Here is a 72,089-nt window from a genome sequence, read left to right on the forward strand (position 1 = left end):
AAGTATGCATATAAATCCCTACCATATATAAATGCATTTTTTTTTACCGTGACACCACTGCCATATACACCCTCCTGACACTAGGTCATACAATCACACAGTTATGCTATCAAAGTGGACTGTTGAATGTTCATTCCCATTTCCTGTCGAACTAAACCATTTCTGCAAAATGAGCTATTATCCTTGCCAAATTCTATCACATCTGTGCCTATTCCTCAGTGCCACTCCCGTAGCTCTGGTTGTCACAGCGTCGAAGACTGTTGGGGTATTTTTCAAAATGGTTGAAAATTCGTTGCTATAGTTCCACAAACAAAATTTTTAGGTATGGTGAATGTATATGGTGTGAAGTGCATTCAACTCTTTTGAAAATGGTGTTAGTATTAAAGTTTGTTGAAACTTTTGAATGGTGATAATAGAATGAGAATTTTGGATGGTACTTTTCTCGGATATATATTATATGGTTTATATGTTGAAACCATCATATAATATATTTTTGAGTGGAGGAATATATGCTACATTAAAATTATTAATATAGTGAATTATTTTCCACCTAAACAGAAGATATCCAGAAAGGTTGTGTTTGTTTTGGAAATCAAACGCAGATTTTTTTCTTGGGAATACATTCACTAATATCTATTGTTGGAGTATTTCTCTCTGGGAAAGAGAACTATCCAGAATGGTCAAGGAAAATTAAACAAACTCTCATTTTTAATGAGTTGTCGAAAGGAGTGTGTGTTGGAGACGAAGATAAAGAACCCAAACAACCTACCTCAGACAAGGAATTCACCATTTGGGAAAATAAGAACAGCAAGTCTTATGCATTGATTGCAGCATCAGTGAATGAAGAGGTGAGTCACCATATTTTTCCATTTTCAAATTATTTTGAAGCCTTACAGAAACTAAAGGAAATCTATGACTCACACTCTGCACTTGAAGTTGTTTAGCTCATGATTAAATGTTCAGCCTTGAATTACAAAATGATGATCCTCTTACTCTTGCATCAGAAGTAAAATCTATTATGCATGATATCAAAGTCACTAATGTTGAACTGGACATTCCTTTGATAAATTTTCTTAAGGCAGTTTATTTGACTTACTCAAATTATCTTGAGTCATTGCAAGAAAAAGGAAACCTCAAATATATTACCTTTGACTCCCTTGTGAAAAAGTTTGTTGAAAGAGAGAAAGATTTTTGGAAGAAGACAACTCCTCAATCTTCTAAAGAGGCTATGTGTCTTGCACATAGAGAGAAGAATCTTGCTCAATATTCTTCCAGAGGAAGAGGTGGTCGAAGAGGAAGAGTAAGAAGAAATTTTAGAGGTAGGGGGAGTAGACACTCTCAAGGAGAAAAGTTAGACTTACATTGCATACGCTGCAAAAGAGATGGATCACATGATGTGTCCACATGCAAGTTGCCTTGGGACAAAATTGTGCAGGAAAGAAACCAACCCAAAGGTAAAACTAATGACAAAGAGAAAGGTAAAGCACCTGAATCCACTCACTATGTTGTGGCACACTGTAATATTGGAGTAAATGAAGAATTATTTAATTCTTCACTTGCTTCTTGGAAAAATAATTGGTTGCTTGATTCAGGAGCAACTTGCCACATGACTTCTAGAAGAGATTTTTTTGAAGGATTTTGTTATCTCAAAATCAGACCCTAATAGGCTGCTATGATCAGGTAGATTTCAAGTAACTCTTTCAAACCAATCTTTTAGCTAAGGCTTAGCCTCCTTAGCCTGAGAGGGCTCTCTCAAAGGGTTAATGATTTTACTTTGAAGATTAAGATGGATAACTCTATGAAAAAATCGAACAACATTATATGAATGGTTGAAATATCAATTAACAAAATTCCATTGGGCCATGGAGTCAAGGTGTGTTCCAGCACAAAAATGAGATTAAATTCACATGGAAGTCAGGGCATAGAGGGATTTCACATAGAAGTAGAACAGAGATATAGTGTAGGAACACAGTCCACAAATACATGAAGGAAATTAGAGCATCTTCAAATGAGTTCTAAGTAACATGTATCTGTACTACTACAAGTAAGTATAGGAAAGAAATCATGAAGAAAATCAAACATTAAAATCCCTTGCTGAATCCTGAGTAGTGAAATCAACTCCTTATATTATCCTGAAAACATACAGTCACATACAATAACACAAAGTCCTCTATTTCTTTGAGAATTTCCAACCCCTATTACATTTCTCTTTCTCCTATATATAGAGATCTTCTACCTAACTGAGATTCCTCCTCAAGCATGAGGTGAACTCGAATTCTCCTTATCATGACACCTATTGACATATTAAACTAACTATTAAAAGCAACTTACTACTAATTGACAGCTCTAGAAACCTAAAACAATTAGGATTCTAACTCTTCATCATGTTGGTAGCAGCATTTGTTACAATCAAAACTCGTTCTCTGACAAGTGGTCTTTCTTTAGTTTAGCTATGGTGAATGTTTAAAGTTCCTTGCTGGCCCTTAATGTCTTATCTCCTTTACTGATCCTGCAAAGTAGGAAACTGCCCCTGTTTTCCTACGTTTGGTTTCCTCAAGGAGGTTTGAGACCAATTAACCCAGATGTCTTCTTTGATTACACACGAGTGTATTTGAGTTCCACATTCTTGATGTGCTGTAGACCCTTTACATATATCCGTATGGAGACAAAACTTCTTCAAATCCATTTGGAATGTCATGGACAAAACTAGCGGTGATTTGTATGACAAAACTTATAGTTCATATATCTTTTCCTCCGCTTGTTTTACCTCTGCCGGTTGCTTGCACATTGTAACTGATCCTTTTTGAAACTCCTCTTTCAAAAAATATCCCCTTGATTACTCAAAATTGGTCGACTGAGTTTAATTATGTAACTATAGCAGTTTCATAGCACGCTACGAAACTGCTGTGCATTAGGCATTATCTACAGCAGTTTCGTAGCGCACTACGAAACTACTGTGTAATTACAAAAAGACAATTTTGAACCAAAATTTTACTGTTTTGCACCTCTTCATACTGAAATATCCTTTTCAAATGCCCTGAAGCTATTCAAAAGTGAATGCAGATGCATCATTCTTCAAGAAAAACTGCAACAAGGTAAGTTATCAAAAGATCTCAAGGTTTCTTTTATTTGTACATCACTAGCTATGTCACCCATAGGTCGGCCTCTTAATCTGCTTAATGCAAAAATCACTCTCTCTTGCAGTTCTTCCATGTTGCCTTTACCCTACACAGCTTGGAGAAGAAGCCAATGAGGGGATGGTGGCAACCACCACATGCCAATACCAAAGATTACAGCAATTGGTGTGCTCAAGCCATACATGTATCGCTAGCCACCAATCACATCAATTTCTAGATTACCCATTAAGTAACCAAGCAAGATTCCCAGAACTATGAAAATTTCCTTCAAGGATACAAGTGTTCCATGAATCTGATATGGAGAAGTCTCAGAAATGTATAAAGGAGCTGCATGCATATCCAAACCTATTCCAAGTCCAAACAACAGCTGACCAACTATAATCACAGGAAGTCTAGGTGCCAACGCTGTGATTAAAGCTCCTGATAAATATAGCATTGCCACGATAATTAACTCCCTCCATCTCCCTAGAAAATCTGCCACGTTGAATGCTAGTAGAGAACCACATAAAGCACCATAAAGGGAACCACTAACCACCAGACCAGTTTGAATAGATGGTAGATTGTACTAGGTTATTTCACTCAATCAGCCGACTGCAATGAAATAGAGGCACCTAAAGTAGCACCAATATCATAACCAAACAGTACACCTCCGAAGGCTGGGAATAAGCAACTAAGAATCCGATTTTGCTGGACAAATTGTTGGCAAATATGGTGGTGTTTGTTATAATAGGAGGCCGATTGGATTTCAGGCCAGAAACGCCACAAAATTGACCAGCGAAACCACCAAGAGCTCTACGGGGAGCGTTATTTAGAACAACCTTCCAGTGCAAGAGTATGGAAATGCTTGAAAAGCCCAAAATAATCTGCTGCACCCAAAGGTTTTCCACAGAAATATTCAAACTGGAAATAAACAAAACCATTGGCTCCCAAAAGGAATCTATAATGTTCGTCCCATGAAAACTTCAATAGTTTTTGGAGTGACCATATATCCATTTATGAATTCTTGAAATTTTTCTTTAAGCAAATGAGAAGAATCTTTGCCACAAAAATACAATCCTTTCTGAGCTGAAATGAGCTTTCGATAGTCAGTGGAAGATCCAATCTCATGAACAACACATCGCTCGACCACCTTCATATAAATTATTAGGAGCCCTGTTGGAAGTGGAAACCAAGATAATTCCTTTGTTAAATAAATGTCTAAACATCCGATTTAGGATCAGTGCGTCTGGCACATTTGTTACCATGAACTCATCAATGCACAACAGAATTGCTTCACTTGAAATATCATTAGCAACAGCATCCAAAGGATCACTTAGACCTTTTTGCTTTTAAAGAAGGCTATGTACATCCAACATAAAATCATGGAAGTAAATTCTCTTTTTCCTCCAAGATTCAGGCAGTTGCTCATAGAAAATGTCCATTAACATTGTTTTGCCTGTGCATACCCCACCATATAGGTACAAACCACGAACAGGTGACAAATAAGCTTGTGGCTTTATGAATGAGAACCAGCTGTTGGATTTATTAGAAGATGTGGATCTTTCCAATCCACAAGATTCAGCTGCATCTACCAGCTCATCATATAATATCTGGAGAGCTCTGAGGGTCTCTTCCTGACATGTGTCACCTGCCATGAGTTCTCCTGCTGCTATCCGCCTTTCATACTCTATTAGAGGACCCCTTCTCTCCACATCTTTGCCTGAATCTTTGGCTGTAGATGACAGCAAGGTCCTTGAATTTATAACCTGTTGTAAGCCTATGCTAATTTCCTTCTCCCCGAGAGGACTGCAAGATGTCAGAAAAACCAAGGATGAGTGCGATTTCACAACCAACCTTCCGCCCCTGCTTATGCACCCATCAGATCCACCGACTTGCACCCCGAGATATTGATCTTGCATGATAGGCTTTGACCAACTGAAAAAATTCGAAATTTTTTCTTAAGTGATAACAGTGGCTCCACTTGGGATAGTTTTCTCGTGTAGTACACTAAGAACTCGCAGGTCCAGTGCTTTATCCTTTTATGACAAACGAAAATTTGCTTGACAAGCATCCCCTTCAAGCTTGTTGGGCCTTCACCTCAGGCTTTAGCTTGATGATCACTGTAGGAGAAAGAAATCTATATCTACTAAAAAATGCTCAGTCCACCTTGAGCTTATTTGCATTTTCCTACCTACCTACCCTATCAATTTCAAACTTCTTTCAGCTCAATCAATGTGAAATTTCCAATGTAGCCAATCGTTTGTCTTATCTGATATTAGAGGCTCTTGACTGCATCTGACCTCAAAATAACTATGATAGTGAGATGACCAAATCAACTTATAATGTACCTGATCTTCATAATGCAAATGAAAATGAAATACTGGTGTGCAAAGCTTTGCCATGTATTCACTTATGGGGTCAAAGAAGACATGGTTAATTTGATGATCACCATAACACTCTACATCTTCAGATAACTGATTCTCAACCACACAAGATTCCTTTGATATGTTATCCAACTGCCTTTCTGAATGATTCTCACAAACAATGTAATTTTCCTCCTTATTATGATCATTTATTGCTGTAAGCTGCTGAGAAGTTTGACATAAAAAATCAACCTTTTCCTCTGCCTGAGGGTTATAAAAGCTATCTTCCAGTACTTCTTCTTGGTGTTTGCAATCAATTTCATACTCTTTATGATCCGAAGCCTGACAAGTCTGCTGCATCTCTACATCAATATCAGAGGATTGAACATGGTTTTCATAAATAAACCCCTGCTGGCTTTCGTGTTGCATTTCATAGGATGTTATACTTTCTTATTGGTGTTGAAATGTATTGTTATGAAGAGCCTCTAAAATTTCTTCATCCATAAATTCATCATCATCATAACAATCCTCCAAATATTAAATAAAACTCATAGAATGTTTACAACAATCTTTGACCATCAATAAGGAGGGATGACACTCTTTATACATGTCATAGAATGCATCATGGAAATTAGCAAGAGAATATAATGAACCATTTTCCAAGCTTTTATACCAAGACCATGCTTTTCCTTCTAAAGTGGTCATAAACATCTTCATGAGACAATCTTCAGGGAACTGAACCTTAAGACCGCGTACATGCATATGGAACCTAACCAAATGAAGAGCAACATTGTTTTTCTTTTCATCTTTGAATAATGGAAGATCATCTAACCAATCAACCTTTGGCATAGGATTTGGAAAACCAGGGATATGAGACCGATTCATAGGGGCATACCTGGCATTCATTCTTTCAGTGGAACTCATCTTGAAACTTCATCAAGCTACTGATCTTCTAGTAGTGGAGTCACCTTCCAATTTGTTATTCGATGTGTGGAGTCGCCAAGGTAGTTTTGCAGCCTCAAAAATATGTTTGAGCTCCTGCTACCTTCAGAAGTTCAGCCTCTTGATTTCGGGAATGAATAGACTTCAGGCTCCCGGCAGATGCACCAAAATGTTATCTCAAGATCAGACCTTGATAGGCTGCTATGATCAGGTAGATTTCAAGTAACTCTTTCAAACTAATCTTTTATCTAAGGCTTAGCCTCCTTAGCCTGAGAGGGCTCTCTCAAAGGGTTAATGATTTTTCTTGGAAGATTAAGATGGATAACTCTATGAAAAATTCGAAGAACAGTATATGAATGGTTGAAATATCAATTAACAAAATTCCATTGAGCCATGGAGTCAAGGTGTGTTTCAGTACAACAATGAGATTAAATTCACATGGAAGTTAGGGCATAGAGGGCTTTCACATAGAAGTAGAACAGAGATATAGTGTAGGAACACAGTCCACAAATACATGAAGGAAATTAGAGCATCTTCAAATGAGTTCTAAGTAACATGTATCTGTACTACTACAAGTAAGTATAGGAAAGAAACCATGAAGAAAATCAAACATTAAAAACCCTTGCTGAATCCTGAGTAGTGAAATCAACTCCTTATATTATCCTGAAAACATACAGTCACATACAATAACACAAAGTCCTCTGTTTCTTTGAGAATTTCCAACCCCTATTACATTTCTCTTTCTCCTATATATAGAGCTCTTCTACCTAACTGAGATTCCTCCTCAAGCATGAGGGGAACTCGAATTCTCCTTATCATGACACCTATTGACATATTAAACTAACTATTAAAAGCAACTTACTACTAATTGACAACTCTAGGAACCTAAAACAATTAGGATTCTAACTCTTCATCATGTTGGTAGCAGCATTTGTTACAATCAAAACTCGTTCTCTGACACGTGGTCTTTATTTAGTTTAGCTATGGTGAATGTTTAAAGTTCCTTGCTGGCCCTTAATGTCTTATCTCCTTTACTGCTCCTGCAAAGTAGGAAACTGCCCCTGTTTTCCTACGTTTGGTTTCCTCAAGGAGGTTTGAGACCAATTAACCCAGATGTCTTCTTTGATTACACAAGAGTGTATTTGAGTGCCACGTTCTCGATGTGTTGTAGACCCTTTACATATATTCGTATGGATAGAAAACTTCTTCAACGCCGTTTGGAATGTCATGGACAAAACTAGCGGTGATTTGTATGACAAAACTTATAGTTCATATATCTTTCCCTCTGCTTGTTTTACCTCTGTCGGTTACTTGCACATTGTAACTGATTCTTTTCGACACTCCTCTTTCAAAAAGTATCCCCTTGATTACTCAAAATTGGTCGACTGAGTTTAATTATGTAACTACAGCAATTTCGTAGCGCGCTACGAAACTGCTATGCATTAGGCATCATCTACAACAGTTTCGTAGCGCGCTATGAAACTACTGTGTAATTACAAAAACACAGCTTTGAACCAAAATTTTACTGTTTTGCACCTCTTCATACTGAAATATCCTTTTCAAATGCCCTGAAGCTATTCAAAAGTGAATGCAGATGCATCATTCTTCAAGAAAAACTGCAACAAGGTAAGTTATCAAAAGATCTCAAGGTTTCTTTTATTTGTACATCACTAGCTATGTCACCCATAGGCCGACCTCTTAATATGCTTAATGAAAAAATCGCTCTCTCTTTCAGTTCTTCCATGTTGCCTTTACCCTGCATAGCTTGGAGAAGAAGCCAATGAGGGTATGGTGGTAACCACCACATGCCAATACCCAAGATTACAGCAATTGGTGTGCTCAATCCATACATGTATCGCCAGCCACCAATCACATCAATTTCTAGATTACCCATTAAGTAACCAAGCAAGATTCCCAGAAATATGAAAAGTTCCTTCAAGGATACAAGTGTTCCACGAATCTGATATGGAGAAGTCTCAGAAATGTATAAAGGAGTTGCATGCATAGCCAAAACTATTGCAAGTCCAAACAACAGTCGACCAACTATAAGCACAGGAAGTCCAGGTGCCAACGCTGTGATTAAAGCTCCTGATAAATATAGCATTGCCGCGATAATTAAATCCCTCCATCTCCCTAGAAAATCTGCCACGTTGAATGCTAGTAGAGAACCACATAAAGCACCATAAAGGGAACCACTAACCACCAGACCAGTTTGAATAGATGGTAGATTGTACCAGGTTATCCCACTCAATCAGCCGACTGCAATGAAACAGAGGCACCTGAAGTAGCACCAATATCATAACCAAACAGTACACCTCCCAAGGCTGGAAATTAGCAGCTGAGAATCCGATTTTGCTGGATGAATTGTTGGAAAATATGGTGGTGTTTGTTATAACGGGAGGCTGATTGGATTTCAAGCCAGAAACGCCACAAAATTGACCAGCGAAACCACCAAGAGCTCTGTGGGGAGCATTATTTAGAATAGCCTTCTAGTGCAAGAGTATGGAAATGCTTGAAAAGCCCAAAATAATCTGCTGCACCCAAAGGTTTTTCACAGAGATCTTCAAACTGGAAATAAGCACAACCATTGGCTCCCAAAAGGAATCTGTAATGTCCGTCCCATGACAACTTCAACAGTTTTTGGAGTGACCATATATCCATTTATCAATTCTTGAAATTTTTCTTTGAGCAAATGAGAAGAATCTTTGCCACAAAAATACAATCCTTTCTGAGCTGAAGTGAGCTTTCGATAGTCAGTGGAAGATCCAATCTCATGAACAACACATCGCTCAACCACCTTCATATAAATTATCAGGAGCCCTGTTGGAAGTGGAAACCAAGATAATTCCTTTGTTAAATAAATGTCTAAACATCTGATTCAGGATCAATGCATCTGCCACATTTGTTACCATGAACTCATCAATGCACAACAGAATTGCTTCACTTGAAATATCATTAGTAATAGCATCCAAAGGATCACTTAGACCTTTTTTCTTTTAAAGAAGGCTATGTACATCCAACATAAAATTGTGGAAGTAAATTCTCTTTTTCCTCCAAGATTCAGGCAGTTTCTCATAGAAAATGTCCATTAACATTGTTTTGCCTGTGCATACCCCACCATATAGGTACAAACCATGAACAAGTGACAAATAAGCTTGTAGCTTTATGAATGAGAACCAGCTATTGGATTTATTAGAAGATGTGGATATTTCCAATCCACAAGATTCAGCTGCATCTACCAACTCATCATATAATATCTAGAGAGCTTTGAGGGTCTCTTCTTGGCATGTGTCATGTGCCATGAATTCTCCTGCTGCTATCCGCCTTTCATACTCTGTTAGAGGACCCCTTCTCTCCACATCTTTGCCTGAATCTTTGGCTGTAGATCACAGCAAGGTCCTTGAATTTATAACCTGTTGTAAGCCTCTGCTAATTTCCTTCTACCTGAGAGGACTGCAAGATGTCAGAAAAAACAAGGATGAGTGTGATTTCACAACCAACCTTCCGCCCCTGCTTATGCAGCCATCAGATCCACCGACTTGCACCCCAAGATATTGATCTTGCATGATAGGCTTTGACAAATTGAAAAAATTCGAAATTTTTTCTTATGTGATAACAGATTTAATGAAAATGTTGATGGAGTAGTATACTTTGCAGACAAATCAAAACTCAAGCCATCAGGGCTTGGCACAATCAGGCTTAAATTGCCTGGTCTTCCAAACTTTCTTCTGCATCATGTTTTATATCTCGCACAGCTGAGGAGAAACTTGTTGTCCTTGGTATACATCTGCCAACAAGGACACTCCATTCACATGTTTGATGGTAAGGTTGAGGTGAGAAAAGCATCAGACCACTCACTTTTCATGATAGGGATAGAAGAAGAAAGGCTTCTCAAGTTGCAGGGTACCTCTGCTCGTGCACAAAATTTCTCATACAATTCTCATTATGATGAAGGTACATTTCCATCAAGTTTGTTATGGCATGCTAGATTTGGACACTTGAACTATGACAACCTCCACTTGTTGAAGAAAAATGGTGTTACTGGTTTGCCTACAATTCCTAGGAAACTTAAGCAATGTGATGCTTGCATTCTAGGAAAGCATAGCAAACAGTATTTTCATGATTCACATTCCAGAGCACATAGAAAACTTGAACTCATTCATTCAGATTTATGTGGTCCAATGCCTGTTCCTTCTGCAAATGGAAATAAATATATGATGACATTTATTGATGACTACACGAGAATGCGTTGGGTTTATTTATTGAAGAACAAATCTGATGCTTTTCAAACATTCAAGAACTTTCATACATGGATTGAAAATGATGCACAATATCATAGTGGCTCTATTCACACTGATAATGGAAAAGAATACACTTCAAATTAATTTGAAAACTATCTTCACCAACATGGGATCAAACATCAAACAACTGTGCCTTATAATCCCCAACAGAACGAAGTAGCTAAAAGAATGAATGGGACAATCTTAAATATGGTGCGCTCCATGATGTTTTTAAAAAATGTAAAATTGATGTTTTGGGCTAATGCATTTCTCTGTATTGTATATGTAAAGAATAGATGTCCATCTAATGCTATTAGAAACAAGACTCCTTATGAAATGTGGTATGGACACTTTCCTTCGATAAAGCATATCAGGGTCTTTGGTTCCACATGTTATGCCTTGATACCAAAGGTACATAGAAACAAACTTGGTACAAGAATTCATAAGTGTATCTTCTTGGGGTATTCAAACACCTCCAAAGCATACCGTCTCTATGATGAAGTCAATAAAAAGTTTGTTGTATCTAAAGATGTAATCTTTCTTGAATCATCCAAAAGTGACTATTTTGTTGAGCGACAACTTGATCACTTGGATAGATTCACAAATGAAAAATCATTTCAAGAATTTGATAATCATATTCCACATCTTGAAGGGGGGATTCCTATACTAGATCAACCTATGGAATCTTCTTATGAAGCAGTCCCTCCCCCGCATGAAACTCCAACAATGGATGATACTTTGAGTGATGTGATTGATAGAATTGGGAGACTCAATCTTGATTCAGTCCTAACTCAATCAACTGAGCACCCCCAAAGTGACTGACAAAGACACTTGAAAATGCTCATCCTAATGAGGTTGGAAAGACAAGAACTATAAATTCAACTCAACAAAATGGAGGTGATGTAAATGACTCTAATTCACCTGTTGATATCGATGTTTCTTATGATTGTGAATTGAATTTGTCTACATATTTTGAACCAACTTCCTTCAAAGAAGTTGCTTCTCATGAAGAATGAAAAGAAGCAATGCAAAAGGAGTATGATGCCTTGATAAAGGATGGCACTTAGAAGCTGGTTGATCCTCCATTGGGAACCAAACCAATTGCCTACAAGTGGGTCTACAAGCACAAGTATAAAGCTAATGGCTCACTTGACAAGCACAAAGGCAAGCTTGTGGCAAAAGGTTTTTCACATAAGGAAGGGGTCGATTTTGAGGAGACATTTGCCCCCACAGCAAAATGGGCTACCATCCAGACACTCTTTGCCCTAGCAGCTCAGAATGGTTGGAAATTCCATCAAATGGATGTAAAAAATGATTTCTTGAATGGAGATATAAAAGAGAATGTTTTTATGTCCCATCCTGAAGGATTTTTTGTGAAAGGAAATGAGCATAAAGTATGCAAACTTGTGAAATCCTTGTATGGCCTCAAACAAGCACCGCGAGCCTGGTATGAAAAACTAACTAAGCATCTTCTGAAACTCAATTTCAAACATTATGATCTTGATGATGCAACTTTGTTTGTTAAGAAAGTAGGCAAAACAGTTGTATATCTTGTGGTATATGTAGATGATCTTTTTATGGCAGGGAACAATGAGAGCTTCATTGCATCAATAAAGAAGGAATTGAGGAAAGGTTTTGAAATGACTGATTTGGGCTATGTTCATTACTATCTTGGTATTGAAGTAATTCAACATTCGAAGTCCATATTCCTTTCTCAAAAGAAGTATATTGGAGATCTGTTGAACAGGTTTGGCATGACAGAATGCAATCCTCTGACTACTCAAATGGAACAAAACTTAAAGCTCACATACATTGAAGGAAAAGAATTTGAGGATGCAACAAAGTATAGACATCTTGTAGAAAGTCTCAACTACCTAACTACTACCAGACTAGACATTTCGTTTGTTGTTGGAATCCTCTCCAGGTTTATGCAAAAGCCTTGTGAGGAACATTGGTCTGTTGCAAAAAGAGTTCTAAAGTACTTGAAGGGAACTCAAGATTTTGGACTCAAGTATACACAGGTTGGCAACTTCAGCTTGATTGGATACTCTGATTCAGACTTCGATGGAGACAAAGAAACTGGGGTATCTACTTTTGGTTATGCTATGAGTCTTGGATCAGGAGTTGTCTCCTGGAGATCACGCAAACAATCAGTTCCAGCAGATTCCACAACAGAGGAAGAATATGTGGTAGCAACTGAGGCAACAAAAGAAATTGTTTGGCTTAGGGAAATTCTGGAAGATTTGCAGGTAAAACAAGTACATTTGACTCCACTCATGATTGAAAATACCTTGGCAATAAATTTGGCGAAGAACCCAAAGTTTCATGATCGAATGAAGCACACCAATACAAAATATCATATGATTCGACATCATGTTGAGGCCAAAACAATCCATCTTCACCATTGTTCCACTAATGAGTAGATTTCAGCCATCTTCACTCAAGCGATTAGAAGAGAAAAGCTTGAAAGATTCAGAATGATGCTTGGACTCACCAACATCCCTTCAGATTGAAGGGGGGAATGTTGACACCTAATCATAGGGATTGGGTGAACAATTGTAAATAGTGTAAATAAATAATAGAGAAAATAGAGAGTCATCAGGAGATGAAACTCAACAGTCACTCCCTCATGTATATAATAATGAACAACCTAAATGAATACTATAATCTCATTTGAGGAGTTACCTCCTGGCCTGACATTGACGAGACGGACGCAACCATACAATTTTGGAGCCAATATGAGAACTTTGAATTTTGAGCTAAATACAAAGCACTTGATTAGTTGTGAACTTTAGAAAGCAGTTAATAAATAGTTTCATCATTTTATTCTCTAAAAAAATAGATTTAACGATGAAAACATTAGTTACGCTTATAATTTATAATGATAGCTGACGGGGATTTCGATAAGCAGATGATGTTCCCTAGATAGTTGGACAAGAGCGAGTTACACAGAGCTTCTCGGGTTAGTTGTGACCTAGATAAGCAATATTAACAATCATCATGGAAAGACAAGTTGTTAACGATATTTTTTCCATCTATTTCGAGGGAACTTAAGAGATTGTGTAACTCGAATTAAGCATACTAAAAATCTTTAGATTCTCAGGATCGCTCCTTTATTTTTATTTATAGACTTGGTTGTAATTATAAAAGGGAGGAATAAAGCCTTGGTGAAAAATATTTTTACTATTATTTCCATGCTTATGCTCTGAGTTTTTACAGAAATTGTAACATTGTTGGTGATTAATATAATGAAGAGTTACACGGTTTAGCTTTAATTCTTGCACTGATTTTGATCTAAGTCAGTTGAATTCCACTGATCGTGGGCCCAATCCTAGAGTGACCACTACCCTTTTTGTATTATTAAATTTACATTTCAACGTTTTCATTTCTATTATGTAATTATTTAATTTCCTTCTAGAATTGATCATTGATTACTGAATTTTTCATTACAACAATAGTTGCTACAATAGTCTTTCTAGATATTGTTAGAATTAGATTTTTGATAAGTTGATTTTCTGAAGCATTATTCATTCTGTCACTTCTTATCATTAATACAGAATTTTTGAGAGCAAGGTGTGATATTTCCTTCAACCAGTTTCTTTCTAGTCAAGTGTGGTGTTTCTCTCCTTTAGCTTTAGTTTCCTAGGAAACAACTTGTGCTTAACATAATTGTTTTTAGAAGGTTTAATGTTTTTATTACCTTAGATAAGTTCTCGATTATTTGAATTAATGAAGTTGTGTGTAAATTTGTTCTTTTAATAAATCCTAGTTGTTTATTGTGTTTCCATGCATTTACCTTTCAATAGGACTAGGCAGACTAGGTTACATAAACATTATTCTTTGCACGTACAATGTGGACAACCTTAAAATAATTAGACAAGCTTCAAGTTGAAAAATTAATGTCTAAAGGTTTGTTTGTCTTTTTTAAAGAACAACTAAATAACCTAAGAGAAAGATAGTTCCATAAGTTTTTCAAACCAAGTGGGAGGTGTTAATGGTCTATATAGGCTCAGGTTAGAGGCAAAAGTTTTACTAACAAAGTGTTGCTTATAGAATTAGGTTGATTATAGTGTGAATTGTATTACAATTTTGTGAAATGAGAACAATAAGAATGGGTCTCATCCTGTGGATTCATATCTCTCATTACAAGATAAAAATAAACTTGATACCTCCATTAGCAACCATGCTCAGTCTCAGCAATTCTTTGTATGCTCTCAAGCTCCTTCTAGAAAATCCAAATTGTTTTTTGTTGCTTATTACGACCCTCACTCCTCACACTAGGGAAAACCCCATGTTCAAAGGACCAAAGTAGAGAGTGTTGTCACTATTATTGCTACCATTGTTTAATAGTCGACTCCATTCATCATTTAGAATTCAATTAACAACATGGAAGAAGATGTGAAGGTTGAAAGGGCCTATAGAGAGGATAGGTTTCTGGTCAACTCAAAAAGGGTTTTGTCCTTGGTTTGGACACTAACTACACACAGGATACCAAATTATACTAAATTGTTGTACTTTACCAGCACATGAAAACCTTTTTAGTTCATGTTTTTCATGCTAAGGATTTGGGTATAATTCAGGTAGAGGTTGGAGACATTGGAGAAGAAAATTTATCATTTTATCACTTTTTATTGCTTGTTAGTGAGGCCAAATAGAGGCGTACTCCAAAATTAGCTACTAGGATGCTCAAAAGACTCCACTATTATGTTGTGTTATGCTAAGGGTGCAGTGGATGGATGTTGTGACAAACCCAACCCCCTTAGTCACCTTAAGGAAATGGAGGTTAAAGTTTTTCTTTCTTTTAATCACTTCAAACCTCATTTCTTAGGTCTCCATTATTTGTGCTCATCAAGAGCTTCTTAATGATATGCAATTTGTACCATTTTAAGAATGGGACACTAAGATATGGCTCTTAGAAGATTTTCACACTAGCGCCACATCAACATGTTTATATATATGAAACATGGAAGATGACTTGGAAATCAGTGCCACATGTCACCTCAAGGGTGTGGCTTGCTAGCACTAGGGCCACCTAGCCATGTCATTCCTTATCTTCTTCATGAATTCCTTTATTTTTATTTATTTAGGCCTTTTTACCTTTCTTCCCTTAACATTTATTATTTTATTACTTCGTGTCCACTTAAAATAATCAACATAAATTCCAAAGTAAATAAATGATAATTTATTACCAACTTCTTGGCTTTCTTCATCATGAACTAGATTATTTGTTGTTGTCTACCCTTTGTATGTTTTGGAGTTTTCTAGGCATATTTTCCAGTCAATTTTTCTTAGAATCCTACAAGGATTGGTTTGAATCACAAGTTTGAGTTGTAAACTCTCCACAATATGAGTGTTCCAAGGGTTTTTGAAGATGCTGAATCCATAGAGGTAGTCAAAAACTCATTTTAAATAACAAAATATCATGATTTAATAAAAAAAACTTTTTGTGGGGTTCCATCCAAAAACTCCAAAAAAGTATAATAGTTAGACAATGCCTTATTATTTACTATTTATGTCCAAAACAATATATTTGGACCACCTTTCCCAAGAAAATATTATTTTAATATTTCTTTCATTCCCACTTCCAAACTATATAATATTTTAATATCTACCTTATGCTAATGCAAATAATTTTTTCACAACACTTTTCACTGCCATTACTTACACTTAGACAATTTTCCACTGATACCCAATTTGCACCAATATTTTTGCATTGTGCAAATCACATAGTCCATAATTATTCTATTTTATAACTATGCAAATTGAGGGTGTAGGTTTTGAAGAACTTCCCCACAAAGATGTACTCCCTCATGGATCATCCCACAAAGACTTACGTTTACATGGATCATTCTACAAAGACATACTTAGTATAATTTCTTAGGTGAAGAAGAATTATCATAGTGTTAAAACAATAATATGAATATATTTATGTTAATGAAGTAAGTAATTCTTATTTCCATGAAAGGATAAAGTAAGAGCCTATCTCATAAGCATAAAGTCCACAAAAACTATTACATGATAACATAGTAAATTTATATCTAAACATAATGCCTTCTTTCACGCAATGGATAACTCTTGCCCACCAAAAATATACGAGAAAGAATAATGTTTCTATCAAATGAGGGAGAATGTCTCAACAAATACCTATTAAAATATTTCTATGCCAAATACATTAAATTTGATCAACTCTTCCAGTTAGATAATTGATGAGAAATTAAGGCTAATACTGTACTTCACATTTTATATTCATCTAAGTAACTTTACTTCTATCTAGGTGAAAGAGAATACAAATTACACCATGAAGAATTCTAGAGACATTTAAGCATCATGTTACATCTAGTGCCCGCATACATGATAATTTTGAGGTTCAGGAATCCAAAAAAAGGCTCTTACACTTTGTGACAACTAAAATCTCTTTAAGCTTTCCAACTTAAACATGTATTATGTTCCATGGTTGTACCAACAACTACTTACTATGCATTAATTTTATAGGAGATTCACGGGCTTCATAAGTTCATTGATTAAATTTCTTTAATTAGTTATTCAAATGTTCTATGAAGACTCTTCTAATCGAATCTTCAATATGACACATTGATATTTCTAGGATTTTTCCTGTTTTACGAATAAATTACATTAAAATATTTATTCAATTTCCTTCCAAATTCAATATTCAAATATTCACCTAAGATCAAATTCCAACTCAGCACTAGTTATAAAACACTAAATAAAAATTTCATTTCATTAATAGAAACAAGTGTATACACGTATTTGAACAAAAGTAGCTTGTTGGAAACTGAAGAAGCTAGAGCCACTCTCTATGCAACTATAGGAACAACTACACTACAAATTTATTTCCACCAACCACCATCGAGCTAGATTTGATGGCTTAAGAGGAAGATTCTCTCAGAGTTCTAGAGATGGAAATTAGGTTAAAGGACATGAAGGATACTCTCCTTCATACACAAAGATTCAATATCTTGTCTTTCAACTACAGAGCCAGGCCATGTTATCTCTCATAATGTGACCACTCTGGGTCTACATAACATAAGGGAGCCATTTTTAGTGGTTTTTGTGCATATATTCAACAATATTTCTTAACATTTTCATTTGTAATTCTAGCTTAGGCTGATAAATTCAACACTGGATTCAATCACTAATTGGGTAGTCCATAATTTCGCACAGGTTTGTGTGACTTAGATGATTCTTTGTCAGCCCCAAGCAAAGTCACATTTTCAACCCACATGTGTTTTTGGTTTTTATTCAAAAATTCCAATGGTTCATTGGTATACACCTCTCACACACACACACATTTTGCTTACACTTCTCACCACTATCCTCTACCCCACTCTTCCCCACACACACTCCCAACATGAGAATTTTGAGGTCCTCCTTGAGCTATGTGGTCCCTTAGAAGTCTCCACATTGGGTATGGAGCTCATACGCCTAGAGTAGTCCAATAACACTTCCATAATTTCTTCCTATAATTACTAGTAGTTGGGTGGTTCAAATATCAAACGAGAATTTAGTACATTGAATTCACGTAAGGTAGGAAACTTCCTATATCCCCCTTACAATTGTTCCCTCAAGAATTAAGAGGCATGATGGGTGGTCTCTTGTTTAGTTTTAGCAATATATTTAATAAAAATTAATATTTACATCTGTAGAATTTTGTAGAATTTTTCTACACATCAACTAGCTCCAATACCATGTAGAAATTTTTCTAGAAATTAGCTAGCTCCAATACCATGTATAAATTTACCACATGTAGATCACCTGGTAATGCAATATACTAAAGCAAAACACATGATCTACTTCTACAAACAATTTAGCGGAAGCTTAATCAACCATGAGCAACATCAATAAGAACACATATAATTGATAAGAAGGAATCAATCACACATAACACAGAAGAATTTACCCGGGAAAAGCACCAGCCTAAAACCCCATCTCTCTATTATCATACAAGTGGAAATATGTCCACATTACACAAAGCCTTAGCTTGGAAGCTATCCAACTCTCAGTACAATCCCTCTGCTGCTCATAGACAGTCAAAGGCTTCTCACAAACCTTCTCCTTTGCCCTCCAAGCCTCCTATTTCTATGCACAGTTTTTCCTGGGTCCTCCAGCTACAACCTGTGTGATTCTCACCTCACACACAACATTGACCTCTAAAATAACTGCACAAACTTGAAGGCGATAAATCCTCATCATGGATGAGCTTCCTTTATAGGAAAAATATTCATCCAACTGATAGTACACTGTCTCTTCATTGATTTCAACTAGGTCTCTGACAGAACTGATATGCAACAGTTATCCATGAGTGAATCCTCAGTTATCTAAAATAATAGTTGTCACATGCATGCAAGCATTAACAAACTATATTTTATTATTTTAACTTGTTAAAATAATCTAACTGGACTTGACTAGTTAGAACTAAGTCAACTGATTCTCTCATTATAGAACTCATACTTATTCCCTCAATCAATGGAAGAAATTAAGGATAAATTCCTCAATCGGTGGGACAACTCATGTGCATGCTCACAAAGACTTCAAATTCGAATTTCCTTAACTAATTAACTCAACTGAATTAATTAATTAATATTTCCAACTACTATTAAGACCAAAGTTAATTTTACTTCCTATAGATAGACTAGGGATTGCTATAAATAGGAAGGGACCTAGAAATGCCTTTCTATTTTTAGCAGTTTCACCTCTCACCCAATGTGGCCAATGACCTCACTAGCCAAACTGCTATTTTTAGACATGCTATTTTTAGCAAGTCTATTTTTAACACATTCTAAATTTAACATTTCTTGTTGCACATTTTTCAAAAACATCAAATGAATCTTGTTAAAATATAGCAATATATCTAATAAAAATTAATATTTACATCAAATGAATCTTGTTAAAATACCCACACTAACCATTCTAGCATTATCTATCTTAATTACATATCATAAAACGCAGGGTTTAAAAAGGGGTGTTATATATGTACTTGCCCTTAACTCCATCTTTTTCAACTATGAGTTTTATTTCCATTTTTATAAGTTTTAGATTTATTATATGTCTACTCTATATTATCATATCTTATCTTAAGACAAACCTAGTTTCCTACAAGGCAAAGTCCTAGTTACTTTTTCCTACAAGGGAGACTCATCTAATTACTTTCTTGAACTTGATTTGTTAGTCTATGTCTTAAATGCTTTGTATGTCCTAGTTTCCCAGCTAACAAGTAAGATTACTATTTTTGGGAGCTCTTTAAATAAGGGGGTGTTTTAAACTCATCTCTCAACACTCATTGGTCTCGTTTTCTCAAGGTAAATCAACCATGTAGCCTCTATAGTTTTGTTCTAATTATGTATTTTATGTTTCAAAATAAAATAGAAATGAAGTTGTTAAAGATAATAATAATAATAATAATAATAATTCATTTAAGTGTAGTTTGTGTGCTCATGTTACTATGGAGGCATATAGTTACTACTCTAGTATTTTTGTTAAATTTACATCATAATAGCTTATGTTAAACTTAAATCTATTAGCGTTATGATAGTTGGTATTACGAATTACTATTCACCATAGAAGAATATGAAAAATCTCAACTAAATATGAATAGCCATCTAGATTTTAAGAGACCTCTTAACAGATGAATTTGAATGCCATAATTCATGTACTTAATGTGTATTTATATGAATTATTTTGGAGTGGTTGAGTTTGAATTCTCTTAAGGCATTTATTTGAGAGATTTTTGTTTGTGATTGTTAGCTAAGGAGCAGGGAAATTTTAAGGTTAAAAAGTTATCTTAAAATGTAAAAACCTTAACAAATCTTACTAATTCTTAATATCCAAATTCTAAAATACTTAAAATTATTTTAATATAAATATTTAAAATTTTAATAATTTTAAAAATAAAATAATTTCAAAATCTCTATTCTAACTATTTCTGAAACATGGTTACTATTCAATTATAACTTTTCAAGTTTTTTGTCAAATTAATAATAATTTAATAATACAGAATAACATAACTCTAATGGATTAGGTTTTCAATATTCCCGGTCAAAGGGTGTATTTCCCATTAATTTCTTCAAACCTTAATGTGAAAGGGGTGTATTTCCCAATAATTTCTTCAAATCTTAATGTGAAAGGGGTGTATTTCACAATAATTTTTTCTAACTATTCTGCATGCAACGCTTTTTAGTTGGAAAATTTGTAGAGATATTAATTTGATTGACACATGGGAGTGGTCGCCTATTTGAATAGATGTGTTTCAAGCTGTAGTCCATAAGATTCATAGTGGAGAACATGCTTTCGAGTTCACCATTTTGTCCGCTTCCGCTTTTTACGCGTATTGGCTTTCTAGGATGATGCACACGTCTCGGTATATGGATGCAGCTCAAGTTGCACTGCAAGCATGGAAAAGTAAAATGAAAGATTGTAGAGCATTATGGGTCCCACACTCAAACGCATAAGGTCTCCAGCCTGTCTATGATTAGCAATGTGGACCCCACACACAAAGTAGATAAGATTGATGCAGTTCATGACCTTGCAAATCAAATATTTTCCTTATTCTATTACCCTCTACCTCTATAAGGATCCTTAATGTAATCTCTATACTCTCCACTTTCCGGCCATTGCAATTTATCCCCACATCTCTAAAGCTGTCATCTCCCTCTACATTGACCATCGAGAGCTTTGCAGCACCCAATTTATCATTCTCTTCGTATAATTGTCGAACAATTGGCAATGGCATACCCAACGCCTGCATCCTTGACCACCTAAACCCCCTGTGAAATTGAAGAAATTGAAATGGCATACCAAACCCCTGCTTCCTCCTCTTCCACTGTTGTTGTTGATAAATATGATGTGTTTATCAACCATCGTGGGGAAGTGAAGAACAACTTTGCCAGCCATCTTTTACGTGGATTGAGACCCTTTTCAGATCAAAAGGATTTTCAGGAAGGACTACCTTTTCCTTCTCAATTAGACGCTGTAATTAGAAACGCCTCCATCCATGTTGCCGTCTTTTCACCAAAATATGCAGAATCCCGTTGGTGTTTACATGAACTCCTGCTCATGCGACAGTCTGGGGCTCCAATTATCCCTCTCTTCTACCATATCAACCCCCCTGATCTCAGGTGGACAGCTCATAAAAAAACTGAAGGTTATGGTCTCAGCTTGCACCAACTTGAATTGAAGACAACGTTGGACCCTTAAACACAAGAAGAGAAGCTACGATATGATCCCGCCACTATTCAAAAGTGGAGAGATGCTCTTTCCTTTGTTGCAGACATAAGTGGGTTTTATCTGGACGACAAGTATAATGGGTAAGATCTCCAAACCCCTCTCTATGTATACACTATATATGATACTTTGCCCTATGCTTTCAATTATTTATTTATTTTCTGTTGGTTTTTTTGTGGGTCAATATCTAGTGACGAGGTGAACATGATAGATACGATCATTAAACGTGTGGGTAAAATGATTGGAAAACCAAGGTTGTATGTGGCCAGACATCCCACTGGTTTAGAGGACAAAGTCATAGATTTTGAAGCTACAATGTTGAAGCAATAGCACACCGGAAAAATCCAGGTTGCGGGTATAGTCAGCCTTGGTGGAATGGGGAAGACAACGATGGCTTTAGAACTCTTCAATAGAATGAGTTCCAAGTACAATAAGTCCTTTCTTTAGCAGATGTTAAAGAAAAGGCATTACATTTGGTGCAAAGGGAGCTTCTGAGGGGCCTGCCTCAAAGAGAAGTGGATATAAATAACATTTATGAAGGTATAGGGATGTTTGAAAAGCATCTCAAATCTGCTCATGTCTTGTTAATTTTAGATGACATAGATCATGATAATCACCTAGAGGCACTTCTACCAGTTGAAGATGTCTTAAGTCCAGATAGCTTTATTTTAATTACATCTCGGTATAAAGATGTGCTAGAAAGGTCAGGAGTGAAAGAGTTGTGCATTTATAAGTTAACATGCCTTCCTAGACAACACTCGCAGCAGCTCTTTTGTTCATACGCCTTTTGTCAAAGCAATCCACTCCATGGATTTGAAGATCTTGTAGATCAATTTCTTCAAGTATGCAATGGACTACCTCTAGCTCTAAAAGTACTTGGAGCACTTCTCTTTAGAAAACCTAAAACTTATTGGGATGCTAAACTTAATGAATCAAAAGTTTCACCTGATATAAGAAAGAGATTAAAAATTAGTTACGACGCACTCAGCAAAGAGGAGCAGAAGATCTTTTTAGATATCACCCTTTTCTTCATAGGAGAAAGCAAAACAAGTGCCATAGTAGTTTGGGACATCTCAGGCTGAAACGGTTTGCTGGGGATTACAAGGGCAAATGTCTAGTTGAAGTAGATGATAAAAATGTGATACATATGCACGATCAACTGGGAGACTTGGGAAGACAGATTACAGAGGAAGAAACGTCGCGTCGTCTTTGGCGTCCCACCGAGAACATTGATGATTGGTTGCAGAAGCAATCATCTGTAAGTCCTCAATCATTCAAACTTATAAAATAGTTAACCATTTTTGGTAAAAATCTATATACATTTTTCTTCCATTTATCCGTCGTTTTTCACCTTCAATGTTAGATCAGAGCATACATAACTCACAGCGGATTCATACTCAAAGACTTAGACGGCAATAACAGAGAATAATTTCAGAGACAAACAAATGGAGAAACAACAAAATTACTCAGTCAAAAACAATGGAATAGATAAAACAATCACTGGAGAACATAAATCACTTTGCATTACATAACAGGCTTGGGCCTTGGCTTGCTTGCTTTCGTTGGCCAGAGAAATTACAAATTTATAGAGGCAGAAGAAGGATCTAGATTCCTGTATGTGATTCAGATGGAGATCTGGAAATATCTAGAAACTAATGGCAGTGTAGAGATCTAGAAGGATCTAGAAACTAATGGTGGTGTGGAAGAATCCAGAATCTTGCATGTGATTCTAGAAACTATTGGTGGTGTAGAAGGATCTACAATCCTGCATGAATTTGGCTTCACACTTAACATTCTCCCACTTGAAGCCAAATAAGAGTCATCAAGTCACACTGAGTCCTACCATGCCTCTACATAACTCATGTTTATTTCGTGGTAGAATCTTAGTGAGCATATCAGCAGGGTTCCTATCTATATGGATCTTTTCTAAGGATAACTGTTCTTCCTCCAACACATGTCGGATCCAATGGTACCTTAAGTCAATGTTCTTGGTTTTTGAATGAAACGCTGGGTTTTTCGCCAAGTGAATGGCACTCTTACTATCACAATATAACACATACTTGTCCTGCTTTATTCCTATCTCTCCTAGGAATCGCTGCATCCAGAACATCTCTATACAAGCTTCTGTTGCAGCTATGTACTCTGCTTCTATTGTAGAGAGGGCTACTATTCTTTGTAGCCTTGACACCCAAGATACTGTTGCACCTGCAAATGTATACAAATAACTTTTAGTGGACTTTTTGGTATCCATATCTCCAGCCATATCCACATCTGTAAATCCTTCAAGCACAGTCTCATCATGGCCAAAACATAAACAATAATGACTAGTACCTTTGAGATACTGTTGCGCCCTACAACAACCCCCCATTTCATAACAATTTTACCACAAACAATTTACATATGAAATGGGTCCCTTTTAAAATTTTCAATTGGCATTAGAAAACTTGTTCAAATAAGGTATGATAATCAAATGAAAATTTATGCACAAAACCCTTGTTGAACAAACGATAAGCATTTTCGGTTAAGTCCACAAAAGTAATCACAAGTTCGGTTGCCATCTTGGTTTTTCCCGATGCGATATCGCTATCGGCCATCGGCAATGGTCAATGCACACACAAAAAGGGTACACACCTTTTCCCCGATGCGACGCGATATCGGCAATCAATTATCGGCGCTATGCCTTGTGAAAATTCTTTTAAAAAGCTTTTACCCGATGCGATATCGCATATCGCCAATCGGCATAATCATATGCATTTTCATAAGGCGTTCATATCTTCTCCCCGATGCGAAATCGCTATCGGCATTCGCTAACTCAAATGACACACGTTTATGAGTTATGTTCGCACGCCGAATGCGATATCGCAGTCGGCGTTCGCTAAAAGATCTTCCCCAAGCGATAACGCTACACACACTTCGATGCGACATGATGACGCTTAATGATGACCTTAGTTCCAAAAGGTGATTATTTCAAAAGCATTAAAGTTATATTTAAACTCGATTTGACAAAAGCACAAATTTCAAAATGCCGTTAAGTGAAGGGATAAGGTAATGCATGCGTATTTAAAGCTTTGCCCCTTCGGATTAACGAGCAATTAAGATTAGACCTTTGAAGAAATCTATTGCATGCTTTAAGGGGTCATTCGGTTTAATAACTTAAGTAATGGTCATTTATGGAGCTGCAGACTGTAAAAATCATCATCATTGCATATACGGTGCCTTCTCAAATCATTAGATCCGCAGCCTCTTTTGGAAATAATCTCCCCACGCTTCAAATAATATATCTATCCCGTTATGGAGTGTCATTGTTATTTCTTTGTTACGATTTCTCTTGCCTTGTGTAGAATTCAATTGACGAGAGAAGTCTGAACATGATGGGAAAGAAGTTCAAGAAGGTGGCAGGTTCTACAGCAACACCTGTCTCAGGCCAAGCTGCTACAGTTTCGAGGAAAGGCCTGATCTCAGACACTACATGCACTGGTCTTACCGGTACTACATGGCAAGGGACATACAATTTGCTAGAAGGAGAACAACCAGAGGTGACAGTAACCCAGGCAAGTGTTGATGAACTAAGAAAGTCTGAGGCAACTCTTAAGGATTTGGCTGACTCATTTCTGCACAGAATAGCAGCCAGAGAACAAGTCCTGCCTTATACTGATGTAGTACGCTGGGCAATTGAAGAGATTACTCTTACCAATAGAACCTTTCATACTAAGGATGGAAGGATTTTCGGTTCTCTCAAGCCTGAAGACTTAAGACGGATGTATCATTTGCCCAATCCCGAGCAATCCTATACCAGAGCCTTTTTGGAGAAATTCGCCAGATAAAATGAATCACTATCCGAACTTCTCCGAGATTGGAGGCAGAATCCAGCAAAACATAAGCAAGATATGTCGGGTAAGTATTCCAACGCTTCTTTGGCTTCACCTTACTGTTACGCTGGAATTATGATGTGTAGATTGTGGGGATATCATGATTCTGCAAATATCCATGTTGATATGATTCCTTTAATGGACGCGGCCGTTAATAGTATAATCATGGACTGGGCCACTATCCTGTCTGATAAAGTGATCTTAGCTATTCGTGACTTTAGGGCCAAAACCAGAGTCACCGAAAGAAAATTTCCCCCTTTCTATTACTCTGCCTACATTATGGACACTCTTTGTTTTAATTCTGAATTTCCCGTCCTTGGTTGGAGATGGACAACCCATGATCCAACACCTATTCATTTGTATCATCGCAAATTGTGGAAACCTTCTCATAAAGACCATTTATATCAAATCTGCAATGGTTTTATGGTTCCCATTCACTATTCTATCTTTGACAGACATATCCCTAGAATTTCTTATGAAGCCTCTTTTGACTTACCAGCCGTAGCCCATTGGTTCGGCGAAGAATGTTTTTCCTATATCAGAGTTTTTGGAAGCAAGGCTAGGCCTCATGTCCTTCCTTTGTACATGCCAGACAAATTGCTAGCCCGAGAAATCTCCTATCAAATCATGTCTGAGGGTGTAACACAAACCCTCAAAGAAGAGAAGAAGAAAGGATGGCCATCTTTTCCCATAAGGATTGGAGTTTTTACGCTGCTAAATTATAAGCATGCAGAAAAGGAGGCAGCCAAACTCCAAAAAGTATCTCTAGCTTCCATCCCAAATAGGCTTTATGACCCAAAAAAGACAGCTTTCATTGCTTTAGAACAAGCTAAGCTGACAAAGGTCGTCCATCAAGAGGACCTATTTGACGACTTGTTCATGGGTGCCGATTCATTAAGTCAAGTCAGACAACTTGCTGCAATGAGATATGAAGATGTAGAATTAGTTGAATTTAACAAACTTAGAAAGCAAAGGTTGCAAACTTTGCCTCTAGATTTATTATCCATGACTCCAACTTCATCCTCAAGCGAGCCTGATCAGCCGGAAGTGAATTTTCCTCCCTTTATCATTAGAAAACAGGAGGAAATGCAAAATAAGCTGCAGGAAGATCGCCAGCAAGAGGCACGAATTGAAGAAGAGCAAAGAAGGCAAAGGGAGCAAGAAGAGCAGAGTAGGCAAAGGGAGCAAGAAGAGCAGAGAAGGCAAAGAGAGCAGGAAGAACAGAGAAAAAGGGAGCAAGAAGAAAAAGAAAAGAAAGAACTAGAAGATAGACAGAAAAAGGAATTGGAAGAACAGCAACGGAGAATACAAGAGGAGCAACAGCGGGAGGCATTAGAAGAACAACAGAGGATTGAGAAAGAAAAAGAACAGAGTAAGCAAATCCCTGTTGATACTGAATTGATTAAGGAATGGAATCAATTTGATTCCATTATAAATAGTGCAGAAGCTCCTAAGGACTCAGATGTCTTAAAGACTCCAGATACTACCATCTCTTCGGTTCTTGAAAGAACCAGCGGCCCACCCACAGTACAGAACATTGAGGAAGTTACTCAGAATCCATCCGACCTAGTTGATCTTCAGGTAGAGGAAATTCCTCCTCTAGACATTTTCTACAGCCCTAAGCATAGAGCCGTTGTAAGACGCTCAAGAAAGAGGCGAAGGCTTGATCAACTTTCTGCTTCAGATGAGCAAACAGTTACGGGCAATGTTGTCTGGAAGGGAGAATTAAGTCCCTCTGAAGATTTAACAAAACTGTCGCAATTTGCAGGAGCTTATTCAGCGGCAACCATTGACAAAGCATCCGAAGTTAGTCTTCTTTTGAAGACTAAAGAGCATGAAGTTTATGCATTGCAAGCAGAGGTGATAGAGGCAAAGAATAAGGCAACACAGGCAGAAGAACAATTGCTGGCTTTACAACAAGACAATCATTTGTTAACCCAGCAAATTGAGAAGTTGAGGATAGACCAAAATGATAAAAGAGCACAAGAATTGTCAGAAGCATTATCCCAGTTGGAGGCATCGAATGAGCTGTTGATGAAATCTAAAGAAGATCAAATAGTTCAGCTCTCAGCACAGCTTGAAGGTATCAAAGGTGTCAAGAGTATTGATGATTTCAGAACAGAGGCAACTCTGATAAACGGCGCTCTGATATCTCAGACCAGACTTTTGTGTCAACAACTAGTTGAAGCTGAGACACTCTGTGACATATCTACAGCGATATGTGAACAAATCGGGAAAGCCAGAACCAATTTGGATCAAGCCGAAGATGACATAATAGAATATATTGAATGGCAAGATACTCCAGAAGGGCAAGCTGCTAATTTCGCCCGAATCAGTGTAAATTACAAGAACATATTGTTTATGGAATGGGAAACACAGGTAATGAAGGCAGAGAGGGCAGCATCCAGGTGCAAAACGATTTCCAAAAACATGATCAATTTAGTCAATGATACATTGTATTTGGCTAATATGATTTCACAATGTACACCTGGAAACATAACAACCGCAAATATGCTGGAGCATAGAAATTATCCTGAGCTTGAAACACAAAGGCGGTTAATTGCTGGAGTAAATACCTTGACGGCCGATGCATACTGGCTTTTCTTGATTAAACCTCATTCTCAAAGGTCGGCCCTCAACTGCCTAACAGATGCTCTCCGGTACCTGATTGCCGATTTCCAAGATGCCACATATGATGCACATCTGACTTCTCGCCTCAATACTCCACCAGAAGTAGAGCCAATGCTGGCGATATGTCAGCGAAAGAGTAAAGGCAAAGAGACAGCTGACTAAAGCATCGCCGCCGACTGCCGAATCACCCAGAATGCAAAATGATATTTGCTGATGCCGATTTCTTAGTTTTTCAGTTTTTAGATATTTAATAGTTAGATTAGCATAGTATTTATAGACCCTTTCATTGTTTTGGAAAGGGTCGTAAAAATTTTGTAAAAGACTAAAAGGCTGAAGTTTGCACTATTGTGCTTCAGTCTATATTCTTTTTTGAAACTCGACCACTGGTCCTTAATTTTACTTGGAATGCTGTTTAAGTAAATTGTGCACTATTGTCGTTTGCTTGGAATGCTTTCTGGTTGGAAGGAAGGACCGCAACATAGCGATTAATATATTGGATCGATCAAACAGCTTGCATGGTACTATTATCTGTATCTGTTCTCTTTTCAGTTATATGAATTGCTGTGTTATTACTTTGCTATTGTTGAATACATGTATGTAATATAACAACAAGTCTGCATTTCATATCACTATTGAATGTTTTGTGATTTGTTATCTTTAACTCATTTATGTATCAATGATATAAATGACTGAGTACAGTAATTCGCTATTATAGCTCTGCGTAACTACTTACGCAGAGCAATCTCAAATGATTGAACATCTATGCTTACTGTTAGTGTCATCTATATGCCTGTCATTAAGCATAGAATATTAAACGCTGTACTGTCTGAATTGATAAGTCCCGGGATTAGCTTATAGTCTATATATTTCTTTCACAGTTTAGTTATTTGTTTATTACCATTTCATATCTTAAATCATCCATTCATCCCGTTTACTTATAATCTTTGGGAAACTGGTCCCGTTATCCCTAGTCGGAGCCACTATTCCAAACGGAAAAGGAGCTGCACTAAGTTCCGGACTGGGTGGTTTCCCCGATGTTGTTGCAACGAATTTCGAGGCTTCAACATTTTTGGCGCTAGAAGGAGGGCATCAACTGTGAATGGCAAGTAGGCCTAGGACCACAAACCATTCTAAGAGTAATTCCCCCTCCAAAACTTCTTCTCCTTCTCAATCGCATGTTGGTTCTCCGGCATATGATCAAGAAAAAGAAGACTCAACCTCCACTGCTCACACCCAACATATTTCAGAACATTTAAGTCTTGAATCCCCTGAAGTTCAGTCTCTTATCCACAAACTTCAGAGCTTCTCGATTTCACCTCAGAAATCTGAAGTATCACAAGGCAGTGCGACTTCGCAGTTAACCTTATCTCATCCACTTACCAGACTTCAAAGTGAGAAACTGGGTATTGAACCCACCGAGTTTCCTTTACCAAAAAGGAAAAAGGCCAAGAAAAGTACTGAAGTTTCGGATAGTGAAAATCTTTCTTCCATATCCTCCATTTCCACTCCTCCCCTGCGAAGCCAACCATCCACTCCTTCGTTACACATTGTTGTTTCTCAAGGAATAAGTCCCACAGCATCTCAAACTTCTCATTCTTCAACAATTTCTTCTCCTCAGTCATCTGGAACCCCATCAGTGTTAACAACCATTATCCCCAGCACAATGGCAAATCCATGGACTACACCTGGTGCAGTCAATATGCCCGGACCATTACATGATCTGCCTGATGCCCCTGAAAAATGGTTGCCTAAATTCAATCCAGATAACGGGACGCAAGCTGAAGAACATATTAACAACTTCATGTTAGCTGTTAATCTAAAAGGAGTGACAGAACAAGATGTTGTTGTAAGACTTTTTCCTTATACTCTCCAAGGATCGGCAGGATCCTGGTACTTCTCATTACCTTCTGGTTCTATTGACAGCTGGGTTGTATGTCAAGAGCAATTCCTTATCAAATATGGAGATGATAGGTCCCTGGCGACTTTAATAAACGACCTCTCCAATTTGAGAATAGAACATAAAGAACCAGTAAAAGAATTTAACGCCAGATTCAATAAACTCTTAAATAAAATCCCCACTGCTTCTAAGCCAAGTGAGCAAATCAGAAGCGAATGGTACATCACTGCTCTCCCTTCCAACATAGCCATTTTTGTTGACAGGGCTGGCAAACCTACCTTAGCCGAGAATATGAAAGAAGCACTTGCCGTTGAAAAATGAATAAATGCCTTAGAAAAGAAAGCAGTTTTGGAGGATAGAAAATCCAAAAAAGTATCATTTAAAGAAGATTCCAAAAAGAAAACCCCAAAAGACCCATATGACATGGAAGGCTTACAAAAGGTCCTCAAAACATTGTCTAACGAAATGATTGAAATTAAGAAACAGGTGGCTGAAACTTCAACCAAAAGACCGTTTAGAACTTTTAAGAAAACGGAAACAAAGCCACCCAATGTTATATCTAATGCAGATTCTGAACAAGAAGATGAAGAAGAGGAATCAACCTCGCAAACAGACGATGAAGAAGAAGTAGTTGAGTGCCATGGTATGTGGGATTTCATACTCCCAAATTCTGACACTGAGAATCAAGAAGAAGCTTTTCCTGTTACTACAAGGAGTAAAATTGCTTCTGAACCTATCCCAACAACTACAAAGAAAAGGAGTGCAGGTGCTGCCATACCAAAAGAAAAAGTTCTTCCAAAGAAATCTCCGGTAGCAGTTCCTCAAAACCAGCCTCCAATTTCTAATTCTCCTTCAACATCCAAAACGCTAGTGGTATCTGACCATATGGAGTATAATATTGTCGATGACATGAAAAAGACCAAGGCAAACATAACCATGTTTGAACTAGGTAAATTAAAACATCAGCAACAATTGCTCCTAAGGGAATTTAATGCTATTCCCTCTTCCCCTCTTCCCAGTTCAAAAGCTGCTAATGATTCAGGACAACCCCCTCCAGATATGGTAGAGGCTACCGATTCGGTTCTAATTGGAGATAAATCCAATTCCCATACCCCACCTTTCTTGCTCACCTATGAAATCTATAATCGAAATCTGCATAACTGTTTAATTGATTCAGGGGCTTCATCTAATATTATGCCAGCTTCAGTTTGTTCTAAACTGAACATAGAACCCCAGAAGTCAGCGATTCACATTGTACAGTTAGACAGAACCAAAGTACAAGTCATAGGAGAGATAAATTCCGTGACTATCAGGTTGTCCGCTGATCCGAGAATAGTGCAAAGAATAGATATTTTGATAGCCGATATACCTGAATTCTACGGTTTAATTCTGAGCAGAGATTGGTCTGAGAAACTGCATGGATACATTTCCACGGATTGGTCACATATGTGGCTTCCCTACAAGGGTAAGCCGAATCAGATAAGGATCGACCGTGAGAAGCATATGACCCATACAGTAACCGACTTCGAACAAGAAAACCAGCCGGTGGCTTTCAACAATAACATTTTGGGAAATTATTCTTCACAATCATTCTTCGGCAACTTTGTTGCCCAATCTTCCCCTTTTCAAGTTAACCATTGTACATCCCAAGTAGAAAATTTTTCACAATCAAATTTATCCAAATGCTTTAATGTAGATCAAAAGGATGTAAATATTTTTGATTCTCCTTTATTTTGGTCTCTGTATTTTGATGGCTCTAAGTCTAGCGAGGGTTCAGGAGCAGGTTGCATTTTGGTTAGTCCAAAAGGCGAAAAGACAATGCTTTCTTGTAGATTAGAATTTGAATGCACCAACAATACAGCTGAATACGAAGCACTACTGCAGGGATTATATAAGGCAATTGACCTTAAAGTCCAATATTTAAAAGTATTCGGCGATAGTGAGATCATTGTGAAACAGGTAAGGAATACAATTCACCGCCTCTCAAGTCACCTTAAGCATTATCAAACACTAGTGCAAGATCTCACTTCACATTTCTCAGCATTCAATATTTCTTCAATCCCAAGATCGCAAAATTCAGCAGCTGATTTACTAGCCAACGTAGCTTCCAAACTCCTCCCTTCTGACGACTATAGTCTTGATAGATTTTCTGTAGAGTTAATTTTTAGACCTTCAGTTCCTGATAACATCACTAACTGGAGGGTTTTCAACCATGACGAGGATATTTTACAATTTTTAACTTCTGAGAAGTCCTACGACAATCAAGTTATTGAAGAAGATGAGCATGATACTCAAATGAAGCAAATATCTCAAGATAACGTTATTCCTAAGCCTGTGGTAAAGCTTGAAGACCTCTATGACATTAAAGATAGGTTTAAACCTGTAATTAATGCTAAACTCCAGAGCTCTACTCTTAGATTTGAATTGATTAATTTGGGAACAGCTCAAACTCCTCAAAATATAAATTTAGGATTGGGACTTTCTACAGTAGAAAAGGAAGCATTTATCAAACTCTTAAGAAAAAACAAACAAGTTTTTGCTTGGAAGTATGATGATCTTAAAACATATGATACATCTATCATACAGCACACTATTCCTATGCTTCCCGATCAAAAACCCATCCAGCAGAAGTTAAGAAAAATCCACCCAAATTTGGAAAGCCAGATAAAGTCGGAACTTAATAAGCTTTTAAAAGCTAAAATTATTTTTCCTGTCCGACACTCAAACTGGGTCTCCAATATGGTACCCGTCAGGAAGAAAAATGGCGACATCAGAATCTGTATTGATTTCAGGAATTTAAATAAGGCAAGCTTAAAAGATAACTTCCCTCTCCCTACCATGGAGCAAATCCTTCAATCGGTGGCAGGATCTGAATTAATGTCTTTTCTTGATGGTTTCTCAGGATACAATCAAGTCTTGGTTCATCCTGATGACCAATTAAAAACTACGTTCAGAACTAAATGGGGAACTTACGCATACCAAAAGATGCCTTTCGGACTCATAAATGCAGGAGCGACATTTCAAAGAGCTATGGATACAGCCTTTAGAGGGTTAATTAACAGAACAGTAGTTGTCTACCTCGATGACATTACTGTATATTCTAAAAAGAGATATAATCACTTGCATGATTTAAATCAGATTTTTCAACGATGCAAAACATATGGTATCTCTCTTAACCCAAAAAAGTCTTTCTTCGCTCTTAACCAGGGCAAGCTCTTAGGGTTCATTGTATCTAAAGATGGCATTTATGTAGATCCTGAGCGAATCAAAGAAATTTCTGAAATTCCGTTTCCACACAACAAAAAATCGATGCAGTCGTTTTTAGGACAAATTAATTTCGTTAAGCGATTTGTTCCAGATTTTTCATAGATTGTACTACCACTCCAAAAGATGATTAAAAAGAATTCGACCTTCAGGTGGGGATCAGAAGAAAAGCAAGCTTTTAATGATATTAAGCAATCCATAGTCAATGTCCCAGCTCTGAATACTCCGAACCTTTCTAATCATTTTACATTGTATACTATTGCCTCTGACTTATCTTACGCAGCAGTACTCACACAATTGAATGATGACAATTTAGAAGCGCCCATTTCATTCTTCAGTTCAAACTTTCAAGGCGCCGAATTGAATTATTCGGAAATTGAAAAACAAGCTTTTGCTGTTTTTAAAGCGGTCAAACATTATCGACCCTTTCTTCTTAAAACCCATACTAAAGTAATAGTTCCTTTCTCAGCTGTTAGGCAACTATTAATTCAAAAGGAATTGGGAGAAAAGAGAGCAAATTGGGTCGCAGCCCTCCAAGAATATGATCTAGAAATAAAGCCAGCAAAATTTGTTAAAGGTCAAGGTTTTTGCAGGATTTTAGCAGGAGCATCAAACATTCCTGAATCAGGTGATACAGAGCAAAACCAAGAAGTTAATCAGCTAAGTATACCAGATTCCGAATCCCAATATTCAGATCTAATTTTTTATTTAAAGAATGGTTATGCACCTACCAATTTGTCCTACAAGAACAAGAGAGCCATTAGATTGAAAGCTAAAAGTTTTTCTCTTATTAATGATGTGCTCTTCAGGAGAAATTATGATTCTATATTACTAAGATGCCTTGAGAAACCTGAAGCTCAAAAGGTTTTACAGGAGCTACACGATGGACCGGCAGGAGGACATTTTGCTGCTGATACAACAGCTCATAAAGTCATTCATGCTGGATATTACTGGCCTACTTTGTTTAAGGACGCTCATGAACATGTGAGGAAATGCATTAAGTGTCAAACTGCCAGTGGAAGACAACAAAAGCCAGCTTTCCCGTTACAACCAATCAACATTGAACAACCGTTTGAACAATGGGGATTGGATATTATTGGTGAAATCAATCCTTCATCTTCCAAGCAACACAAGTATATCCTTACAGCAACTGATTACTTTACAAAGTGGGTAGAAGCAGTCCCATTAAAAACGACAAACTCGAAAGCAATCATCGAATTTATAGATCAGTTCATCGTAACCAGGTTTGGTGTCCCAAACACTCTTGTTTTTGATAATGCTTCTTATTTCTCAGGCAATGCAATGATTGATTTTGCTATCAAAAGAGGATTCAAATTAAAGTATTCTGCCAACTATTACCCTCAGGGCAATGGCTTAGCAGAATCAACTAACAAAAATTTGATCAAAATCATCAAGCGAACAATTGAAGAGAATCATAAGAACTGGCATAAATCCTTGGTTTTTGCATTATGGGCCGATAGGATTACACAGAAAGCTTCCATAGGGACCTCTCCATTTAATCTTGTTTATGGAAAAGAAGCAGTCGTACCAACCAACCTTCTTCTCCCATCTTTAGCCCTGGTGCAATTTATAGATGAAACCCCTTCTTCTTCTATACAGTTTAGACATGGTCAAATCCTCAAACTTGAAGAAGAAAGGGATAAAGCCAAGGTTACACATGCAAGACATCAGCAAGTCATTAAATCAGCTTTTGATCTAGCTTCATCTAGCCCTAGAGAGTTTCAAGTCGGAGATTTAGTCCTGAAATGGGACAAAGCCCACGAGGATAAAGGTAAACATTCCAAATTTCAAAAAATGTGGCTAGGACCATTTCAGATCTGTGAAAAAGTAGGCCATTCCACGTTCATTCTACAAAATCTATCAGGGGTAAGGGATTCCCTCCCTGTCAATGGTCTAATTCTGAAGAAATTCTTTAACTGAGGAGGTAACCCCTTCTCTTTGTAGCTTGTTAGTTTTACATAGTTTGTAGGATTTGTAGGAATAAGAATGTGGGACTTTCCCATTGACCTTTCGCTGAAAATAAAAGCTGTCTCGCCATGACAATAGTAGTTTTCACTTTTGAAAAATAGCGTCCTGAACCGAGTAAGATTATTTCTAGGAAATTAGATATCTTTTTATTCTAAACATTACAGACTTACCTTTGCAAACTTCTCTCTGAACAAAGTTCCATGAGTCATCTTGGGTTTTTGAAATTGGTCTCCAAAGGTTATCTATGTGAAAATATGAGCTAATTCATCTTCAGCATCTTCAACTCTTAAACCTGTCATCCATTATCTTTAAGAAGAAAAATTGTTCATCCCATTCACCAATAGTTTTTGATTACTCAGAGTGTAATTCTAAAATATAAAAGATTAAAGATAAGAGGTCTTATCACAAGCCTACTTACCATGTTCATAGGAAAATAATTCAACTGACATTACCAAAACTGCATATCAAACAGGGTAATGGCTTGAAATCTCAAGACAAGGGGTCTCATCACGAGCCAGCTTGTTCAGTTTAATTACTACCCGTGAATGGCATTGTCATCTATCTGGCCACCAAACCAGGACAATGGCTTTATCTTAAACAAAAAAGAAATTGAAATTCAAAAAAATATGAAAATATCTTTTGAATTCATTCTGTTTGATCACACTCTAAGGTGAATGGAACAATGGACAATAATATGGTTAAAAGGTAACCCTGCCGAGACTATGAATGTTTGCTGGCAGCAGAGGCTCTACCTGTGACAGAGGAGTTTATTTTAAAAGCTGATGTGGAAAGGTATTCTATTTTTATCTTTATAAACCAGTAAGGACTTATTTTAATGCTCAATGTGCATTCATAAAAAAGAGGAAGTTAAATGAAGAAACCTGTTTTATTTAGAATCGATAGACATCTAGTTATATTAGAAATTTCCTTTCTTTATAAAGATTCTATTTGAGAAAGTGTAAATATAATTGTTAGTTCAGAGATAACTGGTTCTGCCAGCGAATCGCCAATTGTTGCGCCCTACAACAACCCCCCATTTCATAACAATTTTACCACAAACAATTTACATATGAAATGGGTCCCTTTTAAAATTTTCAATTGGCATTAGAAAACTTGTTCAAATAAGGTATGATAATCAAATGAAAATTTATGCACAAAACCCTTGTTGAACAAACGATAAGCATTTTCGGTTAAGTCCACAAAAGTAATCACAAGTTCGGTTTCCATCTTGGTTTTTCCCGATGCGATATCGCTATCGGCCATCGGCAATGGTCAATGCACACACAAAAAGGGTACACACCTTTTCCCCGATGCGACGCGATATCGGCAATCAATTATCGGCGCTATGCCTTGTGAAAATTCTTTTAAAAAGCTTTTACCCGATGCGATATCGCATATCGCCAATCGGCATAATCATATGCATTTTCATAAGGCGTTCATATCTTCTCCCCGATGCGAAATCGCTATCGGCATTCGCTATCGGCATTCGCTAACTCAAATGACACACGTTTATGAGTTATGTTCGCACGCCGAATGCGATATCGCAGTCGGCGTTCGCTAAAAGATCTTCCCCAAGCTATAACGCTACACACACTTCGATGCGACATGATGACGCTTAATGATGACCTCAGTTCCAAAAGGTGATTATTTCAAAAGCATTAAAGTTATATTTAAACTCGATTTGACAAAAGCACAAATTTCAAAATGCCGTTAAGTGAAGGGATAAGGTAATGCATGCGTATTTAAAGCTTTGCCCTTTCGGATTAACGAGCAATTAAGATTAGACCTTTGAAGAAATCTATTGCACGCTTTAAGGGGTCATTCGGTTTAATAACTTAAGTAATGGTCATTTATGGAGCTGCAGACTGTAAAAATCATCATCATTGCATATACGGCGCCTTCTCAAATCATTAGATCCGTAGCCTCTTTTGGAAATAATCTCCCCACGCTTCAAATAATATATCTATCCCGTTATGGAGTGTCATTGTTATTTCTTTGTTACGATTTCTCTTGCCTTGTGTAGAATTCAATTGACGAGAGAAGTCTGAACATGATGGGAAAGAAGTTCAAGAAGGTGGCAGGTTCTATAGCAACACCTATCTCAGGCCAAGCTGCTACAGTTTCGAGGAAAGGCCTGATCTCAGACACTACATGCACTGGTCTTACCGGTACTACATGGCAAGGGACATACAATTTGCTAGAAGGAGAACAACCAGAGGCGACAGTAACCCAGGCAAGTGTTGATTAACTAAGAAAGTCTGAGGCAACTCTTAAGGATTTGGCTGACTCATTTCTGCACAGAATAGCAGCCAGAGAACAAGTCCTGCCTTATACTGATGTAGTACGCTGGGCAATTGAAGAGATTACTCTTACCAATAGAACCTTTCATACTAAGGATGGAAGGATTTTCGGTTCTCTCAAGCCTGAAGACTTAAGACGGATGTATCATTTGCCCAATCCCGAGCAATCCTATACCAGAGCCTTTTTGGAGAAATTCGCCAGAGAAAATGAATCACTATCCGAACTTCTCCGAGATTGGAGGCAGAATCCAGCAAAACATAAGCAAGATATGTCAGGTAAGTATTCCAACGCTTCTTTGGCTTCACCTTACTGTTACGCTGGAATTATGATGTGTAGATTGTGGGGATATCATGATTCTGCAAATATCCATGTTGATATGATTCCTTTAATGGATGCGGCCGTTAATAGTATAATCATGGACTGGGCCACTATCCTGTCTAATAAAGTGATCTTAGCTATTCGTGACTTTAGTGCCAAAACCAGAGTCACCGAAAGAAAAATTCCCCCTTTCTATTACTCTGCCTACATTATGGACACTCTTTGTTTTAATTCTGAATTTCCTGTCCTTGGTTGGAGATGGACAACCCATGATCCAACACCTATTCATTTGTATCATCGCAAATTGTGGAAACCTTCTCATAAAGACCATTTATATCAATTCTGCAATGGTTTTATGGTTCCCGTTCACTATTCTATCTTTGACAGACCTATCCCTAGAATTTCTTATGAAGCCTCTTTTGACTTACCAGTCGTAGCCCATTGGTTCGGCGAAGAATGTTTTTCCTATATCAGAGTTTTTGGAAGCAAGGCTAGGCCTCATGTCCTTCCTTTGTACATGCCAGACAAATTGCTAGCCCGAGAAATCTCCTATCAAATCATGTCTGAGGGTGTAACACAAACCCTCAAAGAAGCGAAGAAGAAAGGATGGCCATCTTTTCCCATAAGGATTGGAGTTTTTACGCTGCTAAATTATAAGCATGCAGAAAAGGAGGCAGCCAAACTCCAAAAAGTATCTCTAGCTTCCATCCCAAACAGGCTTTATGACCCAAAAAAGACAACTTTCATTGCTTTAGAACAAGCTAAGCTGACAAAGGTCGTCCATCAAGAGGACCTATTTGACGACTTGTTCATGGGTGCCGATTCATTAAGTCAAGTCAGACAACTTGCTGCAATGAGATATGAAGATGTAGAATTAGTTGAATTTAATAAACTTAGAAAGCAAAGGTTGCAAACTTTGCCTCTAGATTTATTATCCATGACTCCAACTTCATCCTCAAGCGAGCCTGATCAGCCGGAAGTGAATTTTCCTCCCGTTATCATTAGAACATAGGAGGAAATGCAAAACAAGCTGCAGGAAGATCGCCAGCAAGAGGCACGAATTGAAGAAGAGCAAAGAAGGCAAAGGGAGCAAGAAGAGCAGAGTGTTGGTCGCTCTAATTGCTTTCACAATTCGAGCTCCACATAAATTGTCAACCCGAGAAGGTCTTTTTATTCCAAAGGTAATAGTGCACTGGATATGCTCAATTTCAAAAGCAGTTCAATGTTGTAGTAAGAGAAAGTCACACACAACTGTTAAATTCAGCAATTTACCAATTAGCAGTCTACTTAATCAAAGCTGAAGTCAATTATCTTATAGCAGACACAATTTCTCTGTTACAGCAAAGGGAAATAAATGTATAAGAAAAGAAATCGTTCAACTATGGCAGGAACAGGACCCTATTCCTTAGTGGGAACTTCAGCACCTGCTGCCTGGCACTAATCACACTGCAAAAGAAGTAACCTTAAGAGGTCAAGACCCTATTCCCAGGAACAGGAATCTTCAGCACTTGACCTCTCGTTCCCAATCACACTGCAAGTAAAAGAAGGCAATCAATGGGAGCAAGACCCTATCCCTCTGTACCGGGATCTTCAGCACATGCTCTCATCATCCACTCGTGCAATCAATACATGTAGTGCTAAGAAACAGAGTATCACAAACCATGTAACTAGTGTTTCAGCAACAGAATTAAACACTATGCAAATACATAAGAAATAAACAACTACAAGAATGAAAAAGGGGTGGATCTTGTGAGGAAGGCGGGCCCTTTCCTTCTCACAAGATTCCCCAAGAGAAAGAATTAAACGAGAATACTCAAAACAGATCTTTATTCATCCGTCAAGAACTGGTACATACAAAAAGGAGACTAGCTCCTGTTTCACACAATGCTGTTCTCAAAATTACAGTTCGATCCCCTCTAATGATGATGTCTCCTCTTTTTAAAGAGGAGACATCATTTACAATTTTACACAAGAGCGGATATTGCGAGTCTGTTCAAAACAAGACTATTCTGTTTTTCTTAAAACAAAGAGATACTGTTACAGCGAGACAACAGTCATGCTATCTTTAAAATAATTCTGGTAACCGTATCTCCAGTCTGCAGCTATTATCCACAAAAAGTTCTTCAAAATCGCAAATTACGCCCAACGGAATTTACGTGCTTTGTCGGCTGTTTCAGCAGCTGAGTTATCTATTTCAGCATCGAGACCAGCTGTTTCAGCAACGGGACCAGCTGTTTCAGCAACGGGACCAGCTGTTTCAGCAACGTAGTCGGCTGTTTCAGCAACTCAGGCAGCTGTTTCAGCTACAGCCGTTTGTTCTCATCAAGGCATAACTTTATCTGCGATCTTTAACTTATGTTAGCAACAATGCACTTCAATAATTGATAAAATATAAGAGTATTATGGAATTAAATGTAAGACAGATTAACCATATAATAAAGAAGAGGTTTCCATATACCTTGGGATAAAGTGGATGAAAAAGACATTGAGGTTCATGGTTCAAAAAGTAAAATGATGTCAAAATATATAACAAAATAGTACATATTGGAGTCCTAACATCCCCCCCAGCTAAAAATGTTGCATGTCCTCAGGCAACCCCTTCGTCTGAATCAGAGTCTGAGTACTGGGACTGGCAATGCAAATTGCTCAAGCAGTAGCTGGAGAAGGTTTTGTCTGTAGGAGCTCGGAATCCGCTGTTAGCCTGCAACTGTTGCCATGCCGAGGCTTCCTCTTCGTCAGTCAACAGGTAATGGCTTTGATATTTTTCTGAAGGCAGCCATAAGAGTGGAAAATGGAAATGATACCCAATCCAGTTGACTCCACAATGCTGAATGCAGTCAATATACTTAGGAATTCTATACAATGCAGCGTGAAAATTGAGAGGGTTAAAAGGGTGATAATCTTGTCTTTCCTTTCCTGATTGCTGCCAAAAGAAATCATTGGCCTTCAGTGCAGCAGGACTCTTCATTCGAATATGCTCTTGACAATTAAAAAGGATTGAAGCCTGTAATTGCTCGATGTGCTCATTCATACCTGGCTTCTGCAAGAATTCATAGTACTGTGCTATAAACATGGCTGGGCTTACCGGCTCTGGTCTAATCCAGAGGAGTTTATTCTCCTCATTATGACTGCTTGCATTGAAGGCAGTCTGCCAAGTGAGCTGATTAGACACAAATGAAGCAAATGCCCTAATTTGGATATCACCTGCAATGGGAATGAGATTAATTCTTCTTTCTTCAGGAATGGCTTCATTATGAAGGTAGAGTTCACACAGCAGATGCTGGTCACTCTCAGGGGCCTCCTTAAATGTCTCAACAAACTTTTCTGAAGTCAGTACTTCATGTGGTCTACCATGTGCTAGTGATTTAATTTGAAAATAAGCTAGTCGTTCAGCAAGAAAAAGAGCGTAGTTTACAGAAGGTTTACGTGTAACCATCAGCTTCCGTACCAATGAAAACATCAAGGCTATCCGTTCCCTAGATTGTCTGGCTTCCTTCTTATATTCCCTATGCTCTTGCAGTAATTTCTCCCAATTCTCCCAGTTAGTGTATGCATAGTTTTGCCATTGCAACTTATGCTGTTGTAATACCATATCCTGTTTCTCAGCATGTTCCTTCTTCCATCTGTTGAATTGTTCCAATGGGTCCCATAGCCGAGTCTGTGTCTGTTTAACAGAAGTAGTAGGTTTGAACACTATTTCCTCTGTCTGTATGACTGCCTCAGAGGTAATACATTGGGGCATTTCTTCTTCTGTCGGGATACTTGCACCAGTAGTGTGCTGAGGCAGTATCTCTTCGGCCGAAATAGCTGTTTCAGTAGTAGCGTGCTCTGGTGGTGTTTCCTCTACCGGCATCTCTGCATCAGTAATCATGTGCTCTAGCACTGTTTCCTCTGCCGGAATATCTGAACCAATAGTGGTGTGTTCTGGCAGTGTTTCTTCTACAGGGATAGCTACATCAGTCCCCAGAGGATGAGATATCTCTGGCTCGATTTCTTCTTCTTCTTGCATCATAGGGGGTCCTACTGGTTCTTGTGGAGCAGTAGGGCATTCTTCTTGTGTTCCCTCTGTCACAATTGTCTCAGGGAGTGGAATTTCCACTACCTTATAGCCCGCATTCTGATAAATGGTGCCACACTCCTTGCACATATACTCTATACATGTCTCCCTGTTCTGCATTGAGGCAACTTGTGCTAATGTATGGAGATTGAGTTCTTTTTCAAAAGCCTCTCGAGCCCTGACTAACTCAGCTTTGTAGGCTTCTATTTCAGACTTCAGGAACTCATTTTCCTGCAGTAGAGATGTCATCGTATGTGGGCTTTGTATGCTGCTTGTTTCTGCTGGAATATTCTGCTGCTGCACAGTGGTAGCTGGTTGTTGCACCACAATGGGTGCCTCTTGTGTTTCATCCATCGTGCCAGGAATGGATTCTTGTTCTCCAGTAACTAGATCAGATACCATAGTAAGTGGTCCTTGTGGTCCATCAGGAATACGTTCTTGTTCCTCAGTAAGCAGTTCTGAGACCACAGTAAATAGCCCTCGTGCTCTATCAGGGATAAATCCTTGTTCCTCAGCAACTAGTTCTGATACCCTGGTGAGTGGTGCTTGTATTTCCTCTATCGGGCCGGACATGAATTCTTGTGCCTCAGTGACTAGTTCTGGTACCACGGTGGATGGTTCTTGTGTTTCATCCACCGGGTTAGGAATGGATTCCTGTGTTTCGGTCTCCAGTTCTGGTACCACAGTGGGTGGTTCTTGTGTTTCATCCACTGGGTTAAGAATGGATTCCTGTACTTCAATTTCCAATTCTGGCATTTCAATCTCCAGTCCTGGTATTTCCATTTCCAGTTCTGGTATTCCCATCTCCAGTTCTGGTATTTCCATTTCCAGTTCTGGTGTTTCAGTCTCTGGGCTTTTTCCACTATCATCTTGCTTGTTGTGTTCCTGTGTCTCAGTGACTAGTTCTTGTGGAACAGTTTCTGAGCACTTTTTACTATCATCCTGCTCTGTAAATTCTTGTGCTTCAGTGACTGGTTCTTGTGGAACAGTCACTGGGCATTCCTCACTGATAACCTGCTCTGTAGATTCTTGTGCCTCAGTGACTGGTTCTTGTGGAACAATCACTGGGCATTCTTTACTGATAACCTGTTCTGTAAATTCTTGTGCCTCAGTGACTGGTTCTTGTGGAACAGTCACTGGGCATTCTTCACTAACAACCTGTTCTGGAAATTCTTGTGCCTCAGTGACTGGTTCTTGTGGAACAGTCACTGGGCCTTTCCCACTATCAACCTGCTTGGTGTGTCGTTCTGCCTCAGTGACTGGTTCTTGTGTTTCAGTCACTGGGCAAGTGACTGGTTCTTGTGGAGCAGTCACTCCTTGATCCATAACCAATGACATATTACCCAGGGGAACTGGTTTTTGTATGACAGTGTCTTCAGACAAGTCCGGCTGGGGAGTCCGGGACGGGGATAAGGGTTTCAATACAATAGTGGCAGGGTTAGGGAAAATGGAAGTGGATTCTGCCTCAACAGTCTTTGTTCTCTTTCTTCTTGGTAGGAAGGCAGCAAAATCGCTGCCTTTCCTTTTCTTTGAACGGGAGGGCTTTTTCTTCGGTACAGGGTTTTCCGGAGGGGTAGGAATTTTGGATGTAGACCTTGTCCGTGGTCTAGAGCTTGTGACTGCTGGGGTTTTCCTCTTTTTCTTAACGGGTGAAGAAGGGGGTGTTGGAGAATCGTCACTCGGAACAGGAATAGTAGAAGGTGTTAGCTCTGCTAACTGAGGCGAGCTCGGGGTTGGGTTGACGGGAGAATTCAGGGTTTCCTCCTGTTGTTCTTTATGAGGATTTTCGGGCGGTTGGGCCGTTTTCTCTTGCTGAGGAGTTTCGGGTGGGGTTTGCAGAGGGATTTCAGGTGGTTGGGGAATTTCTGGTGGGGCTTGCAGAGGGACTTCAGGTGGGGCCTGCGGAGGAATTTCAGGTAGGGCCTGCAAGGGGGGATTTTGCTGAGCAAAACCCCTCTGTATTAACAGCTGACATAAGCGATGATGGGTAAGGGATGTCATTGGAGATTTGGCTTTCTTACAATAATACGACATATTTTTAATACAACCAAGCAGATAATAAGGGATATTAACCAATCTTCCATTTCTCAAATGATTCAGCAGAACAAAGTCGTGATTGTACACTACCTGATAACGCCCTTCGCATGTGAGGTAGTGTTTAACGAATTCTGCCACTGATGGCCATGGTTGAGGAAGTGAATGCAGACTGACCCCGCGGCCTCTCTGTTCCACTTGCTCGTCCGGGCGCAAAAAGTCTTGCTGCGCGTTAAGAACGACCGTCTTCCTGCTAAACGAGCGAATGCCCTCAGCTGGCAACCCTGATACCTGGACTATGTCATCCTCTGTCACTGAAATGCGAACCCCTCGGACCACTGAGAAATTGCCTTCAAAGTTCTGTGTGAATTCTAATACTTCTTCTTCGTTAAAATCTCCCAACCTTTCAAAATATGCTGTCCACCCTGCTTGTTGGAAGATCTAATATGCTTCAGGAAAGAGCTGTAGAAGGCTTATGGAGCCGGGCTCATTTCTAATGGCCGCCTTTCCCATGGCTAAAGCTCTGAGTTTTTCCGCAGAAGCACAATTCAGTACTCTCAGACCCTGATCAGACTTAGTTGTTGCAACAATGGCTGCGTAGTCTAAATGACGACAAAAATGGGTATGATAACGGGCGGCAGGTTGGTGCATGCGAAATAATCATTCCATTTTTGGAATTCCCCCCCCTACGTATGGTATAATAATGATTGGACGTGGGGAGATATGCAATCATTATGAAATGAAATCCTCTCTTTTAATATGTTTTAACCGAATTACATTAAAACCATATACCTTATACTTTACCTTTAATTAATAATTCGAAGTGTCGGTTGCAATAGCCTTGAATGATCATAGAAGGGTCTGTGTAATTGACTCTGGTGTATTGCAGATAATTTTCACCAGAAGGATCTGAAGTGTGATCGTGAAGGACCAGAAAGCTTATGTGTCGTCAACGAGAGATGCTGCTTTGATAATAGCAAGTTGCTGAGACTGATGTTTGAGCAACTGACAATTGAACACTACATTGCTGAAGCAGGTGTTTCATCAATCGGGGGAGTTGATAATGTATTGCGGAGACAGGTGTTTCAGCAATGGGTAGAATCAATGATATGTTGCTGAAACAGGTGTTTGGGCAACGGAAAAAGTTGGTGTTACGTTGCTGAAACAGGTGTTTCAGCAACGGGAAAAATTGGTATTATGTTGCTGAGACAGGTGTTTGAGCAACGGGGAAAATTGGTGTTACGTTGCTGAAACAGGTGTTTCAGCAACGGGAAAAATTGGTGTTATGTTGCTGAAACAGGTGTTTCAGCAACTGGAAAAATCAGAAAATTGTGATAACTGACTTAGGTCTGTGAATGATAAGGGTTTATTTGAGCAGTAAGGGATGGGTAACACAGGCTGAAGGAAGATATTTCGGGAGTGGTGGAAATGATAGAAATAATGGAGGGATATTGCTTTAGGGAAAAGGGGAAAATGATGGGAGGAAGCTTCTTGTTTTAAAGCTTCAGATCTTCTCATGATGAATCTGTCCTCCTTATTGCCTTTCCAGAATCTGCAAAATCCAATTGTAACATGCCAATCCTTGACAGGGATTATTAGTGCTAAATCTAATCTACTACTAAAAATATAGTGCAGAAAATTAAGTGCTGTGAGGAGCAGAAGACTCCCCTAGAAAAAGATAGTGAATATCAGTCATGCAAGCAGTCTTGAAATCTTCTTTAGAAACAGGGCGCTCATATAAACGGAGCTTATGGCCATTGACTAGTAGAGGTGTTTTAGCATCATCGATTGTTACAAGTCTTACCGTTCCGTTTGGAAAGACATCATCTACTTCATATGGTCCAAGCCAACGTGTACGTAGCTTTCCCTGAAAATTTTCAAACCGAGAATCATACAGCAAGGCCCAATTACCTTTTTGGAACTGCTTGTGTTTGATAATTTTGTCATGCCATTTCATCCTTTGTTGCTGAATCATGTTTGTTTGGTGAATGGCATCCAATCTCTTTTCGTTTAACTCCAACAGTTGCTGTAATCTAGCTTTCTGCACATCATTCAAATCAAGATTAACAGCTAAGGCAGTCTTCAAAGTTTTAATTTCAAATTCCACAGGGAAAATAGCATTTTTACCATAAACCAATTCATAGGGAGAAAAACCTGTAGTGTTTCTCCAAGTAGTCTTGTAAGCCCATAATGCCTCAGGGAGCCTTTGGGACCAATCTTTTCGGTTGTCCTTCACTGTTTTAGTTAGAATGGCTTCTAAGACTTTGTTTGTGCTTTCCACCTGCCCATTGGCCTGGGGGTGGTATGGTGTGGTCATTCTATGTTGAATATGATATTTGTGAAGAGTAGATTTAAAACCATGCGAATTGAATGGAGGTCCTCCATCAGTAACTAGCTCTCTGGGGATTCCAAATCTAGTGAAAATATCTTCAAACAAGAAGGACAAAACGGCCTCTTCATTGGCTCTAATGAGTGCTTTGGCTTCCACCCACTTAGTCATATAGTCTGTGCAGACTAATATATAGGTTCTTTGATTGGATGGAGGGTTAATGGGTCCTATGAAGTCCAAGGCCCATCTTTCAAATGGTTCAGAAACTACCTGGGGGTTTAGTGGCATTTGGTCTCTATGATTGGGTTGGCCCATTCTCTGGCAGCTATCACAAGCCCTTACATATTTCTTTGCATCCTTAAATAATGAGGGCCAATAGTAACCCATCCTCAGAATTTTATGTGATGTCCTTTTATCAGCAAAATGGCCTCCACAAGGGCCATCATGGCAAGCTTTCAATATGTCATACACTTCATCTTCCCTAATGCATCTTCGGATCTCTTGATCAAGCCCAGTATAGAAGAGACATCCGCTTATCCATCTGTACCTGGCACTTTGTTGAACAATTCTCCTCCTTTCTCTATATGACAGGTGTGTTGGTAGTTTCCCTGCAACCAAGTAATTAGCAATATCTGCATACCATGGAGAATGAGCAGAAACTGCAAACAAATATTCGTCAGGAAAACTATCATCTACTGGAATATCATTGTCAGTTTTTAACCGTGAAAGAAAATCAGCCACCACATTTTCTTTACCAGGCCGATCTATGATTGTAATATCAAATTCCTGCAATAGTAATAGCCATCTGGTAACTCTAGCATTTGTGACAGATTTGTTCATTAAGTATTTAATAGCTGAATGATCAGTGTGTACAAATGTAGGATAACCAGTAATATAGTGTCTGAATTTGTTAATTGCATAGATTACTGCAAGGAACTCTTTCTCGGTAACTGTATAGTTAAGCTCAGCAGAGGTCATATTCTTACTGATAAAGTATATAGCATAAGGAAGATGATTTTCCTCTTGTCCCAAGACCGCTCCAATAGCACTGTCTGAAGCATCAGAGGATATGTGAAATGGAAGATTCCAGTCAGGCCCTCTCAAAATAGGGGCAGTAGACAGTTGATGCTTCAGTTCTTCAAAAGCTTTTTGACAAGAGTTAGTCCACTTGAATTCAGCATTTTTCATAAGCAATACAAACAATGGAGAAGCTATTTTAGAGAAATTTTCAATAAATCTCCTATAATAACCAGCATGTCCTAGAAAACTTCTCACATCAGTTTGAGTCTTAGGAACAGAAAGATTCTGAATGACTAATATTTTAGATGGATCTACCTGAATACCAAGAGATGAAATAAAATGTCCAAGCACTATCCCCTCGCTCATCATCATATGGCATTTTTCGGTACTTAAGGAGAGGTGGGCTTGAATACATCTTATAAGTACTTTCTCAAGGTTTTGCAATGCCTCTTCAAAAGACACACCGTAGGGGGTAAAATCATCCATAAATATTTCCATACAGTCATTCAGCATATCAGAGAAAATTCCTATAACAGCTCTTTGGAAGGTTGCTGGTGCATTGCATAATCCAAATGGGAGAACTCTATAGGCGAAAGTTCCCCAAGGACTGGTGAAAGTGGTCTTGTCTTGATCCTGGGGTGCAATTTTTATCTGATTATAACCACTGAATCCATCTAGAAAAGAGAAGAATTTCTTCCCTGCAAGACTGTCTAACACCTAATCAATGAAAGGTAAGGGAAAGTGATCTTTTTGGGTAGCTTTGTTTAAAGCTCTATAGTCAACACATACCCTCCATTTCCCGTTTTTCTTAGGAACAATTACTAACGGGGAAACCCATTCACTGTCCGATATGGGGTATATAAATCCTGCGTTAAGCAGTTTTTGAAGCTCTTCTTTAACAATTTCTCTTAAATTAGGATTCATCCGTCTTTGGGGTTGACAAACAGGTCGGCTTCCTTCTTTAATGTAAATTCTATGAGTACATAATTCAGAAGAAATACCTTTCATGTCCGTGTAATCCCAGGCGAATGCCTCCTTATATTTGTGTAGTAACTTCATTAACTGCTGTGTTTCAGTGTCTGTTAAATCAGGATTTATGTTTAATGTCTTACCGGGTTCTATTTCAACAGTTATGCTCTTAGATGGAATCGTGTTTAAAGTTTGGGGTGAAACTTCAGGTTCAATTTTTTCTTGTACATCAGTTTCAAAAATTGCAGTTAATTGATTATGTGTTTCAGCAATAACAGAAGAAGGTTCACAAATAAAATTATTGATTATTTCGTCCTCTGTATTGTCTTTAAGAGTTAAAGCTTGTCCTATAGTTAAAATTGGCTGAACATCATTATCATCATAATCCATCCATATAGAATCTTCATTATTAACTACTGGCGTAGCGTGGGGATAAAGAGTTAACTGCTTTGTTTCATAACCATTAGAAATTGTCATTGAACCAGATCTGCAACTTATAAATGCATCAGCTGTGGCCAACCATGGCCTTCCTAGAATTAAGGGGTGTCCCCCCAGCTTTGTTTTAGTTTGCAATACAACAAAATCAGCTGGATATTTCCAGGATTCAACTGAAATGAGCAGGTCTTCAACAACCCCTTCTGGCTTAATTGTGGAACGGTCAGCTAACTCTAAAATGGTGGGTGTATATCTGATTGTGTTATTCAGCTGTAACAATTGTGAAGTTTCCAGAGTCATTATATTAATTGCTGCACCTAAATCTACCAAAACTCGGGGGATTACTGCTTTACCAATCTGAACTGTAACAGTAGGATGGCCAGGATCACCATATTTTACAGGAGGGGTTTTTCCGGACATTAATGCAGACAAGTCTCCCATCACATGTACTGTAAGGGGATCCTTGGTTTTCCTACCAGGTTTCTTCACACAAATATCCCTTAATGTTTTGGCATAAATTGGTACATCTTTTAATGCTTGTAAAAGTGGAATCTTAATATACAAATTTTGCAATTCCCCCATAAAATTAAAAGCAGGTGTTTCAGCTGTTTTGGTTAAAACCAAACGCTCGGGGAATGGAGGTTCTGTTAATTCAGCGTTTTTGTTAGAAGGTGGTTGAGCTTCTTTTTGCTTTTCAGTTTCATTTTTATCTGAATCAGTTATATCATCAATAATAGGCTCTACTACTCTTCCTGATCTCAAGTGAATATCATTACATTGCATAGTAGGGGATATAGACTGATTCTGAATTTCAATAACTTGCACAGCTTTATTGTTGGGGTTAGGATTTGGTTGCGCAGGTAGTTGGCGTCTCATTTGATTGTTTGGTGGCGTATTTGATGGCAGAGCAAGTGATTGTTGGAATTGAGGCATTTGGTTTGGGTATGGGAGTGATTGACTATTCCAACCTGGGTTCCAAGGATTGAAAGGAGGTGGTTGCTGTGGAGGCCAAGGAGTCCACATTGAAGGATCAACAAAGGGAGGGTTTTGCATTTGCATGGGTGGGAAACTCATTTGATTGAAAAGTGGATATTGCATTTGGTTGAAGGGGGGGTAGCCTGTTTGGCCAAAAGCAGAATAATTGTTCCAACGATTAAATGGCATACCAGAATTCGTACCTTGCCCTTTAGGTTGCCACTGTCTTCTTTGAGTTAGTAGGTAGACTGCTTCAGCTTCTTCCTCTGTTGGCTGCATTGCTGCTTTTATCCCCGGTAGAGATGGACATTGTTCTGTCTCATGATCTTTCTCACAAAGGGTGCAAACTGGTACTTTATCTCTTGGGCACTCCCTTAGTGGATGTTTATCTCTACATTTCGGGCAGTAGACAGCCAGAGTTGCTTCTGCCTCAGCCTGCTTCTTCTTAACCTGCAAAGTGTCAATCTGCGAAGCAAAAGAACTTAGCATTTCGGTTTTAAATTCTTCAAGCAAATTACCTATCTCTGCTCTTGTTGCTCCTCCATTGGCTGATTTCTGTACCCTTGAATAGGTGGAATCTCTTGTTCTATTCTTTGCAGCCCCCCTAGAACACCTTTTAGCAAGTTCACAAATCTCATCATATGATTCTTTAGATATATCACCCTTAGCAAGCATATTTAACATATTTAAACAATCATCCCTTAAACCTCTAAGTAATATTGTCTTACGAATTTCCTTACTTATATCCGGATGATCAGATCTCTGTATGTTGTACTGCAACCTTTCGATGTAGTCCTCTAGGCTTTCATCTGATTTTTGTGCCATATTGAACAGTTCATCCTTCTTCTCTCTGGTCCGGCAATAGTCTTGATATTTAAGCAGAAACTTTTGTTTCATTTGCTCCCATGTTGTGATTACCTGACTTCCAAGTCCCATGAACCATCTCAAGGCATTCCCTTTTAGGGTGGCTGGAAACAGTTTCAACTTTTGAGCATTAGTAACATAATCATAGCTTCTGCATAAAATATCAAATTCAAAAAGGAACTCGTCAGGATCCTCAGTAGATAAACCATGAAAGTTGGGAAGGGCAGATAATGGGATATTCTTCATTGTTCCTGTAGGAAGATCACTGATGGGAAATCCCAAGGTAGAAAGGGAGTTTTCGTCCCGTCCTCCTCCAAAGAGGAACGCATCATTGTTATCTTCCATTGTCGGCCCTCCTACTGCGCTTTCTCGATCGTCCGAATCCTCTATCGGTTCTTCAATGTTTCCTACTGGTCGTCCAGCGCTTTCTACTATCTCCTCGACGTGTTCTACTGATCTGCTACTTTCCTCTGACTCTTCAGCGCTGACTGCTGGTTCTTCTGTATTTTCAGGACCCACAACTTCTTCTGTATTTTCAGGACCCACAACTTCTTCTGTTCTGTAATCTGACTGAGGGGAACGCTGAAACTTTGACTTCCGAGAACTCAATCTTTGTGATGATTCAGCTTTTGATACAATTTCGTCAATAAACGTTTTTCGTCCTCCCCAGCCCTTGCCACCTGCGCGGTTATTTTTCTTCTGGTTTCCTCGTCCTCTCATACAATCTGCACATTAGGAAAAAAATAGATAATTGCTTTCTTGAAATCTATAATTACCTTCCCCGGCAACGGCGCCAAAATGTTGGTCGCTCTAATTGCTTTCACAATTCGAGCTCCACATAAATTGTCAACCCGAGAAGGTCTTTTTATTCCAAAGGTAATAGCGCACTGGATATGCTCAATTTCAAAAGCAGTTCAATGTTGTAGTAAGAGAAAGTCACACACAACTGTTAAATTCAGCAATTTACCAATTAGCAGTCTACTTAATCAAAGCTGAAGTCAATTATCTTATAGCAGACACAATTTCTCTGTTACAGCAAAGGGAAATAAATGTATAAGAAAAGAAATCGTTCAACTATGGCAGGAACAGGACCCTATTCCTTAGTGGGAACTTCAGCACCTGCTGCCTGGCACTAATCACACTGCAAAAGAAGTAACCTTAAGAGGTCAAGACCCTATTCCCAAGAACAGGAATCTTCAGCACTTGACCTCTCGTTCCCAATCACACTGCAAGTAAAAGAAGGCAATCAATGGGAGCAAGACCCTATCCCTCTGTACCGGGATCTTCAGCACATGCTCTCATCATCCACTCGTGCAATCAATACATGTAGTGCTAAGAAACAGAGTATCACAAACCATGTAACTAGTGTTTCAGCAACAGAATTAAACACTATGCAAATACATAAGAAATAAACAACTACAGGAATGAAAAAGGGGTGGATCTTGTGAGGAAGGCGGGCCCTTTCCTTCTCACAAGATTCCCCAAGAGAAGGAATTAAACGAGAATACTCAAAACAGATCTTTATTCATCCGTCAAGAACTGGTACATACAAAAAGGAGACTAGCTCCTGTTTCACACAATGCTGTTCTCAAAATTACAGTTCGATCCCCTCTAATGATGATGTCTCCTCTTTTTAAAGAGGAGACATCATTTACAATTTTACACAAGAGCGGATATCTCGATTCTGTTCAAAACAAGACTATTCTGTTTTTCTTAAAACAAAGAGATACTGTTACAACAAGACAACAGTCATGCTATCTTTGAAATAATTCTGGTAACGGTATCTCCAGCCTGCAGCTATTATCCACAAAAAGTTCTTCAAAATCGCGAATTACGCCCAACGGAATTTGCGTGCTTTGTCGGCTGTTTCAGCAGCTGAGTTATCTGTTTCAGCATCGGGACCAGCTGTTTCAGCAACGGGACCAGCTGTTTCAGCAACGGGACCAGCTGTTTCAGCAACGTAGTCGGCTGTTTCAGCAACTCAGGCAGCTGTTTCAGCTACAGCCGTTTGTTCTCATTAAGGCATATACTTTATCTGCGATCTTTAACTTATGTTAGCAACAATGCACTTCAATAATTGATAAAATATAAGAGTATTATGGAATTAAATGTAAGACAGATTAACCATATAATAAAGAAGAGGTTTCCATATACCTTGGGATAAAGTGGATGAAAAAGACATTGAGGTTCATGGTTCAAAAAGTAAAATGATGTCAAAATATATAACAAAATGGTACATATTGGAGTCCTAACACAGAGTAGGCAAAGGGAGCAAGAAGAGCAGAGAAGGCAAAGAGAGCAGGAAGAACAGAGAAAAAGGGAGCAAGAAGAAAAAGAAAAGAAAGAACTAGAAGATAGACAGAAAAAGGAATTGGAAGAACAGCAACGGAGAATACAAGAGGAGCAACAGCGGGAGGCGTTCGAAGAACAACAGAGGATTGAGAAAGAAAAAGAACAGAGTAAACAAATCCCTGTTGATACTGAATTGATTAAGGAATGGAATCAATTTGATTCCATTATAAATGGTAAAGAAGCTCCCAAGGAATCAGATGTCTTAAAGACTCCAGATACTACCATCTCTCCGGTTCTTGAAGGAACCAGCGGCCCACCCACAGTACAGAACATTGAGGAAGTTACTCAGAATCCATCTGACCTAGTTGATCTTCAGGTAGAGGAAATTCCTCCTCTAGACATTTTCTACAGCCCTAAGCATAGAGCCGTTGTAAGACGCTCAAGGAAGAGGCGAAGGCTTGATCAACTTTCTGCTTCAGATGAGCAAATAGTTACGGGCAATGTTGTCTGGAAGGGAGAATTAAGTCCCTCTGAAGATTTAACAAAACTGTCGCACTTTGCAGGAGCTTATTCAGCGGCAACCATTGACAAAGCATCCGAAGTGAGTCTTCTTTTGAAGACTAAAGAGAATGAAGTTTATGCATTGCAAGCAGAGGTGATAGAGGCAAAGAATAAGGCAACACAGGCAGAAGAACAATTGCTGGCTTTACAACAAGACTATCATTTGTTAACCCAGCAAATTGAGAAGTTGAGGATAGACCAAAATGATAAAAGAGCACAAGAATTGTCAGAAGCATTATCCCAGTTGGAGGCATCGAATGAGCTGTTGATGAAATCTAAAGAAGATCAAATAGTTCAGCTCTCAGCACAGCTTGAAGGTATCAAAGGTGTCAAGAGTATTGATGATTTCAGAACCGAGGCAACTCTGATAAACGGTGCTCTGATATCTCAGACCAGACTTTTGTGTCAACAACTAGTTGAAGCTGAAACACTCTGTGACATATCTACAGCGATATGTGAACAGATCGGGAAAGCCAGAACTAATTTGGATCAAGCCGAAGATGACATAATAGAATATATTGAATGGCAAGATACTCCAGAAGGGCAAGCTGCTAATTTCGCCCGAATCAGTGTAAATTACAAGAACATACTTTTTATGGAATGGGAAACACAGGTAATGAAGGCAGAGAGGGCAGCATCCAGGTGCAAAACGATTTCCAAAAACATGATCAATTTAGTCAATGATACATTGTATTTGGCTAATATGATTTCACAATGTACACCTGGAAACATAACAACCGCAAATATGCTGGAGCATAGAAATTATCTTGAGCTTGAAACACAAAGGCGGTTAATTGCTGGAGTAAATACCTTGACGGCCGATGCATACTGGCTTTTCTTGATTAAACCTCATTCTCAAAGGTCGGCCCTCAACTGCCTAACAGATGCTCTCCGGTACCTGATTGCCGATTTCCAAGATGCCACATATGATGCACAGCTGACTTCTCGCCTCAATACTCCACCAGAAGTAGAGCCAATGCTGGCGATATGTCAGCGAAAGAGTAAAGGCAAAGAGACAGCTGACTAAAGCATCGCCGCCGACTGCCGAATCACCCAGAATGAAAAATGATATTTGCTGATGCCGATTTCTTAGTTTTTCAGTTTTTAGATATTTAATAGTTAGATTAGCATAGTATTTATAGACCCTTTCATTGTTTTGGAAAGGGTCGTAAAAATTTTGTAAAAGACTAAAAGGCTGAAGTTTGCACTATTGTGCTTCAGTCTATATTCTTTTTTGAAACTCGACCACTGGTCCTTAATTTTACTTGGAATGCTGTTTAAGTAAATTGTGCACTATTGTCGTTTGCTTGGAATGCTTTCTGGTTGGAAGGAAGGACCGCAACATAGCGATTAATATATTGGATCGATCAAACAGCTTGCATGGTACTATTATCTGTATCTGTTCTCTTTTCAGTTATATGAATTGCTGTGTTATTACTTTGCTATTGTTGAATACATGTATGTAATATAACAACAAGTCTGCATTTCATATCACTATTGAATATTTTGTGATTTGTTATCTTTAACTCATGTATGTATCAATGATATAAATGACTGAGTACAGTAATTCGCTATTATAGCTCTGCGTAACTACTTACGCAGAGCAATCTCAAATGATTGAACATATATGCTTACTGTTAGTGTCATCTATATGCCTGTCATTAAGCATAGAATATTAAACGCTGTACTGTCTGAATTGATAAGTCCCGGGATTAGCTTATAGTCTATATATTTCTTTCACAGTTTAGTTATTTGTTTATTACCATTTCATATCTTAAATCATCCATTCATCCCGTTTACTTATCATCTTTGGGAAACTGGTCCCGTTATCCCCAGTCGGAGCCACTATTCCAAACGGAAAAGGAGCTGCACTAAGTTCCGGACCGGGTGGTTTCCCCGATGTTGTTGCAACGAATTTCGAGGCTTCAACAGATACCTAAAAATCCATTTTACTGCTTGCCAATGTTGTTTGCCTAGATTGGCAAGGAACCTACTCACTACTCCCACTAAATATGTAATGTCTGGTCGTGTGCATACCATGGCATACATCAAACTGCCAACTGCTGAAGCATAAGGAATCTTGCTCATCTCTTCTTTCTCCTTATCATCACTAGGACATAATTCAGTACTCAGCTTGAAGTGGGCTACAAGGGGTGTACTAATTGGCTTGGAATCCTTCATATTAAACCTGTCAAGCACCTTCTTGATACATTTTTCTTGTGACAGCCACAACCTTTTGTTTTTCCTTTCACACATAATCTGCATGCCCAATATCTGTTGTGCTGGTCCCAAATACTTCATTGCAAATTTGCTACCTAGATCTTTCTTCAACCTATTGATCTTATTCTTATCATGCCCAACAATCAACATGTCATCCATGTATAACAATAATATGATATAATTTCCTTGTCATACCTCTTGATATAGACACAATCGCGAGCTTCCAACCTCTAAAAACTATGTTCCAACATGAATGAATCAAATTTCTTGTACCATTGTCAAGGTGCCTATTTCAACCCATAGAGACTCTTCTTCAACCTACAAACAAGGCCTTCTTTTCCTTTTTCTATGAAGCCTTTTGGCTGCTCCATATAAATTTCTTCCTCCAATTCACCATGAAGGAATGCAATTTTTACATCTAATTGTTCACATTCTAGGTCTAAAGCAGCAACTAGACCAAGAATAACTCTAATGGATGACATTTTAACAACAGGTGAGAAAATTTTAGTGAAGTCAATACCTTCATTTTGGGCAAAACCTTTCACCACCAGCCTTGCTTTATACCTCTCCTTCTTTTCATCACCTTCATGCTTAATCCTATACACCCATTTGCTTTGTAGAGCCTTTCTACCTTTTGGGAGGTTTACCAACTCCCAAGTTTTATTTTCCTGCAAAGAGTTCATTTCTTCTTCCATTGCTTTCTTCCATTCTTTACTGTGATTGACTTTACAAGCTTCTTGAAAACAATTAGGTTCACCTTCATGAGTCAACAAAATATAGTTTGAAGGAGGATACCTCTGTGAAGGCTTATGAGGCCTAGAAGATCTGTGAACCAACTGTGGTGGTGCATTATCAGGTTGAATCTCCTGTAAAGGTTCCAACAAGATTCCTTCTTCTTGTTGTTCATCATTTTCCACTTGTTGTTCTTCATGCTCCTAAATTTGCTGTTCATTTTCTTGTATTGGTGGTATGTTTTCTTGCTGCTTTTCAAACCTGTCAATAACCTTCTTGACCTCCAACTCACCTACAGTCCTCTTGAACATTTCTGACTCATTAAATATAACATCCCTGCTTCTAATAATTTTATGTTTCACTGCATCCCATAGATGATAACCAAAATCTTCATCCGCATATCCCAAAAAAATGTATTTCATAGATTTATCATGTACCTTAGTTCTATTTTCTTTGGGAATATGTACGAATGCTTCACATCCAAAGATTTTCAAGTGAGAATAATTCAAACTCTTACCAGTCCAAACTTCTTCAGGGATACCACCATCCAAGGTTGTAATTTGAGATCTATTTATGAGGTAGCAAGCGGTCCTGACAGCTTCAGCCCAAAAATTATTCTCCAAACTGGAATTGGACAACATACTTCGCAGCTTTTCCATAATGGTGCGATTCATCCTTTCTACGACACCATTCTGTTGAGGAGTACTAGGCACAGTCTTCTCATGCTTTATGCCAAACATGTTACAATATTCCTTAAATGCATTTGAGAAATATTCTCCACCATCATCTGTTCTTAAACACTACATCAATTTGTTAGTCTCTCTTTCAACAGCAACATGGAATTTTTGAAATATTCCAAACATTTCACTTTTATTTTTCATAGGATATGCCCAAACCTTCCTGGATGCATCATCTATAAATGTTACAAAATATGATTCTCCTCCTAATGATTTGATGTTAACAGGCCCAAACACATCTGAGTGTACCAATTCTAACACATTTTTCTTTCTGTCATGGCCACCTCTAAGGAATGAAACCCTTCTTTGTCTACCATATATACAATGCTCACAAAGATCAAGATTGTAGGATTTCAAATTTGGCAATAATTTTTTACCAACAAGGATTTTTAAACTCTTCTCGATCATGTGACCCAAACGCTTATGCCACAAATCTGTTGAATTTCCTTCTTTTGTGACAGCAGCCAAATCTGATTTTTCTATCAGTGTCTTCAATATGTATAATGTTCCTATCTTGGGTCCTTTGGCCATGACCAATGCACCTTTGCTAATTTTCCAGCCTCCTTTTCCAAAGCTTGTTGAATAGCCTTCATCATCCAGTCATCCCATAGAGATTAAACTCATGCACATTTCTGGTACATGCCTAACCTGTTTCAACAATATATCTTGTCCATCTTTCATCTTAATCTGGACATCTCCCACTCCAACAATACTGCAAAAATGATTATTCCCCAAATGCACTCTACCATAATCACCAGGATTATATGAAACAAAACTATCTTTGCATGGGGTTACATGGTGAGATGCCCCAGAGTCAAGGATCCAATCAAAGCTATTGCTAGATGTATATACACATGCATCCTCTACTAAAACAGTAAACAACACATCACCATCTGTGGCTACAGCAGTAGTCTCACCTTGATTTGTGCTGGATGACTTGTGATTTGTACTGGATGGTCTTTGATCCTTTTGTCTTTTTTCCAGAATCAAAATTCTTTCTTCATGTGCTCGGGTTTTCCACAATGAAAGCAGATGATTCTGCCTCTCTTTGATTTTGATCGGCCTCTCAATCTTGATCGCCCTTGCCGGCCTCGATCTATTCTCCTACCACGATCAACTAGAGCTAGAGCCTCTCCTTCTTGGTTTTCCACAATTGACTTGCATCGCAGCTCCTCATTCATTAAATTGTTGCTGACATCATCAAACTTCAAGGTCCCTATAGTTGTTGAAGTGCTCATAGCTACAATTAAATTTTCCCAACTGTCTGGCATAGAACACATCAGCAATATGGCTCTAATTTCATCATCTAAAATGATTTTAATAGAGACAAGTTGATTAGTAATAATATTAAATGCATTCAAGTGCTCAGCAACTGAAGCACCCTCCTTCATTTTGAGATTATAAAGCTTCTTCATCAAGAACACTTTGTTTGATGCAGTGTTCTTCTCATATAGATCATGGAGCTTCTTCCATAATCCTTCAGCCGTATTTTTTCCGAACACATTGAAATAAACATTCTTTGCTAAATATTGGGAAATTGTTGCAATTGCCTTTCTATCTAGCTTATTCCACTCTTCATTTGTCATCGATGAGGGTTTCTTTGTTGTGCACTCAATCGGAAAATACTGATCCTTTAAAATCAGTATATCCTCCATTTGTGATCTCCATAGGGCAAAATTAGCCCCGCTCAACTTCTCCATATTTGTAACCGTTGTCTCCATTTTCAATCAAATTAATGCCCCAAAACACAAAAACTCCACTTAAAAATAAAACTTTAATTATTACTCTTTAAAATTTAGTAATGATGACCTTCTTCCTTTTAGAATACCCTTTTCAAATTATTTCTCCTTTTTAAAATATACTTTTCAAAATTCCAACATATAATTATATATGTTTCATAATAAATATAAAAGCATATATAATGTTTTAACCTTTTCACATTTCACACATACATATGTTAGTTTGAGAAAAAACTTAATGTATACGTGCAAGCTTGATGTGAAAAAAAACTTACGAACACCACGTTTCAACTCCAATCTCCACGGATCTCCACTTTTCAAACTCCAGCAACATGTACGGATCTCCACATTTCAAACTCCAACAACACGTTTCAACATAGGTCCACGACCTTGTTTTTCTTGCAGCAATTGTCTTTTAGTTCCAGCATTCCTCAGCTATTTCCTGGACAGATCCTTCAACAGCTCTAGAGGTAACAGCCAACATTTTAATGAACGTTTCCAGAGCAAGGCGATGGCACTAAGCAGCTTACACAGTGGATATTCGACCTAGCTCTGATACCAGTTGTTAGATCAGAGCATACATAACTCACAGCGGATTCATACTCAGAGACTTAGACGACAATAGCAGAGAATAATTTTAGAGACAGACAAATGGAGAAAAAACAAAATTACTCAGTCAGAAACAGCGGAATAGATAAAACAATCACTGGAGAATAGAAATCAATTTGCATTACATAACAGGCTTGGACCTTAGCCTGCTTGCTTTCCTTAGCCAGAGAAATTACAAATTTATAGAGGCGAAAGAAGGATCTAGATTCCTGTATGTGATTCAGATGGAGATCTAGAAAGATCTAGAAACTAGTGGCGGTGTGGAGATCTAGAAAGATCTAGAAGATAATGGCAGTGTGGAAGAATCTAGAATCCTACATGTGATTCTAGAAACTATTGGCGGTGTAGAAGGATCTACAATCCTGCATGAATTTGGCTTCACACTTAACATTCAAAACATTTAAGTTTAACCATAGCAAGCTATGTACAGTTTCTTAATTCTCCAACCCAATGAACAGGTTTTAACCGAAGCACATGGAATTATGATGCTTCCTTAAGGGGATAGCATCGAACGAGTGGAGACGAGCTCACAAATGTTGTCATGTTACCAATGGAGGAGTCAGCAGTTATTGGGAAACTTCTTGATGGAGCTTTGCATTAGTCTATAAAAAAAATTTCGTGGTCATGATGTCATGAATTTTCAACTTGTTCAAATTGAAGGACATCTGTTAGATCGTATTTTGTTGGTGCACTCGCCAAATCTCTTATGGCTTTCTTGGTGTCATTATCCCTACACTTGTCTACCTTCCTGGATTACAAGTAAGAATTTAAGGGTTTTGAAAGTGGAGGGGGGTGTATTGGAAACATTATGGCAAGACATATCGCAGGTAAATCTAAGCTTAAATCTAAGCTGTGTGAGTTCAAGTGTGTTCATTGGCTATTGATCATACAGCATAAAAGGGTCTCCAATTATGTCCGACGGTTTTCCTATCTTTATTACACTCGAAATGCAATGCTTGATCTTGCAGGCACCTTTGCAGTTGCAGGAATTAGAGATTATAAATGCGAGCTGCCTCTCTAGCATTCCAAAGTCCATAGGGCAACTGAAGCACCTGGAAAGGATCGTCATTCATTCCTCCTCCCTTTTGACTAAAATGCCAAAAGAAATGGGTCATCTGAACCCGATGAGGACCTTGGTGTTATGTGAGCTTTCATTGAAATCATTACCAAACTCTTTTGGAAAATTAACGAACCTCCACTACATGGATTTGTCTTGGTGCAAGAAATTGGAGAGGCTGCTAGATTCCTTCGGTAGCTTGACGAACATCCACAGCTTGGACCTGAATTCCTGCTATGAATTTGAGAGGCTACCAGATTCCTTCGGCAGCTTGACATATATCCACAGCTTGGACCCGAATCCCTGCTATGAATTGGAGAGGCTGCCAGATTCCTTCGGTAGCTTGACAAACCTCCACAGCTTGCACCTGGGGTGGTGCGAGAAATTAGAGAGGCTGCCAGATTCCTTCTACAACTTGTCAAAACTCCACAGCTTGGACCTGATGGGGTGCGAGAAATTGGAGAGGCTGCTAGATTCCTTCGGTAGCTTGTTGAAACTCCACAGCTTGGACCTGCGTCAGTGCTCTCAATTGGAGAGGCTGCCAGATTCCTTCGGTAGCTTGATGAACCTCCACAGCTTGCACCTAGGGTGGTTCGAGAAATTGGAGAGGCTGCCAGATTCCTTCGACAGCTTGTCGAAACTCCACATCTTGGACCTGACGGGGTGTGATAAATTGGAGAGGCTGCCAGATTCCTTCTACAGCTTGTCGAAACTCCATAGCTTGGACCTGTGTTGCTACTCTCAATTGGAGAGGCTGCCAGATCCCTTCAGTAGCTTGACAAACCTCCACAGCTTGGACCTGGGTGAGTGCGAGAAATTGGAGAGGCTGCCAGATTCCTTCAACAGCTTGACGAACCTCCATAGCATCAAACTATTTGGGTGTGAGAAATTGGAGAGGTTGCCAGATTCCTTCGGCAGGTTGTCGAACCTCCACAGCTTGAACCTGAATTCTTGCTGTCAATTGGAGAGGCTACCGGATTCTTTTGGGAGTTTAAGTAGCCTTAAATATTTTGATGCTGAGTCTTGTTCTAATATAAGAATCTCAAGCAAAACATTTAGAGATATAAGAACACTCAAGCATATAGATCTTTCTGGCTGTAAAAAAGTTGAAGTACGGTCATGGAAACTGGGGCATCAAAGGTCCCTGAAAGTAGTGAAGTTGAGGGCCACAAATTTGAATAAAGAATTGGCAAAGTTGAAGTATGGCCATGGCAACTAGGGCATCAAAGGTCCCTGAAAGTAGTGAAGTTGAGGGGCACAAATTTGAAGAAAGAATTGGCAAGTGTGATTGAACTCCCTAGTGATTTAGAAGTTCTTTCGATTGGAAACCCTTTGCTGGACAAGGTGATGCCTTTGCTGGGTCAGTTAGAGAAGTTGAAGGAATTGCGTCTTGATTATGGCAGGGAGTTGACGTGTTTGCCTGCTTTGCGACTGTACAGTCAGTTGAATTTGTTGGAATTTGTTGGTTGCCCCATAATCCACACATCAGAGGTATTCTCTGATGAAGTTGAATACCCGAAGCTTTCAGAGTTAATCTTAAAGGAGTGTATTAATCTGGTGGAGATTGGAACTTGCTCGGGTGTCATAATTTGAGAAGTATAGAAGGCCTTTGTGGTCTTCCAAGGCTTCAACAGGTATCCATTGAAAGCTGTGTCAAACTTCAGGTGCCGGCCGAGCGTAGCAGAGATGCTGAAGCAAAACGGTGTGATAGTAAATAGATATTAAAGTTTTCAATTCGTAATTTAAAACAAGACATACTAAACTATAACCATGCATGGTTGTAATATAATTTTTTTTAAGCGGGAAAGAAATAGAGTAAAATATTATGCAGTGAATATGCTTTCCATTTATTTTTAAAATTTTATATTTAAAAAATATTTTAGTAAATTTTCTCATGATAATATTTTCTTTTTTTGCTAATGCAAGAGTCAGACCTTCTATTTCATTAATTAGCAGTTTAAAATACATAGAATACAACCATCCTTGGTGAAATGAGAACCAAGGAGAAAACCTACAAAACCTGTGAAAAGGGCGAGAGGAACTAGCCCCAAGCTCAACGTCTCAACCTCAAAATTATCAAAAGAGAAACAATGAGGCATCCAACAGACCAAAAGAAAAACCAAGTACCAAAGTACCAAACAAAAAAGAAAACAGCTCCACTTAACACACTCCTGGAGTAACTGAGGAGGTAAAGGAAAGGTGCTTTCCTCAAAGAACAAAAAGCGGCCCGACCAGTGAAATAAAGACTGACTGCTCCCGCCAAAAACCTGACAGCTGCTTTAAACTCACCCGCCTCGAGAAAACCAGCCCCCGTACAAGGTAGAGGACACGCCCAAAATGCATGACGAAACACAGTCTACTCACAGCCTGCCTCAAAAAATCTGCACCGTTGATACAACTAACCTGATCCGATGGCAACGATTAACTTCGCAAATGAAAGAGGCATGACATTTAACACGCCCATACACCAAACTTCACGATCCATCCCCGTCATCGCTTCACCTCATTTGATCGGACGGACATGGATCATATCACACCCCCCAACAAGCTCGAACTATAGTGCACGGGGAGGGTGGTATTCCCACCGACCCCACCGCCACATGTCAAACTGTGATTGTGATCGCTACCAAATCTGGAAAACTGGAATCTACCTTTGGGTCTTGCGATCGCCAGAAAACCATTTTTACTCCGGTAAGCAGCTTCCGGACAGAGAACTTCAGGTTGTGCGACCACTGAGAGCATCAGACAATGCACCCAATCATCCAGAACCAAAATACAAAGGAGACACCCGCCCAAGAGCCATCGAGGGATGCCTCTGATCCAGTCGATAGGAAAACCCTTGAGGAGATGATGAAGAATGAGATGCTTCTTCCTTCGAACAGGGTGTCTCTGACGTCCAACATGGAGAGGAAACCTGATTATTTTCAACATAATCGCTAATCTTGGCATATCTTCCCTACTGAACCTTTTGTCCAATTTTGGGCAACCCTCTGACCTCCGTCCGTTACACATTGGTTTCTGTCATTTTGCTTCTATACCCCTCTATATCTTCCTCCGCCTAGTTTTGACAGAGATTTTTCAGGTTGCTCTGTGCCATTGTGTTCCACCTCCATAAGATTGTATTGTTCTTGCAGCCAACACCTTGGTTGGCAAGAATGTCTGCCAACTTATTTGCCCTTCTTTTCACATGTATAAATCTGAGGGTACGAAGCACCTGTAGATGAACTTGAATTCTCTAAAGAACCCGAGTTAACCTCCAATGTTTTGTAACCTTTTCCGGCCCTGTTCCATTACTAATTCTCCTGGCTACGTTGATGACTAACTTTGAATCCGTCTCTATTATGAAATTTTGGAAATTCTTCTATATCAGAAATTCTAAACATTGTTCTAAAGCCATTAGTTCTGCCATGTTTTTGGTAGCTTTTCCAAGGTATCCATGGAAGAGGGTAATTATTCTACCTGTTTCATCCCTTAGAACTCCCCCAAAGCCAGCCTCCCTCGGGTTGCCTTTGGAAGCTCCATCTATGTTGTATTTTAAAAATCCTTCCGGGGGAGGGTGCCAGAATTCCTCTATCTCCTCACTCATGCTTGCTTTCCTGCCTAGGCCTTGAGGAATAAGCCCCTGCAAGTCTAGCAGCTGAAGGATTCTTAATTCTCCCACCGAGGGAGGATTTTTGGGGAGATTCCTAATGGTGGTACCAACTGTTTCCTTAAGTTGTTTTGCAATCAGCTTCACCAGGCTGAGAGAGTCAGTTTTTACCTCTTTGAATATTCTTTTGTTCCTTTCTTTCCACACATTCCATATAATGAAACCCGGCAAGAGCTCCCAGGTAGAATTGAGAACTTCATTATCAGAAACCTTATTTCTCCAGTTGTTGAGGGTGTTACCAATACTTTCTTTGTCTCTATCAGACTGTTTGAAGATATTTGTAAAGAAATCCCAAATCTTGTCAGTGAAAATGCATCTGTTGAGAAGATACTCGCTGGTCTCCTCTTGGGTCTCGCAGAGTTGGCATCTGGAGGGTCCCAGCATGCCCCTTTTTTTGAGGTTGTCCTAGGTTAAAATTTTTCGGTGGTTAACTAACCACATGAAGAGTTTGATTTTCATCCAGCCTTTGTGATTCCAAAGCATTTGCTAAGTTTTGTTTGGATCTTATGGTTCCAGATAAAGGAGAAGGCCTTTAGCTTCCTTGATATTGAAGTTGCCCTCTTTGTTGTTACCCCACCTTAGTTGATCCTGCCCTGTCGTTACTAGAATTATTCGCTGATCCAGAATTCTCTTCAGGGACTCAGCTTTACTGTTGAGGATCTTGTCCTCTCTACTCTCTATTTTTTTCCAAATTCTCCACTTTCCTGCATTATGTGGATTCTCCCAAAAGTCTTTTACCTTAACTAAACCTAGATTGCCAGTCTCTTGCTTGAGGCATAAAAATTCTTCCCTTGGAAGATTAGGTTCTTGTTGCCACTTTTCCTCCAAGAAAAGTGCCTGATCTCCCTCTCTGATTTCCCAGAAACTATTCTTTTGAACCACTTCTCTGTTCTCCCAAGCCTTGTTCCATATGGGTGAGCCTTTCATTGTTCCTATCATACGGATTATGTCAGAAGCCAGCCAGGCATTGGCATATTTTTCCTTCCAGATGCTTGCCCATTGAGCTTTAGGATCCTTAACCCACCTCCACCAAAGTTTTGCTCCAAGAGCTTTGTTGAGAATCTCTAGATTATCCAAACCCAGGCCTCCTTGGCATTTGGGTTTGCAGATCTTTTCCCAAGAGACCAAAGCCCATTTTTTCCTTGTTTCCTCTTTGCCCCACAGAAAGTCTCGTTGAATATTCCAAAAATGCTGTAAGACTCCTATTGGAGCTGGGAGGACTGATAGCATAAAGACTGGGATAGCTTGGAGAACTGCTTTAGTAAGCACTAGTCTACCAGCTAAATTTAGAGATCTGTTTGTCCAGTTCCTGACCTTGTCTTGCATTTTGGTTGCTAGAGGATCCCAAATGCTTTTGTGTCGGGGTTTAGCTGTAAGAGGTACCCCCAAATACTTGGAAGGGATGGAATCTCTTTGAAAGCCTAAAACTCCGGAGATATTTCTCTGGATGGCGATATGTGTGTTAAAGAAAAGGACTTTTGATTTGGTAAGGTTAACGTCCATACCTATAGCTTTCGCGAAATCCTTCAAAATTTGTTTGTAAGCCTGTGCTTCTTTAACTGTGGGAATTCCCTATAACATGGTATCATCTACAAACTGTTGATGCGTCAGAACCTACCCATTCTCTGAAAGTTGGAGTCCTTGAATTCTTCCTGTTGCTCTTGCATGTTTGATAGAACGGCCCAGCCCTTCCATCATGAGGATGAAGAGAAAATGGGATAGTGGATCTCCTTGTCTAATACCCCTGGAAGGGATAAAAAGTTTAGAAGGAGAGCCATTCACCAAAATTGAAAAGCTGGAAGAGGTCACCAGGGCCATGACCCATCTGATCCAATTATGATCAAAACCAAACGCTGTGAGCACTTTTCTTATGTATATCCAATTTACTTTGTCATAAGCTTTGGCTATGTCTAGTTGCATGATCATACCTGCTCTCTTGTTGCATGTTAACGAGTGAACCACCTTGTGAGCTTGAATTATATTGTCCAGAATTTGTCTTCCTTCTACATACCCTGTTTGTTCCCCAGAGATGAGCCTGGGTAGCAGGGGTTTAAGTCTGTTAGCCACAACTTTGGAGATTATCTTGTAAATAACATTGCATAAGGCGATGGGCCTATATCTCTCTGGAGTTTGAGCATTATCCTGTTTTGGAATGAGAGCAATAAAGGAGGTATTGAGAGCTTTCAAAATGGTTTTGTTCCGCCTGGAGTCTTCCACCATCTCCACTATATCCCTTTTGACTGTATTCCAGCAAGCTTTAAAGAAATCCACGTTAAATCCATCCGGCCCTGGTGCCTTGCCATTTTGCATTTCCTTGAGGACCTCACTGATCTCTTTTTCAGTTACAGGTTTGTTGAGATTACCATTGTCCTCTCTGGAGACCAGTTTAGGAATGTGTTTAGTTAAGTTCTTTATAAAAGGTTCTCTGTCTGAAAATTTTTCCTTGGCTATGTCCCGAAAATGCTTCACTAACACTGCATCTATCTCCTCGTGGGAGTGATGAATTTGGCCATTTTCATCCTTGATCGAAGAGATTCTGTTGTGGGTTTTGTTCGCAATGGTAGATCTGTGAAAAAATTTGGTATTACGTTCTCCTTCTTTCAGCCATAGTACCCTGGATTTTTGTTTCCAAAAAATTTCATCTCATGATAATATTTTCATTAAATATGAAAAATAGTTTTTTTTTTTTTTTTTTTTTTTAAATATTAAGATTATAACATCAACCGACCATAAACGAGATAATTATTTTTCCCAATTAAATTAATTTTTTAACAAAATGAATTGAATTAATTAAAGTAGTATTTTAAAAGTAGAATTGATTTGTTTAATTTTTTAAAATTTATTTACTTTTTTACCAATTAAATATGAAATTGATGTAAATTAAATAAAAATAACAATAATATTTTTTTAATTATAAATAAATATAAATATATATTCAATCTTATCCAATATTATCTTTTTCTTTATTATTATTTCATTTTTTTTAATATTTAACTTACAAATATTAATAAAAATATTTATAAGGGTGTTTTTTTTTTTAATTATAAATAAATATAAATATATACTCAATTTTAATAGGTATTACATTTTAGGTTTTTGTTATAATTTTTTTTATTCTAATTAAAAAAAAATTACAAATATTTATGAAAAAGGCCTACCAAAAAATGAAATTCATCGTTTAATTGGCATAAACATATATGTTTGTTGTTTGTAACAATGTTTGTTATTCATAATAAAAATGTATTATGAGTTTGAATTGTATTAATATAATTATATTGAGTGTTAAGTTAACTTAATAAAACCATATTAACACAAGAAGGAAAATCCATGGCTAAATTAAAGATGCTAGAGAAGACTTGCTTTCAAGTTGGGTTGTATAATTTGAATGTGTTGAAGCATAATTGTTCTTTGGGGAGGTCATGAGCCTCTTTCTTACCTCCTAACATTGCAATTCAACCATCATAACATTCACTTTTATAATCAAGTCATTATATATACATTGATAATCATATAACAAACTTTATGAATACACAAGGTATCATTTACCAAGGAGTGGGGTTTTGATTCTCGGATTTGTTGTTGCTTGTGCTCCCTTACTGTCACCCGCATCCACGTGTGAAGGATAATGTGTCCCGATAGAATGTTGGTGACTCACCGGTTGACCTCTTAACCTACTCCTTGGGTACTCTTCTTCCCCATAGACCATTGAGTTGTAATGTGGTTGTAAGTAGAAAATGAAATAATAGCTAATGGAGGCAAGCACTCCTAGCTCAAGAGCTCCCTCTCTTATCACCTCCACCTCACCAAACTCACTATAGTCTTTGTATTCAGAGGAAATAACATTATCTTGTCCATCCAACAATAGGGCACAAAAATATCCCTTCACCCATAGCTTGCTCCTTCTTTTAAAGGAGGCTTCATAAGGGATACTTGGAACTTCATGTAAAATAACTACTTTTATTATTTTAAAAGTTTTATTATTCACCCACCTATGTGTCACCCTCTCACCAAGGCCCTCTTAATTTCTTTTACTTAAATTTTTATTCAAAAATAATATTTTTCCTCACCCCAACATGACTCCCTATTTCTTCTCCTATATGTCTCTTGATCCCCATTTTCTATGCCTTAATTTGTGTTCATTATTGAAGTCAACTGATAGGTCTTATATTTGGTCCCCCAACTACATCCTATTTTAACTCAAATTGACTCTTAGATGAATATCCTTATGTTGGCTCTTGCCACATCGAGGTTTTCTAAATTTTCTCTAATTTAATTTATTAATCTTTATTTTCATTCTTCACCATCTCTTCTTAATAAGGCTAGACTATTCTAGGAGTAATGTTCCTAATTAACTCTATGCCCCTTTCTCCCCTTTGCTTATTAAAACCTTATGTACTTTGGAGTTACTTTATATGCACATTCTCTACCTAAGGTTTTCCAAATGTGGGAAGGGTAGAGTTCTTAATTGGTCCAATCTTTTATTTCTTCCTAATCCCCCTTTACCCCAAGATTTACTCTTGATTTAGTTTACTTGGTTTTAAAATCACACTTACTTCATTATGTGAATTAGTATGATTACCTTATCTTAATTATATTTCAGTGGTTTCTTTTTTATGCAAGGGTGCCAATTCGGTCGTGCCCTTCAAGCACTTCCCTTTGAAGTTCCAAGGGTGTCACATCAATCAGTTATTTCTTGATGCCAAGGGTGCCAAGTTGGTCATTCCCTTCAAGAACTTCCCTTTGAAGTTCCAAGGGTTCCATGTTGCTTTCCCTTCAAACATCCAGTGACATATGACAAAATCAAAATTATTAAAGATATCACCACATGTCATTTCATTAGATACAACAAGATCTTCGACTACTGACAATTCATCTACGTAATCATAAATGTGTGATGGTGATATGGTTATAGGTATAATTTATTCTTTAACATCATTTACTTTACAAACTTTATAAACATTACCCTTAGGATAATCAAAAGAAAAGAAATCAGATTTATCATTAGTGGTTAAACTATTAGAATTTTCAAGGTTTTCTTGACATTCAACACTAGATGTTACACCTAGTCCATCTGAACTTTCATTTGGTAAGATTTTTTTGTTAGAACCGTCATCTTGCTAACTCACTATTCCATCATTAATATAAGATTCATCTTCCTGAAATCCTGAATGAGAATCATCACAATGTTCATCTAGTAAACAACAAAAATTTCCAACAAGTGAATTAGAGGGATACATAGTTAAATAATGTTCATAAAAAATTGTATGAAAATCCTTTAAAGATAAAATACCCATGGGAGGGAGTTTGCTATACAATTGTCGAAATCTACCTTCCAACGACATCATGAATAATTTCATCTGTATGTCCTCATGTTCGACCCCCATCCTAGGAAGGGAATCATGAAATAGGAGTAGGTGTTCAATCAAATCGTCATCTTCGTCTTCACAAAAATAGGGTAGGTAAGTATCCCATATGTCTACATTTGGTAACTCATTTGGAAACACTGTAATCTGAGAAAAATATAAAGGAGAAAAATGTGATGCAATCCAAAAAATAGCCATTAGTAATTATAAATCAGGAAGTCATCAAGTGGACAAATAAACAAGAAAGATATACACTTGAAACACTTTTATGGTGCTTGATGTTATGACCTTGTTCACCAATAGGTCACAAACTTAACCATTCAATCAGTTACCAAGGAAAACGAAAATTAATCTTCGTTCCTCGACAATGGCACCAAAAGATGTTGGTGCTCAAATCATCCTAGTAACTGAAGACAACCTGAGACCACATCACTGCGCATCATAGATCCTCCCATTCTAGGTGACAAGGGTTGGCCTCCCTTTCCCCACAGTGGGTATTTCCTGTTGATAACCAAAATTGAATAGCCATTGTAAAATAGTGTGAATTAAATGATTTTCTAATTAAAAAAATAAATAAGTGATAATATTGAATAACGAACGTTTGAAATAAAAATATGTTTTTTAGGAAGAAAAAGATGATAGGTACTTAACTTATAAGAACTTATTAAATTAAAACTTCATTAAAGGAAGATGAGGTAAAATAATATTTATCATAATTTACAAAGGTTAGCGAGAAATAAAAATTAAAATTAAAGAAAATAGAGAAATTAAACACATTCGTGTTAAATACATCTAATTGAACTATGTGGTTTAAATAACATAACATCAAGTATTATTATTATTTAGCTTGCATAACAATTAGAATAATTTAATTTAATAAATTCAAATAATAAATATTTGAGACTTATTAAATTAAATGTAATGTGTGAAACATTAGACAATATGAACAAGTCAAATAAAGGCTAATAATTTCACGTTTTCCAATGAGGGAAAATAGTGAAAAAGAGAATAAAAAAAATAAAAAATAAAAAAATTAAAGAATTGGTTTTTATGATATTTGAATTTATGGTGCACATAACCCTAAATATAATGTATTCATGGAATTAAACCTGCAACCAACAAACTCAAAATATGATTTTAAAACCCTAGGTATTGGGTATTCCAAAATATTTAAAATCATTTAATATATTCGAGAATAATGCATAATCAAGTTAAGCCACCATTATGGAACAATGACCATTGCATAAAATTGATTAAAATAGAACACAATGGAAAAAAATAAGAGATAAATTATAATATTATTAATAAAACCTCCATGTCACAATGAAGGAGACCATTTGCAACATGTACAAGATGATCGTAATAGTTAAAGTCTTCTTCCTCAGAGCTATCATCCTCCAACCTGTCAAAAATCTCTTTGAACAATCTTTTTTTAAATGTTTGGAAGTTCATTTCATTTTTAGTTCTCGTAACTTCACGAATGAAATTATATTAATGATAATTATTTTGACTAAATGTAATACATATTTCATCATTTAAATAAATTCTCGCTTAAATCTTTCACATTAAAAATTGTTTAAATAATATCTCCTCCATTAAAAGAAAATATATAAATTAATTCTCAAATATAAAACATTATAATAAATGAAATTAAAATATAACTCACCCTTTCATAATGTTCTCCTCATAATATTATCTCACATTTATTATTAATGAAATTTAATTTTTTATCTCAGGTGAGACCTGGTAAAAAATTTCCCACTATATAAAACATTAGGTTATAAAATATGTATTTAACATGAACGCATTTTCTAGAAATGCAAGATAGAATCCAAAATATTAAATGTACAATAAATTTAATATGGTTTTCTCTTTTAAATGTTGAATGCTTGTATTTCAAGTAAACCTTCCATGAAATCTCAATACTCCTCCCATACTAAATTGGTACCAGCACAATTTCTTTACCCAACCATTAGAAATTAAAAAAAAAAATGTTTAAAGGAATGAAATCTGAAATTTATCTATATCTGAAATTTTAATTATAAATTCCAAATTTCTACTTTGACATAGTTTTCAAACAAGTTTCTAAACAATATAGACAATATAAAATCTCAATAATAGATAAATTTTATTTTCAAATAAGATTATATATATAATTATATTTTTTAATATATATATATATAAATTTTAAATAATAAAAATATAATATATGTGAATTTTAATATAATACATGTACTAT

General features: G+C 37.9%; 1 pseudogene; it reads right to left on the bottom strand.

Moving 5' to 3' along the window:
- Positions 1-8,893: 8,893 nt before the first annotated feature.
- On the bottom strand, positions 8,894-42,217 carry LOC149200201 (uncharacterized; annotated as a pseudogene).
- Positions 42,218-72,089: the final 29,872 nt, after the last annotated feature.

Source organism: Pinus tabuliformis, chromosome 2_1 (genome assembly GCF_031772625.1).
Source record: "Pinus tabuliformis cultivar Carrire ecotype Pingquan chromosome 2_1, CPIR1, whole genome shotgun sequence".
NCBI lineage: Eukaryota > Viridiplantae > Streptophyta > Pinopsida > Pinales > Pinaceae > Pinus > Pinus tabuliformis.